This window comes from Abramis brama (genome assembly GCF_963993115.1).
Source record: "Abramis brama genome assembly, chromosome: 7".
Lineage (NCBI taxonomy): Eukaryota > Metazoa > Chordata > Actinopteri > Cypriniformes > Leuciscidae > Abramis > Abramis brama.
Genome location: NC_139969.1, coordinates 12539182 through 12611270, shown reverse-complemented (window position 1 = coordinate 12611270; position 72089 = coordinate 12539182). Strand labels below are relative to the sequence as shown.

The window sequence follows — 72089 nt, the reverse complement described above, 5'->3', positions numbered from 1 at the left end:
GTTTCTTAATTTTAAATACACAACAGGGCAAGCACCCCTAACAAAAGATTCTTAGAACTGTTTACATGTAGCAAAATTAACAGGGTTTGAAAATTAAAGCAATATTTAATAGTAAAAATGTTGCACTTATAAAGCTTTCTATGTTTGTTAGGAAATCAAACAGAGAAAGATTCCCAATTTTATCATCACATACTACAATTTTCAAACTGTAGGCAGCATTAGTATTTTAATGTGTGTTACATTTAGCTCTTTAACTCTTCACTTCCTGCCACAGGTCTGGTGGTTTGGAGTATTTCTGTACACATACACACACAGAGACAGTACAGTGTTCCAGTGTTCCCTCCATGCCCTTTCATTTGAGGTCATGTCCTGTCTAATCTAAATATCTTTGTGTGTCATAATGTCCTTGTTCTCATATTGAGGTCCAGGCTTTTAGCACAACAGTGACAGCCCACAGAAGCAGTGGGGTCTCTGTCTCCATGACTGTTTGTGAGGTCAGGGGAGGGCTAAGGGGTCAGGGTTTAATCAGCCTAATGGCTCCTCATTCAACTCTATTCTCCCGATGACCCCAAACCCTGACCACTGTGACCCCCATGGCAGCTGTTGATCTGTGTGTGACCCTAAAACCACCCACAATAAGATTAGCTGCTTCATCCTATTGCCACCTTCACTGGCCCCAATACCTCAACAGACACACATTTGTATTAATTACTGTATGAGAATAATGCTTACAAAGCTCCACAGACACTCATGTGGAATTGATGAGATTGGCATACAGTAACTATGTTTCCATCCAATTTAATTTATGCGAATTAATTGAATATCACAAAAAACTATTTGCAAATAAATCAGCGCTTCCATGATGTTCCATCTCATATATATATATAAAAAAAAAAAACTGATCACTTTCAGGGAAAACTAATGCAAACTAGAAACAGAAACGGTAGTAGTAGCCACAAGAGAAAAGCACTGTGGCTATTGTATTTATAAATGTAATAAATAAATTTAGAGCATGCAGAGAAAAAAAACAAAAAAACAATTCAACTTGTCAAGACAGTCCTGGGAGGTTATATTAGCCAATCATTTTGGCCAGTCAACAGTAGCCAATCTCTGTGATTGATGACATTTTTTATCTAAGAATTTTGTCAGTAAATGGGTTTTCACTGTAGTTTATATGCGCAAGTCTTTTTCTGAATAAAAAAACCCCACCTCAAGCAAGCTATGTTCCTTAACCTAGTTGCATAAGTAGCACCCTAATGGCTATAAAATCTGGTTAGGAACCTGCTTCACAGAAACTAATGGGAGTACAACAAATGCAGTACAACTGTATTTGATAATAATAAGAAATGATTCCTGAGAATCAAATCAGCATATTAGAATGATTTCTGAAGGATCATGTGACACTAAAGACTGGAATAATGGCTGCTGAAAATTCAGCTTTGCCATCATAGGAATAAATTACTTTTTAAAATATATTAAAATAGAAACCAGTTATTTTAAATTAATAATATTTCACAACATTACTGTTTTACTGCATTTTATATGCATTAGAAGACCTTTAATGACCTTTTGGAATATGTTTTGTGTCGGGAGTGCGCCTACAATCCATTAAACGGCAACCTCAGTAGGCAGCTCGCTACGTTTTGGAACAAAGCAACTCTGTGCCCCCTTCGTAACCTTGCAATAACATTACTTCAACTTAAGAACAGAAACAAACCTTCTGTTCCAGTCAGGCATTGTTAAGGGCTTATCAGACCACAGAACAGAACCTGGCTAATTAGGTGAATGTGTGTGTTTGTGTTATTCCACTCGCCTTTCTTTTAGTGTTATCACCACAAAGGCTCTGTTCTGTTTAAGCCAAATAGCAGCAATGTGTTGTGAGTGCCGGCCCCTTGTAATTTAAACCTGGGCCCTGACATACAGAGAGTAGCGGATGGGATGGCTGATTTGCTAATTCTATCTGCTGCTACTTCTCGCTCGCTGTCTTTCTCTGAAATATTCAGAGACACACAGGCTCCTGTTACCTGCCTGGCCAGCAGACGTGGGCCAGCGGATCCACTTTCCGACCACAGCATCTCCAAGGGCAACAAGTACGGAGTGTGTCTCCACATGTAAGAGAGAGCTCACATTTGTTAGCAACGGTATATGCATATGCAGAAGGTGTAGTTTCCTCTCCCACTTTTACGATTGAGTGTGTGTGTGGTCGCTGCCGGACATTCTCGGAGCCCTTTGCATTATTTATTGCGCTGCTCCAGGTCCGTATAATCAAAAGGCGCCTGATATGTTCAGCTTAGACGATAAGCATCCATTTTGAAGGACACGTGGCCTCATTTGGTCTCATCTGGCTTTTATAACACTCATCAGAGGGAACAAAGGGACATACAGTACTGAACGGTCTCCACACCCAACCTGACTCCAAATATTACTCTAGACACAAGATAAATAAACTCAGACAGAGTTGACGGACAGAAGTAGAGGGTGAAGAATAACTTAAGTATTCAATTCTGATCAGCTACCTGAATAGTTCTGCCCAGCTGCATTTCATTAATTATAAATGAATAAAACAAAGCCATGCTCTTATGTGATCCACAGCCTCAGCCATTTTACCTCAGCTATCTTCACCTCATTCTGATAAGAAAATAAAGAAATAAAAGTTTAAAAGAACTTCTGAAATCCACATTCCCTACAGAAAACTGTCAACCACGTGGTACCAAAACATAAATGAGGTGGAATGATCTAATTTGTTCAGAACAGCTGAATCATACTCGACCTTCAGAATACGCTGGAAACATGAACAGCCACCATGGAGATCAAATGCTATTCAAAAAGATTCTGATACAGGGAAAAAGGTTAAAATATTAATGATGCACAAATATTGTTTGAACATTGAATACACACCTGCTTATTGGACACAATGAAGCATAAAAGGCCTGATGTAGACTGAGCTCATCATTGTCAACCTTTAATTTCAATAATGAATGTCTCTTTCATTGATTGTACGAATGCATGTTCACCTGGGAATGGATGAGAGCAGTGACTGGAACGTCTGCTGTGTCTGAGCCAGGCACATACTCCATCATTGCGAAAGGAATGCACATGTAAACAACCAAAAACGGATCAGAGATCACCAGAGGTCACATGCCTTCTTCATGCAGGTCCGGTCTAAATTGGAGAGAAAACAATTATGTGCCAATGCCAATGTGTCTGAGTGTCTCAGAGAAATATTTCTTGCCTTATGGGAGTATGCGAGTTTGATGTTGTCAAATCAGTGTCATTATCGGTAACTAAAACTATTAAAAATAATCTTCATTAATAAAGCTAAAATAAAATATAAATATTAGGTGGGAAAATTCAACTTAAACATAACAGCTAATTCGAATTATTTATACTATAATACTATTTAAGACATACTAAAATAACACGGTGCCAATTGGAGTGTCATTTTAAAATAAAATTGTCTCTGTTTGTCATAATGATCGATTACAGTGCTGTATTTGGATGAGTTTTATTTTGCCATTTCATTAAGGGGCCAAACATTGGCACAGACTAGATGGAAAGATAATATAGAATTTTTTTAGCAATGGTAATGGGAGACTTACGACAACCATCACTATGTACATTCATAAAAAAGCACCAAGAGTGTATTGTAAAATTATTTGAAGGAAAAAGAGTTGATATGAAATGGCTCCACAGATTTTTTTTTACATTTAAATGTAATCTACCTTGATAGCAAACTAAATGGTATTGAGCTATTCATCTATAATTTGTTTTGTAAACAGGAAAGGCATTTGCAAGGAAATATGTGTGCAGGTAAACAAAACAAAAGCATTAGGCTCATAAGTAAGGGCTGATCAATATATTCAAACATCATTCAGAATTTCACACTGAAGAGAAAGGAAGGGAAATAAACATTTTTTATGTTTCCATGACAACTGTGAAATGATGGCATGGATAGATAGTGGCACCATGCACAGTGAGAATGGCTTCCATGATATAGTGTGGTAGAGAGACAGCGAGACAGCAAAGAGAGAGAGAGAGAGAGAAGTATGAAAACCAGAGGCAGAAAAGTAGGGCAAATAAAGAGCTAGGTATAATAAATGCGCTACAGACGTCTCATGTCGCCCCAAAATGGCAGCACTCCCCGCCAAACAGGTCTGTCAATTCACTGCTAAATTTCCCAAGGGGCTTTGCAACAGCGCTCGGCACTTCCAGGCCCCTGGTGTGTGGAGCGCTGGGGGTTCGTGCCTCGTCTGCTCTACCTGAATTTACCAATGACGAGCACTGTGCAAACTAGGTCACTGGGTACGGTCAATGGCATAGGAGCGCAGATGACTCCCCTGATAGTAAGACTGGTTTAAAAATGCAGGTTTTGTGGCAGCTATGTTTCTAACCTCTTGTCGCCCCATTGTCAGAGTTTCCTATTTTTGCTGTGCATTATATACTCAAGAGGTGTCAAAAGCAATATAATGCTGAAATGTAAGTAATCTCTGTCAAAGAGCCACAAAACTTGTAAAAAGCAACGGAAATTTAGCACAAAAGGACACTTTTTTAAGTTTAGTCATGAGGGAGGGCTTCTTTAAAAATGAACACTACCGGTCTGATGTTTGTGGTCAGTAAGATTTTTTATGCAGCAAAGACGCATTAAATTGATCCAAATATGAAGGATCATGTGACACTGAAGACTGGAGTAATGATGCTGAAAATTCAGTGTTGCATCACAGGAATAAATTACATTTTAAAATATATTAAAAGTATATTATTTAATTTAAATTGCAACAATACGTCACAATATTAGAGTTTTTACAGTTTTTTTTCATAAGACTTATTTTAACATTTTTAAAAAAAATCTTACTGACCCAAACTTTTGAACAGTAGCACATTACAGAATTCCCAATCATTCAGGAAATATGTCAGAACCTATTTTCAAATATGAAATTAATATAATTTAATTACTTTAATTTAAGTAAAGGTCGTCTTGTCTTGAGGAAATCTGCCTCACTAGAGGCATCAAACGAAATTACGTATTCTCAAATACTCCATCCATCCTGCCGCTAAACAAATGTTATTGACTTAATGAGTACAGTGAAGAAAAAAAAACGAAAAAAAAAAAAACAGCTCAGACAAATCCAGACAACAATTTACATCTGAGGTTTTCGTGGTTTTGGCGTCAACAAGACGTTTACATGGCACATTGTTGGGCTATTAAGCATAACCGGTGTACGGCGCATGTAAACACTCTCAGTGTTGCCGCTCAAACAAACAGAGCGCCACAGAGCCAGGGTGTATACTTTTCTTGAAAAATATCAAATGAATGGCTTTCTTGAAGTTATTCATTAAACTTGGACAGGAGAAAGTATAAATGCTCCGAAACAATCCCTACAAAGTCACAGCTCATTTTCAAAGAGTGTTATTACAGACAGAGAGTGTGTAAATCCATGTCCATTGACAGAAAAGTGAACAAAAAGAACAAATGACGAAAGTGCTGCCTATGCAGTTTCCCATGTCACTTTTTTTTTTTTTTTATCTAAGTGTAACAGAATACAGTAACCTTTTTAAATTACATTACGTAATTTCAAGTATCCTGTTTCTTCCTAAGTCTGGGTTCATCACATTGCTGATTGTATCAAATACCACCTTGAGAACTGTACTGTAAATGCATTAGGCAATATATATAAGATACCATTTTAGACATGAACTAGCAAGATGGCTAGCAGATAACCATTATAATTGTAATTTTCCAGGTCATTTTCCACATCTTCTGCAGGTGAAAAGGACTTGATGAGGGTTATTCAGCAATGGAATGGCACAGCCTAAAATTTTCTTTTAAGATGGTGAATAATAATGCTCCTGTTTGTACCCACCTACTACATAGCATATTAGCGTAGCCTTGACTTGAACACCACTGACTGAACTGACTCTACTTTGTTTTTTTTTTAATGAGCACTATGTAATATATTTTACTCATAGGGGCATGAATACTTCATAAAAATTAATTCAATGACTGAAAGTAACAGGAAATGTTTGTACGTGAGGGGAATGGAGCGTGAAATCCTGCTCTTTCCTTTCTTTCAATAGCTTTGATATTCTCTCTCCATATCTTTATCTCGAGCTCTCCTCTCAATCTCTTTTACTTGCTTGATATTCACACAAACTGACAGCTATCTTCTCTCTTACTTCCCTGAAGCACATTAGCATGTTGCTAAAGGTGACCCAGCCTGAAATCAATAGGTGCTGCCTGAATTAATCAGAGACATATGAGGTGCTGCGTACTGTAAGGCAAGATTCAGCAAAGATATCTGCACAAACAAATGCCGTGATCATTCTCTCATTCTCTGTGTTCGAGAAATCACTGAATAATGGCATAAAAAAGTTGAGGGATGGGATGGGATGGGATGGATGGATGGATGGATGGATGGATGGATGGATCAGAGGCGATCAACCTTTTCATGATCGATAATCACTGTCACATCCAAATACTCCTGCACATCCCTGACAACCATTAGTGTGTGTTGTATTTGTGCAGTGACTTCCATTGAACTTGTTCATATTATTCCAAGTTTAATTTAGCATATGATTTAGGCTATTATGAAAATAGCTTGAATCTGAATCACAACAGCATATTTACCACCACAAATGATCTGCTGCTGTTTGCAGGTGCATTTGAATGAACACAAACACACACACACACACACACACACACATAAACAGGCTGCAGCGATGAGAGGCAGGCACTTGTACATTGTTTTGAAGAGACTGGTTCATTTCAGATTACATGATAGGACACTACCTTCTGTACCTCTTGTACCACTTTATTTATTTATTTATTTTGCTCTAAATGATGGGTAGAGGTTGTAATCCTTCTTACCCTCACATAAAAAGTGAAACATTTAGGAGTCCAATTCACCTTAGTCAGCCAGTAAATACATAATAAGAGTCTGATAAGAGCCTCAGTGGCAAATATCTGAAGTAGACCCAGTTTATAGTGACACAAAACAAGACATTACCTTGAGATTTCTAATTTGAGTAACTGCAAAAAGATCTACACAACAAATCAGTCGGTCTTGGCATATAGGCACAAGGGGTTTTGACCCAGTTTTGTTTCGTCAAATGTGAAGAAAAATGAATGAATAAATAAAAAAGAGGAAGGGGGCTGTGCTGTGTTTGGTGAACTCTGCTCACAGCATTGTTAATGATTAATGCCTTCTCTTAGTGTAGCGGCTTCCTGTGCGTGATATCACTCTGATGCTGTATACACAAGTGACGTAAGTGCAGCTCAATTACACAGAACAACAAACTCTCAAATGCACACAAGACACACATTTAATGAAATAAAATCAAGACCCGCCAACAATTAAATAAATTGGAGCAGTCAATAACACAAACAGACGAAAAATGCACAAATAAAGACATATCTGAAAAGTAAGCCATCAACAAGACAAGCGATCACTTGTGACCTTGTAGCAAATTGCTTAGCTCTCTTTATTTGACAGAAAGAAAGCTCAGGAATCGCAAGGGTCTGATACAGGTCTACACACACAGACTTCTCATTCAACATGCTATCACACAAACAGATCTTAAATTAGCCTCTCCTTCACCAACACACTGACTCACTATTTTACAACATGCAGTATTTCACACTAAACAATATTTATCTGGACACCAACAGTAAAACGTCCCCCACTGTCATCTAAATGTAAATAAGACCACATCGTCGAACATCTGCCCTCATTGAAGTAATAAATGAACAACACTTAAGGGGTAATATCCAGGCTATTATTCCAGGCAGCATATAACTTAAGATAAGTGTGCCCTTCTAAATTAAACTGTTAAATTAAATGTTGCTCATTTCACATTTTACACACAATAGCAGCTGAAAAGGTAAGGTTGCACAATATTAATATTCTGGCCAATAATTATTTTCATGATTCGCCCAATTACCAATAAAGAGGCAATACTGAATTATTATTTTGTCTAAATAAATTAAAAACATAACATAAAACACTAAAATCAGTCAAGAATTTAGTAATCCCAAAAGTATAAAGTTCAGAGTGAAAATGGATATTTTTTTAGGGCTGGGCAACAATTAATCACATCTAAAATAAAAGTTTGTGTTTACATAATATATGTGTGTGTACTGTGTATAATTATTTTGTATATATAAATACACACACATACATGTATATATTTGAGAAATATTTGCATGTATATACTGTATATATAATTATATATAATTTATATAATATATAAATATATACATATTTTATATATAAATAACATTTTTTTTCTTAAATGCATATATATATATATATATATATACACACACACACACACACACACACACACACACACACACACACACACACACAAACATATATTATGTAAACACAAACTTTTATTTTGGATGCGATTAATCGTTGCCCAGCCCTATTTTTTATTTTATTTATTTTTTTGTTAAAAGATTACATTTAACAGTGTAATAAAAGTATGAGTGTTAACTTCAAGTGAACATTAGATAGGGGAAAATGGGGGAAATGAACATGCACAATTAAATATCTGATAAGAGCAAATACATATCCAATACTGAATGATACCAATAAATTCTAAATAAAAAATAACAGCAGATAACCCATATACCCAATATATTGTGCATCTCTAAAAAGTTACAGTAGCAAAAATGGCACATTAATTAGAGAATGGAAATTATGAGCTTGGACCACCTTGTCCATCCAGCACATCCTGAGTCCAATATGGCCCTTGCATGGTGGAAGTACTATTAACTAAACTATTTTTGGTGCGAGAAACCTTGACTAACTTCACAAGTGGACAATTATTTGGAACATTGACTCATGGCAAGCTCACCAACGTAAAATAAACAACAGAACAAATCAGATCTATTCCCAAGGTGACTTGCTACCTTTTGGGGTATGACGCAGTGATTTAAATATAGTTCAGGTGAGTCTGTGCCATGTCGCGGTGGCTCTGTCAGACGTGATCTGTTCTGTGCTTGGCACTTTTCAAGTGTCAGGAACCACAATGTATGTCAGCATTCGGCTCCCAGAGGGTGAGCCAGCAGAGTGCTGAATGGTGTTGTTTGTGAGACTGGATGGGTGGGATTGGAAGGCAAATGTGCGTGTGCTGGGGGCTGTGTGGTGCCGTGGACTCTTGCTGAGTCTGCATCCCCCACTGTGCCTGACAGCGGTAGCTCAAACCATGCCTGTTTGATGAGGGAAAACAGAGAGCTGAAAAAAGCACAGAGAGCTAAAACCAGAGAGAGAAAGAGTGAAGCAAATTCAAAATATCCAGCCCTTACGGCATGGCATGGCATTTAGCTGCATTGTTAGGCACTACATAAGCACCTATGTAAAACACATGTGCAACAATGCCGTAACATACGATCTGAGAAGCGCAGGACAGACAAGCGATCGCTTTGTTTTCATCACAAAGACTAGCCATCCTCTCATCCATCCAGCTCTGCCGTTACGCCTCAAACATATTTAGCACTGCCGGAAGGAAAGAAGAGCCAGCAGTATCATTTTCCAACCAGTGTGTAATTCAGAGACCCTTTTATGCATTCTGCTTTGCTTTACTAGAGAGAGAGAGAGAGAGAGAGAGAGAGAGAGAGAGAGGGAGATAGAGGGAGAGACTTTATATTGAGAGCCCATCTGTTAGTCTCTTTTCTGAATATGTCCATATAATTTTATTACTCCCAAAGGGAGAAAAGGATAAAAGAAAAAAAGAGTGCAAGCGTGAAGGATAAAGGACTGAAAGGAAATTGGAGCGAGTGTGAAACCTTAAAGAAAGTATGAGACAAAAAGAGGAATGTTCGCTAATATGTACTTGGATAACCGAGAAAAGAAAGACAGGAACAATGTATAGACGTAGATTAAAAGGAACAGGTTTTGTCTAGCAGAACTGAAAATGATCTTTGGATTCATGGCCCATAGCTGTTCATTAATAAGCTGCGCATATCATTGTTCAAGAAAACTAAAACTAGATGAAAATATTTTTTGATACCTGAAATTAAAATAAAACCTAACAACTAACTGAAATACAATATTTTCTGAATACATTTTCTGAATACATTTTCATGAAACTAAAATTCCAACATTATGTTATTATGTATAATTATAATATAATAATGTAATTTTTTTAATACATTTTTTACATTTATTTTGTTGGAATTTTAGTTTCATGAAAATGTATATCATTACAAATTTATTATTAATTGTATTATTTAAATTAAAAATTAAAAACTATAATAACCCTGGCACAAGCTATGACATGTTGAGCCCTGGTGCTCATGTAAGTGGCGCAAGTTCAAACCTGGCTCATAACATTTCCATTCATCTCCATCATTTCCTGTCCTCTCTGCACTATCCTTCTCTATCTGAATATGAGAAGATGATGAGAAATGTAAAAAAGCAAATGAAAGATAAGAGAAACACACTGCAGTGTCACCAGCTGTCCTGATATAGCCGGACTCTAGTAGTGACTACTCTGTCTGTTCAGGCAGACAGACAAATGGGCACTGTCACAATGGTGCAGCTTCCCCCCACCCCTTCTGACAGCGCATCCGTCAGTCTCACAGAGACCCACATCAAATTATCCAAATTAAAACGGGCTTAGCGTGGCATCTGGCCTCATCCCAAAGGAACCCAGAGCAGCTGAGCTCAAAGCAGACCTTCAAAAAGACACCATGTTCCCCTCCTAAAGCTATGACCACATCACATTATACATCAATCAGGGTTACAGGTCAAAAGTCAAATTAGTTTACATGGCTCATTCAGATCAGTTTGTATATCTTATGATGGTCCATATCAGGGCTTTGTGAGGTGTATCTGGTCCAAGATAAACCTATGTGCAGGAAAAGCTTTTGTTACACTTAAAGTTAAGGGAGATGGGATACGTCAGCTCTGAAAACATAATAAGCCTATTTGTGCTCACTTTCATTCCCGGAAAGTCTGACAGTACCCACCCAGTATTTGTACTAAAGTGACAACAATTATCATCATAACAATGGGCTGTATTTGGGGAGCCATTTCACAGAACATCAGCTGACCCCTTTTCAAAGAAGGTCTAGATAGATAGATAGATAGATAGATAGATAGATAGATAGATAGATAGATAGATAGATAGATAGATAGATAGATAGATAGATAGATAGATAGATAGATGAGAGACAGAGATGGATGGATAGAATTTGAAGACGAGTCTTTTCTCAGAAAGAAAGTAGTAAAGGCTCTTACCTCACTCTGAAGCAGCTGGCTCTCAACATAATGGAGTCTTGAAATTACAAAAGACTTTTAACAAAGTAAAAAATTAACGCGAGGAATCCCTCTCAATCCCAGTGAAATCCCACCAGCGTCATCTCCTGGAGGGAAATACATTTGCATTTTCATAAGAACTCGATAGTCATCCAAACCGACAATTATATGCAGAGGGAATGGAGAAGCGAAATAGATAACATGAAGGAAGGAATGGATCTGTTCGAACTCTGCATAAACTTACACAGAGGGACTGTATGCGTGATACGTCAAAACTGTGATAAGGGTGTGTAGTCTGTGCACGTGGGAAAACTGGAGTAAGTTAAATTCCAGCAATTTCCGTCTAAAATAACAACAGTGGTTCAAAATAATACGTGAGATAATATTTCACAACGACGATGAGAATAATTCTTAACGCAAACACAACACATAAGAAATGAGTCCATTTCTATTTATTTTGTTAATGAGAAATCACGTGCAGCTTCCAATAGGCTAACTGTTACACAAACCACGTGCACGAGCGATCTCGAGTGACTTACTTTACTGACCTAATAGGCCTATATTTTTTATCTATATAAATAATTTAACAAATAATTAATTGATAGTTATTTTGCATGAATATAAATAAACTGGACAGTTGAATAATATACATGTCTGCTGCAATAATAATAATAATAATTATTATTATTATTACACACCCACAGCATGCCATGTTACTTTTAGATGGTGAACTGAGGACAGACTTTTAAAGTAGTCTGGCTTTGAGTGACCGCCACCTTTAGTTACTGTTCTGGTGTCCGACCATGAAAATTAACTTAAATGTACAGTATGGAATTTTTCGTCACTAGGGGTCGCTAACCTCTTTACAATAACAAAGGCGTAGTTTGATGACGCAACATTTGATAAGAATTATGGATCTTGTCGTCAACGTCAAGCCGACCGATCTAATAATGTTTATGGATGACTGAATACAGATGCTTTTATCATGACTGTGATATGAAGCAGTTCGGGATTGCTAAGAGACAGCTATCAGCTCCACACGCGACGCGATCCCGCGGATATAACAGTTAAAAGGAATATGGACATTTCATTCTACCGAACTACACGCAAGTGCAGAATTACAACTCACAGGTCAGTTTATTAGACAAATTAAACTTGTGAGGTAACGCAGCGCTGTTTCACTTGGTCTAACATTACACTATCACACTAAACTGCATTTGAATGTGTTTAAATGTATGTGTTAGTCTGTCTGTATGAGACTAGCAGTAAGCTAGATCAACATTAGAATAGCATACAGATCATATTCTGACATTTTATCATTGTTGAACTATATAACATTGATTAGTTTTATGTAAATGTGCTCACCTGTTTAATAAAGTACATGTAGGAGCGGTCGAAGTCTCGGACGTGGAGCTCTCGTTTATATACTGTCTATGGGAGCTCTAGGCATCTCGAAAACACCGCGCTGATATTGATTCTCGTTTTAGTTCTCCTTTTTTATCCAAAGTCTGCTTGCCATGGTCCGTAATGTTTGAATGAAACAACAGAGCAGATAGACATTGCGAACTACAAAGTTGTCTGCGTCAGTCGCTTTGGTTACTATCAGAGGGCTCTGGTTCATAGCTCTGGTTGCCATGGCAGCACGAGCGGAAACCAGTGACAACGCGGATATGACGGACAAAACGTAAATAAAGAAACGGGACGTTTCTCGAATTAAATTACAAATTTCTCCTGGTTTGAAAGTTGTTGGAAACAGTCGGGATAATGTAAGTACACAACTAAAAAAAATATATAACTTAGATATAGTGATTTTTGCTATTTTTAAAGCAAAAAAGTTACATATTGTGCCTTTAAAATAGACCTTTCTGTGGAAAAAAAGAAAGAAAGTGGAAATCAAAAAGTTATTAACTTAATGGATGATTTTCAGTGTATTGATATATAGAAGAACTGAAGAGCTGTCATTCTGAATGTTCTCATAAGTGGACTGATCATAAATGACATAGGCCTATTTCATACTTGTCTTTTTGCATATTATTTTACAGTGCCATTGTCTGTGTATTTATTAAAGCCTATATACACACACACAAACACACACACACACACACACACACACACACATATGAGTAGGCCGATATGATCCTAAGCCACATAACAAAATGGTCTGAAGCAGCAGCTAATCCCACATGCACTTCCTCTCCCTCACTCTGTTCCACTCAACACACAGTTTGGTTTTCATGTTTTATGGGGACTTTCCATAGACATAATGATTTTTATACTGTACAAACTGTTTTTCCATCCCTCAGTTTTCCTCACAATGTATAAACCTGTACACTCACACACACACACACACACACACACAATCATGTTTGCATAGCTGTTTGCCAGTCTGCTGTGGCAACTCAAGGTTTTTATTTGTAGGATATTGGAGTGTTTTCTCCAATGTACATCTCATTTCAGTTGACTCTGAGGTTCAACAAGGGCGTTTTTAACTGTGCTGTGAACTAATTTGTAGCAGCTTTGACCATTGTGATGTGGTTATGGTTAGGTTAACTTATTTTATATTTAGGCTTTGCTGCCATCCTCTGGCAGCACCCAGAAGCACCAAAGACAACTGAATAACATTTCAATTTTTACATAATACACTACCATTCTAAAGTTTGGGTCAGTAATTATTTTTAAGGAAATTAATATTTTCATTCATTAAGGATAGGGCCTACAATAAATTGATCAAAAGTGATAGAAAATACAATTTCAGTGTTAGAAAAGAACACATTTATTTTGAATTTTCTATTCATCGAAGGATCATGAAAGAAATGTATCACGATTTGCAACATTGATAATAAGAAATGTTTCTTAAGCACCAAATCAACATATTAAGAATGCTTTCTAAAGGATCATGTGACACTGAAGAATGAATGATCTTTTGACATATAAGAGGTCTTTGTACCATTAAAACATCCTGATAGTTTCATAGCTTAAAACATCCCCTAAGGCTCGTTTGGATACTGTGGGATTTGTGGCTTCACACGGGTAAATACATTTGCATATGTCTAGATCCATAGAAGAGATTGACGAATAGTTACATCATCGCAACACAGGCCCCGCCCACTGGCGTTCAGTCGCTTAAAGATGCGTTCCATAAGGAACATATTAAAATCCATGTCATGACTTCTTAAAATTCTAGATAGACATTTACATTAAAATGATGATTTTTATGTCCTTTGAAGTCATCAGTTTAACAGGTTAGAGAAAAAAAAAAAATCAGTCCTAAATATTTTAACTACAAAGCAAAAAGTCAGCAAAAGACCTTCAGCAGATAGGCTACCAAAGAGTCCAACATTTATTTTTATTTTGGTCTTATTAAAACTCAGCCTTTAAAGAGACTAAAGACAACATGGGTTTTGCATTGTTTTTATTGACTGTTTGTACAAAAAAAAGAGGTATGATAAATCACATAACCAGCAAAGAATAGGCCACCTTTACCATAAAAACTAGACTTAAAAAAAAAAAGGAAAGGAAAAAGAAAACCGAAATGAAACAACAGGCGTTGACATACAATTTGTTAGTGTTGGTCATGTTAGACTGCGCAATACAGACACTACACAAAATTGCCGAATATGCAATTAAATGTGAAATGAAGATTGAAATGATTAATCTAGAGTGTCATGTTCAATATTTCTTTCAGTCGGTTAGGCTCACTTAATAGGATGTTCACATCTGTCCATTCAGTCCAAAACTGACAACTGAATATTCCGACATCACTTTTTAAAAATGCCTTTTTGAATCTCTTTGTAATGCCATTTAAGTCTCTATGAGACTGAAGTTACAAGAGCATTTGTTGAATGCAAACTTAAAGCATCACACATGGATGTTTGATCAGTTTCTAACACAAGGGCATTACATCTTTAGATACAACACAACTATTTTACTAATCCATCAACGATAGTCTAACTATTCTAATTACACTAAAACATCACGCCTGAAAAAACGTTTGTTTTCTGAAAACAAATGCTTTTTGGTAACCAATTAGCGCAATCGCTGAGATTATCGGCGAGATTATTAGCTGTGACAAGAGTCCAGCGCTAACTGCATAATATTGGATGATGTTGTGTGTATAATAAATGTGTGGTGATGATCATTACAGAACTCCAGAGCTTCATCAGCAGCATTAAACGTATTGATGACTTGAAAATGGACTTGAACTGGACAGAGAAGACACTGAAATGCATGAAAACACTTGTATGTGAAAACACACTTCACTTCTGATTATGAATGATGGAACTAAAACCATATTTTTGCTGTTAGAAAAACAAATACTGTTACTAAGATGCTACTGTTATTAAGATACTTACAGAAACCCTAGAGGCTCTTTAAAGGATCTACCAACACAAGGCTTAATATAATTACCTTAAACTATAATTTTAAGCCCATGTACTGGTAAAGAACTGTCTGGAAATGATGTGGATAACGTCTAAATCACTAACATGGACAGTTTAAGTTCCTTCATATCATGAGGGTGTGAAAGTACTGTACATACAACAGTTATGTAAACAAACAAGCGAGATGAAAACACTTGGAAAAAAAAAATTGACTCCATTTCAAGCAACGAGTGCAGGGCCAGAATGAGGAGTGATAAAAAAAAAATTATATATATAAAATGTAAAATAAAAATAACATTCAACAAAACGAGTTTCACAATATCATTTTGTGATAGATCTATCAAACAAATGCAGTCATTCAAATAATACTACTGCATAATCAGAGGACTTAAGTTATGAACACTGGATATTTGATATGCATACATACAGTATATACACATACAAGAATATCCTTCACTAAAGTTTAGTACACTGAACTGTACAATAACTTCCAAAGGGAATTGTTCAGCAAAACTCTGTCTTGCTTACATAGTAATACTATGTTTTACAATACAAGAATAAAATTGTCTGAAACTAAGAAAAAAAAAAAAGTTTGCGCAAGCCCAGACAGGCCACAAAGTGCATATATTATACGCTCAGTTAGAAGCCACTGTTAGAGGAATCCAGAGGGTGGGACACAATTCTGCAGCTTGTATTCCCACTCAGAAGTGGAAAAATGACTATTGCCTTTTCGTCACAACGTGGCATGTTGTTTGTAGGCAACATGCTCAGGGTTAGCATTAGCCACTACCATTTAGCCTTCGGCAAATTTATCTCTGGTTCTCGCCGACAACTGGGATTCAAGTAGAGGCTTTGCAGCAGTGAACCGAGGTGATAAATTCGAGAAAGGCCCAGTGATGCAAGCAGGACAACATCTCCCAATTCAAAAATACCACCCAGAGCATATACTATACTGATATTAGGACAACGGTATGATCATTGAAAACACACACAAAGTAAGTATGGTTAAACTTAATATGAAGAAACACTTCAGTTTGAAGCACATGAGGGGCCACGTATCACATGACCGTCAATTTAACAACAGCAAATGGACTCTTGTGCGTGGACAACCATCTGCCTGGCAAGTTTGGAAAGAGTGGAAGGTGACATCTAGAGGAGAATGCTTGAAAGGCAAAGCATCATCTTTACAAAATGGTGAACTAAAAAAGAAAAACATCCTTTACAGTAGTGCTATTGTGCCACATCTGAAAACTCTTTCTTGTGCTTTTTTTTTTTACTTTCCTTCAAAGACCTTCAGTGACTTCAGATCTTGACAGGCTTGTTTTTCTTTTTCATAAAGAAATGGCTCAGATAAAATGATTTTTGAAACGAAATGGCTGTGAAAGGATGATTTTTTTCCCTTGAATGTGAAGGAATTCTGCCAATTCAGGCTTTTGCATTTTCTTCAAGCATTCCCCTCTCTGATTGTCCTTTCAAAACGGACTTCTCTTAAAACATTTCTAATGGACAGACTGCTTTAGCGTGTCTGTTCACCATCTGTCTTTCTTTTTTGAAACGCTCTCCAGTCTGACAGGCTCAAAACCTTCTTGTTCTCGGAGACTACAGCCCCCTTTGGGGGTCCGGGTTAACAATGCGTTTCTAGGATTTGTTCTGCTTCCTTTGGTGTAAAAGCCAGGGACAATCACTCTCTTGGTCTCCATCTAGCTTTCGCTTTCTCACCCTGTTCGTCTCTCTCTCTCTCTCTCCCTCTCTTTCCTGGTCTCTCTCCATCTGTTAACCATTGAGCAGGTAGACCACCAGCTCATAGGTGCACATCATAATAGCAGTGTTAGGGATCTGTCGGACCAGATGAGTGGTGAGGCCTCGGTACAGCGCTCTGTAACCCTCCTCCCGGACAACCATATTTAGAGTTTGGAAGAACGAACGATACTTGCTGCCCTCCTCACGTAGTCTGGTACGAATAACCTCTGTCATGGGAGAAAGAGAAAAACCAAACAGTTATTTGTAAGAGGAAAAAAAAAAAACTTAGAAAGTTGACATACAGTGGAGTTCAAAAGTCTGATACTACAAAAAAGTGCTTTTATTTCTGCATTTATATTTAATAAACAAACTCATCATTCTAAATGATTCATAAAAATATATTAAGTTATATTATACAAATAAATTAAGTGAAAAATCTAACTTAAAAATGTATACATTAAGAAAATTGTAAAAAAAAATATATATACAAATATTTGGTCAGCTATACAGAATAGTATACTTACAGAATAATATTTCTTCATTTAACAAACTAACTTATTTAATTTTTTTTCGGTTTGTTTAAATGGGGGAAAAGCCCCTGGTCTTAAATTATTGGACTCTGTATTTTTTTCCATTAAATTACAACATTTTCCAGTGCCTTTTAATTGCTACATTTTAAATCTAAAAAAGAAAATAAACGAGAAAAAAATGGACTGATGGAGGTTGAAGGTAGGCTTATCTTTGAAAATAGGTCGCAAGTGAGGGTCAACATGACTGTTAAAGAATGAACCAAATGCCAACAAACTAAGGGTACGTTTACACTTATCAAAACGATCCCCGGTCACATGGATCCATGAAACCGACTAATAACGCTGTATGCCAGACAGGTAGCTGGTGATGTCACTTTGTGATGCGCAAATGCATTCTTTGACATCAGTGCACTCGAGCCGAACGCACATGCCTATAGACACAAATTACATACCGGTAATCTATAATTCTTTTTGTCCGATTTTCATTCTAAGGATGTTAATCTTGATAATACTGTATTATTACTTTGTCGTCTGGGTAAATTCCATCTTCACAAAGCCAGAAATATTCACTGTAATGCCAATTTTAGCAAAAACGCATAAAAATTCTTCCCGCTTTTAGTTGAAAACGTTGTCATGTAACGGCCCCTAACTTAACATGCCAACTCCAAACTCATAAATGTAACAAATATTAACATAACCATCAAGAACAAAAAGTAAATAAATCAGCACTCACCATGAGGATATGCAATTGAAGTGGCACAGGTCTTGGATGTGGCAGCAGCCAGCATCATTCCAACAAAGTCTGAAGCGTCTTTTACAGATTCATCTTCGTCATCCATGTTAGCGTTGGCCTTGGACTCAATTAGTTTGCGTTTAATGCTTTCATAGATGACAAAGTGGATGACAGTCTCTGATATGCCAGCATAAGAAGCGGACATGCCCCTGTAGAATCCCCGTAACCCATCTGACCGATACACACGCCGGACGCACTCAAATGCACTCATGCGCCGTTCTCCGCGGTTCCTAAAGAAAGAAAAACATTTGATAAATGTCAGAAATCTGGTCATAATATTTCTTCCTTTAATGTCCCCTTAAATATCTGTTTCAATGGGTGACGTTCTGAAATGCAAAAATGCAAGAAAACAAGCATGCTAGCTACAAATTCTCATTGAAGAGTAAACAGAGTACCGTTCAAAGGATAAAAATCCCCTCCCAAAAAAACATTAATACTTCTATTCAGCAAGGATGCATTAAATTGATCAAAAGTAAAAGTGAAAGATTTATAATCTTACAAAAGATTTTGTTTTAAATTGTAACAATATTGCAAAATATTACAGTTTTCTGTATTTTTGATCAAAGAATGCAGCCTTGGTGAGCATAAGAGACTTCTTTCAAAAACTTCTAACCAACTCCAAACTTTTGAACGAATAGTATTACTTGCCTGGCATCAAGCTGCAATCGAGTCTTTATAAGCCAGATCGGGTTGGTTACTGTGATGGCAGTGAACCCTGGGAAAAAGAGGTGTTCCAGATTAGGCTTGGAAGTGATATTGTCAAAGCAACTCAGAGCACTTTCAGCAGGTCTAATGACTCTAGAACAACAAACTTTCCCTTAAGAAACTCAACACTTCAGAGAAGTGCTGTGGACCTCTGTAAAATATGCTTATGGCCTGATTGTTTCGATTTAAAATGTAGAATATGAATCTTGTTAGCCTCTTGTTTCAGCATATCAGGACATGTCACACCAATCTCATACAACAGCATCGTGATATGGACTACAAGTTCCCCCTCAGCAATGCCCAGCATCATTAACAGCGATCTCTATCTAATGTCAGGAAAACCATAGCAGATCCACTAGGCACTTATTTAATGATTTAGGTAAAAGAGCCATAAGCACATCTTAAAGTGGTCACAGCAGTAAATAAGGCCTTTTAGCTAAAGCATTAAGCAATTTTTCATCTATAACAGGACTCTAAAACTAATGTAGCTTTACTTCTTGAATATTTAGCCCTATCCTCACAGAATTAAACAGTATTTTATGGATCAAGTGGAAGCTAAATGAGATAAACATTTTGAGAAAAGAGTCTTAAGTTAAAAAGAACCACTATCCAGTTACATAACTGCAGCCAAATGACAAAAACTGTTATTTATGTTAGGTTTTTCACAGCATGGGCAGTGAATTATGCCACCGCTGTGATGTAGTTGAAAGGCATGCCATGCGAGTACTATGCCGGCAAGATCGTGTGATATGATAAAATCTTAGTAAACGAGATTAGCACAACAGTGACTACGTTTACATGTGCACCAATAATGCGTTTTTTTTTTATATATATATATATATATACAATAATCAGATTAAGAACTTAATCGCAGTTAGATGTTTACATGACATGAGCAAATCTATTCACTCCCGTTTACATGCAATTCTCATTATTCTGATTATTCGCCAAGAAGTGTGGTTGTTTTTACTGCCATTCTTCACATACCCCAATGCATTGCACAAATGATGAACTCACATACAGTAGGTGTGTTACAGGCCACTGTTTTAATCTACTTGCGTCAAATGTAAAACACATTTCTATGGTCGTATTGTTTGTATTATTATTGTATTATTCGGGACCGTGATGAACATAGCAATGCTGCTGTAACTGGGGTTGCCTACGTTGCCGTCGCGTTCTCTGCACCGATTCGAGTGGAGGAAAAACTTCAGAATAATGTCATGGAGTTCATTCATAAAGTTGTGTGAACAACACACGTCATCCGTGTACTTCCGAGCATATGCGCACTTTGGTCAGAGCGGTGATAATGCGATATAAGGTGTTTAAATGCCTGCTTATTGCGATTAACATTGGCGTACGCCACATAGTTTAAAGCAATTATGGTTACCACGATTATGAGTATTGTGTTTACCTGAGGTGAAGTTTATTCGCAACACTGCCAAAATCTCATTATAATCACATTTATGAGGGTGCATGTAAACGTAGTCAATGTCCAAATGTATTCCTGTTTGCTGTTAAGGTATGTGTTTGCAAATTAAGGCTACGTGCATCTTAAAAGATTTAAGTGTGCTTGCATTGTATTATCAGCATTTAAAGCAACAGCAAAATATTCTGTCTGATGTTTGTGGGAACAATTAGTTTATCTGTTCAACTGCAGCAAAATGAAGCACAAAGCCTGTGCTTGGTGTTGTGGGTACACAAAATATCCCCGAACAAAAAAAACGAAAGAGAGCATAAGACAATGGCAATTGAAGATGAAGGTATTCATGTGCATTTCTAACAGTACAGTGTAAAACATCAGTGTTTGGCTAAACAAACCAAAAGAAGTCTATTGAGCTAGAGAAGAAGCTCTAGAGAGGGTAAGAGGCCTAAGGCAACTGACTGGTGAAGGGGAGGGGGGGATGACAGATCGGTACAAGAGAGTAAGAGAGAGAGAGTGTGTCTCTGACGAGTACTCACAGGGGAGGGGCAAAGCTCCTCTCCTCACAGCTGCAGGACGAAGCCTGCAGATATGGGGGGCAGAGCAGGCTGGCTCACAGACCCTCACGCAGGGTGAAAGCTACAGTAAAGGCCTAAAATAGACACAGGCTTTTCTGTACCATAGTCACAAGCAGCAGTCCACATGCCCCTCAGAGCCAAGTCAAACCCATGAGGGAGTGGAACCATCAAAATAAACCCTGCCCACCTCCCCATCCCAGCCCCGCACACCAATTACATCAAACAATGACCATTCCATCCCGCCCACCACCCATTTAAACAATTAAGAGAGTGCTTTTATTTTTTCCTTTCCTTTTTTATGGATAGAGAGACAGAGAAATATGATTAGAGAGGTAGAGAGAGAGAGGTAGAGAGAGAGAGAGAGAGAGAGAGAGAGAGAGAGAGAGAGAGGTAGAGAGAGAGGGGTAGAGAGAGAGAGATAATTTTTGAGTTTTAAAGGACATCATTATACCAGTGTTGTTCATTTTAAATGTAAAGGTACAGAACAGAGTTGATCCTGCTGCAGTAACACTATTTATCTTGACCATAAATGAGCTTTATCAATGCTGGGTCATATAAACAGCTACAAAATCAAACTAGGATCAAAGTTTATATAAACAATAACTTTAAGGAGGGTCAGAGGCAGTGCATGTAAAAGTCCAATGCTAACCTTGTCATTCCTGCTGGCAAAATCATTGCCGAACGCAATTTCTGAAAGATTAAATTGTGGCTCTGCTATTTGGAAAATACCACTTTCGCAAAAAATGTATACTGAATATGTTGGTTCATATAGAGTGGGATTTTTTTTTTTTTTTGAAACAATAAAAATATGTTTATATAATACGGTCAAAATGTCTGATATAACTAATGATATAGCTCAAATGTTCTTCATATTTGTTTGGAAACCATGATAAAAGAATTTCAGGATTCTTGGATAAATATTTTGTAACATTAAAAATGTCTTTACTATCCTGTCACTTTTGATCAATTTAATGCATTCTTAATATTATCAGTATTAATATATATATATATATATATATATATATATATATATATATATATATATATATATATATATATATATATATATATATAATTATTATTATTATTATTTTTTTTTTTTTTTTTTTTAAACGATAGTGTATTTGTAATATGCTGATTTAAACATGTTTTCTAAATTTTAAAGTTCAGGTTCAAACTACATTCACTTTCAATGCAGAGTTTGGAATCCTCTGTATGATTGCACCATTTAACTTTTTTAACAGTCTGAAGCTGTTGATTTTAGAGGCCTTACTGTGACTTTTAAAGATGTCTAATCACACCATGACTGTCAGGCTCTATATGACTCAGTCATAACCTAACCACAATGATGAACAATGTGTGGGCCATACATGACATGGATCAGGTTGCAAGAACTGAGCTGGAGGGAACTGTGAACTGATGCCGATACAAAGAGCAATTAAGAAAGGAGAAAAACAGTCACCTATGCTTTTGAGAAGAGAGCGGCACATGTAATGAATATTTCATTGGCTTGTCCCTTATCGGATGCCAATTTTCCATCGCAGGCCTTCAGGGATCTATATTTAACCACTTTTGTAATGCAAAGGCTATCCGTGGAGTTTGTCAGGCCGTGTGGCCCCTCTTATCAACAACGAAAAGACAGAACGTGCTAGGAATGTTGCACGTTGTGACATAATCTTGTAAAATAATGCATAGCCTACATACTGCAATCGAATGACAAGGTTAGCATTCAGTATTGAAATTAAATGACAAAAAAAGAAAAGAAGTGCAAGTAGTTTTTCACTGAATTTACCTTTTTAGGGGGTTACAGGCTGGCAAGGGGGCCATGTGTCAAAACTGTATAATCACAAGGAAGTTAAAAAAAAAAAAGAAAAGAAAAGAACTACAAGCCAGCTACAGTGGCTACATTAAATTAAATAACCATCATTATCATTTATTAATCATCATTATCATTAGGAGAATCATGATCATACCGGTGAGTAGAGACGTGACTACCTGAGGCGTCCCGATCCCGCCCGTGTCAGTCGCGAGGACCGCTGCCCACCGCGCATGGCACTCTACATGTTAGCGTAGCGCCCTGCTAGCGGCCGCTACTACACACAGCACAGAGAGCGTGTGAAGCCAGACTTTTTAGTAGCACACTGGCATGTAATGACTTATGTCCTCCAGCCCTCAAAAAGTAGAAGAAAACAAAAAAAAGGAAAAAAAAGAAACTGGGAAAGGAAAGCACAATCCAAACTTTGAGGATCTTTTTTGCAATATTGCTAACAAGCTTTCAAGTAGATAGTTAGCTTATGTGTTTTAGAAATGCTTTCACATCAAATTCTGTAATTCTCTGTAATTTCATTCTGTAAAATAATATTTTAATTTATCAAACTGAAACTAAGAAAGGGTGCTTTCACACTGGGCTCGTCTGCGGCGGTCCGAGCCCGAGCCCGATTGTTCCCGGCGCCCCCCACAGTGTTGGTCTGGTTTCACACTCTAATTGATTCTATCGAAATCTGGTGCGTTTGCGTGCATCTTACGTCACCGCAAACATACACAGCGCATGATAGAAAACAGATCGCGGGTCAATATATTGTGTTTTTTATTAATTTGGAGCTATTATGCGCAGCTGAGTGAACAACACAGGTTAACTGTGTGTGTGTGTCGCACAAGGTTATAATCGTTAACGAAAACGAACGAAAAAACGAAAACTAGGTGCGAAAAAACATTGTCGTTAACTGAAATAAAAATAAAAACGAGGCATTACAAAAAAACGATAACTAACTAAAACTGTAATGTGTGTTTGGCAAAACTAACTAAAATAAAATAAAATTATAGAGTAAATGTCCTTAGTTTTCGTCTTTGTCTAGGTCTTTAATTTTTTAACGCTATTTAAAACACGCAGCGTATTCCCTGCTCTCCCTCCGTCTCTGTCACTCATGCGTCTCTCACATGCGCGCGCACACACACAGACACACACACACAGCCCCTCCCCTCCGTGCACACCGCGTCTCCATGAGAACGAGTGTTCGTTTGACGTTGAAAGCAAGTTCGCGAAAGGTTGGTATCTCTATCTCGTGAACACCTTTACACAATCACACATTAAAAAGTGGTATAAAAATATTTTAAATTCTGAATATAATTTTGTCAGTGTGTTAATGTCGACCCGAGAAGCGATTGCGCCTTCTTTAGAAAGTTAACTAGTCGCAAGTTTGAGGTAAAATGCACTTTTTGGTTGTGGTTGTCAATGTCAAAATACTATAAGCTGTGATTCAAATATTAAATAATGTTATGTCATTTTTTTACTTTTACACTGAATGTTTGCTGCTTCAATCCAGATGAGTAAAGGCTATTGACTGTATAGGGTAAATTTAGTATAGGGTGTGAAAATTGTACAGCTGTGGTATTTGTATAGGGTGTGAATTCTGTATAGAAGATGTGTAGATTTCTGGTACGGCGTGTGGATTTGGTAAGAGGTAAAGGAATTTCAATGGGGTGTGAATTTTTTCCTAAAATTGTATGACATTTTTGTTGAGTTATTATTACACAAAACTTTTTCTGACCTTTTTGAATCTTGCCCCTGACAAATAACCCAAATTACAAAAAAAGACTAAAACTAACACTAACACTAAAACTAATAAAAACTAAACTAAAACTAAGCATTTTCAAAAAATAAAAACTAAACTGAACTAGCAAACCCACTTTAAAAACGAATTAAAACTAAACTAAATTTGAAAACAAAAAGTCAAAACGAAATAAAAATAAAAACTAATGAAAAATGCAAAACTATAATAACCCTGGTGTCGCATAAGTTGGTTTTTTGCTACTTTCAAACAGACTCAGTGGATTTCCATTAAATTGTTGCTACACTATGCCCGTATACACTACAGGCTCACTCTTGCTTGTATCCAAGGTAAATCATCAACGCTATCATCACTTACATGTGTTTTATTTAACTAAATACATCACAATCAGCTAAAAACGCATTCGCAGGTTACTAGTGCGCAGTAACAAGTGCACACCCGAGTCCCTGTTGCTTTCAATTTCACTCAAACCGCGGCACGGTTCGGGAGCAACCGAACTCAGACCACCTCCTCCACGTAGTCTCGGGTTCGGTACCCCAGTGCGCACCCCGGTCCGCATGACAGCGTTCACATTAGCGATTTTTCATGTGAACCATGCCCCGTTCCGAACTAAACTGCCAGTGTGAAAGCACCCTAAGAGTAGACAAGTATTTTCAAAATGATTTGCTTGAATATTTTTTAGCTTGGAAAAAAATGAAGCTTAAAATATGTCTGCTTTAAAGTGAGTATTTTGATCCTGAAAGTCTTTAATTGTGGTTTCGGTCTAGATGCTGTCATACCTTGAAAAAGGTAACCCAAAACACGAGGCAAATACCATGTCTAAATTTCCCCATTTGTACTAGATGGTCAACTAGGATAAAACATTTTATCGTAATAAGGCTGTAATTGCTAAAATCAAAAGCGACTGACAAACATCGGTTATAAAAACCCAAATGATGCATTCTCTTGTTTGTGCACACTAAAAGGTGAGTATTAGTTTAGTTCAGTGTGTGAAATACAAAAAAGAGCCAATGCAAACTTAAGTCAAAAAAATGCATCTACGTGAAAGATGTTGCTGGGACTCTTACCTGCTAAACCAGCGGACAGCATGTGCACCTGTGTGGAGTCAGGATCAAACACATTGTTCAGCTTCTCTTTGGCTGTGGAGTAGGCAGCAAAATATATTGCTCTGTGGACAAAACAGAAATGAACAACATAAATTGCTTTTGAGTATTTCAATATTTCAGTGTTTATTAGAAGCGGAAGGGACAAAATCTTTCTTTCTTATTTATTTAAAGAAGAAATATTTTTAGTTCTGTTTTTCACATGAATATTTTTGGGAAGTGTTGTCTGCACACTGTCCATGTGATGTAATTTTCATCATCGGGAGGGTCCGCAGACATCTGCGCAGACGGTGCGCGTACAACAGCGCATTCGCAAGGTGAATGTTGAGACGGAAGAGTCCACTAGGTGGCAATACGCACAGTTGTGATGTACTGTGCAGTAGTCAAAGAAGAGTGGGGAAAGAGTGATACAAAACAGTCAAACAGGGTAGCATTTCCTTCTCCATCGCTTTTGTTTTGGTTCTTGCATGTAGTGGCAGTTCTGCTACTTTTCTTCTTCTATCCTTCAGAGCGAATGTCTTGTAAATGACACGACTCAGTGCTGCCCTCTGACGTCTGATAGGGTATAAAAAAGCAATTGTACTGCGCATGTGTCAAACTCGTTCCGCTCGAGATGGAGTGGAACACGGAAAATTAAGTAAACCCGTGCCTTTAGGGTGACAATGTCATTATGTCTATACAGCTTCAAACAAAACAAAACAAAATGACTGATGTGCTCTAATCTGCATATGATGACTGATATGACTGATATGAGGAATGCCATGCTCATCAGATCACATGTCCTGTATTATCTACCAGAATTATTTTCTTAGACAGGGCAAATGCTGAAAAACACGAAGACAAAAAAAACAACAGGATTATTCAAATGAAAATTTCCGATGTAGGAGTTAAGCCTTCCACAGTGGGAAGGTTTTTTCCTTTGCTTTAATCTAGGTTACATAATTCTCTCTCTCACACACACACACACACACACCAGTAAATTTTAAGGCATCACTGAGTGACCTGCCAACAAGCTAAGCAGCCATTTGTTTCCAGATGAAATGCCTATAACATGCTTCTTCCCGCCTCTTCAAAAAGACAGCCAATCAGTGCTCTTTTCCGTTTGAATGACAGCCAATCAGATCCCAGTCTAAACATCTGCCAATCCTGTGCGAGTAATGAGGCTGTAGTTTGGTGCATGGCTTAATTTTGCCATCTGAATGAAATAACGTGACCTTCACAGGAGGATGTTACATAACTTCAAACTGGATCTCAGATCAAAACGCTGAAATTAATTATGGTTTACAATCTCAAAGTGTATAGTTAATGTCAGTATGTGAATATAAGCACATACCAAGCCAACCAAGTTATTTTCTACCTACGTGTGCATTTAATCTTTATGTAATGCAAATGGTCACGAGGTAGCCATTCCAGCTGTGATGGCAGAGGACACACAGGACAGGAATGCTGAGAAACACACGCACAGATGGGGAGAAACACACTCATCTCCTACAGCATGAAACTGCACTACAGATATTTTAAGTGGTTTAGTTGCAACACCATCTCCCACATACCAATATAAATGAGATTAAACTGCACAGACATGCACATAAAGCTCAAGTGAATGAGGGCATGAGAGCAGCTAGTCTGTAGCATAATGATGACACACTGCAGTCAATGAACAAACTGATTCATACAGGAGAGAGGGAATATTCACTGGAGGTAATGAGTCGATACACTCATACAGAGCAGAGAATGCGATCACTTTCATAAACAATACTAAATATATGAGAATCGTCACTTGCGCATGTTACAAGGGGAATGCGCGAGAATGACGTTGATCGCTACTTTCCGGCATACACCATGCCTATCAAGTCAGGGTACAGCTGGCGGTGGAAACGCAAGCTGGATCAGGGTTTACCGTTCCGAATCGTACTGTACTGAACTGTACAGTACTGGTACGGTCGGTGGAAACGATCCAGAAGTAAGCGGTGAAACAACAGAGGACCCATAGCCAGTTTAGTCCATAATAAGACAGTGACATACTCCCCTGATGATGATACACTGAGATTAGAGCAATGAGACATGACCATCAGGCCCTTATGTAACAGTTTGAGGGGGAACATTTTTTTCTCTTCCATCTTGACTGCAATGAGGAAATAAAGCAACCCCAACAGGAAACAGTGAGGAACACAAATCCAAAACCAAACACTTTAAAAAATTAAACATATACGTTTGTGACAGAAAATGAGTTACAGCTAATATTTTCTGAAGGGCATGCTTGCTTGCAAACTCAGATTTCTATAGTATCACACTTTAATATTAAAGGAATAGTTCACTTTACAGACAGTTTCTGGGTCCCATTGACTTCCATAATTGTAATTCTAAATATCTTCCTTTCTGTTCAGCAGAAGAAAGAAATTCATACAGGTTTGAAACAACATGAGGGTGAGTATATGATGACAGAATTTTCATTTTAAAGTGAACTATTCCTTTAAGGTTTCTTACAAAACAAAGATCCTTTTAAGCATATCAAGAATAATAGGCAGATGCAAAATTCACACACACAAAACAAACCAGTTGAGTTTCAAAAGTAAAAATCCCATTCATTTTCCCTATAGGGAAATTGATTTTGAACGATAACTTATAAAGACAGACTTACTGTGAGCTACGAGGTTGTTACATGCTTTTGTTTAAGCCATCAGACCACATTATTTAAACTTATTTTTTAAATATTCATGTGGAATTCCAGGTGAAAAGCTACGTTTACCGTGATTCTGCAAAGAAATCTCCACCAATCAGAGAATCACAATAAGAAAATCACACCAAATGAACTCTCATGAAGTAGAGTTCATCTCCCTACACCCTCAAACTACTTAAATTAGCTTTACCTTTAAAGGGATACTCCACCTCTGGAAAGATGAATGTGTATTTAAATTGGGTCATTTATGTAGAAGAAATGTGAAATTATTTTTGAATTTGGAGCTTTCTAGACTGAGAAAAGCCAGAAAATGTATTTTTGGCTCATGTGGATGAAAGACAACAACTCCCAGAATGCACTTGCTTCGCTGCTCTACGAGGCCACTCCCAAGCCACGCCTACCAGTTAGAGAGCAGTTGTAAACAATAAAGCTAACTAGTCTCCGTGAGTCTGCCCGGGTTTTTGAGATCGCATCGCACAAAATGTCCGGGATTCGGCTTTTGCGTTCTACAGTTGCCATTCATTGTGTTTACTGTGGCGAGCAGGACGAGACTAGGGCCGCGGGAGAACGACGCGAGGCCGGTGGCGTGATTACTGATGACCGACACCTGTGAGACGCACTGGTCTCGTATCTCTCACGGAGGAGCGGGTATTTTCTTAGCAATGGTAAAACGCACATCAACCGATCACGCCACCGGCCTCACGTCTTTCTCCCGCGGCCCTAGCCTCGTCCTGCTCGCCACAGTAAACATGATGAATGGCGACTGTAGAACGCAAAAGCGGTGGCGTGATTACTGATGAGCGGCGCCTGTGAGACGCACCGGTCTCGTGGGCTATCTCTCATTGAGGAGCGGGTATTTTCTTAGCAATGGTAAAACGCACATCAACCGACCACTTGTTTAGCGTTCATGTAAACACTACATTCAGATTCACCAATCGGAATGAATTCAGTTAGACTGAAACAAAAGGTGTGCATGTAAACAATGAATGGCGACCGTAGAAAGCAAAGCCGAATCCCGGACATTTTGGACGATCTCGACGGCCGGACATGCAGGTTTCTGCCGGTGAAATCAAACGCACTGGCACTGATCTGTGATAGGTCTGTTAGCGCATTAGGTCCAACCCCCTATGGGTGGGTTTGAAAGGGTGGGAACTAGTGCTTGTAGTCTTAACAGAAATCCCCTCCTCTTACACTTCCTCCGACAATGGAATAAAGAAAGTGTTTAGCAGGATTGATATTCAAAACGTAAAGCACACACTGCTTTGTTTATGGTTTGTGTATCTGCAGCCGGCAGCGTTGGTTTCCCTTTTTGAATGACGAATATAGATTAATATATCTGCAGAAATAGACAGTTGTCTCATTTACACGCAGGCGCAGAACGCGCATTCTAGCTAACAGTCGGCAGTAGTTCTCTCGGTGTGTTCAAGTGCAGCTTTTTACCCCGACGCGAGGCGACGACACAGGCGGCTTTCATCAGCGCTAGTTCGTCGGCGTTGGCTTGGTGTGTTCCAGGCTTTAGAGCAGGGTGGGAATTATGTAATTTTAGGGGCAAGGCCATTTGGCCTCCACCTTTTTTTTTTTTTTAGGGGCACCAAGGCCATATGACAGGGCACAAAGGCCATCATACAATTCGATGGTTTTCCCATTCAGATTGATAGCATAACATCCTAATTTGGAATAAGACATGGATTATGACTTTTTTAACCCTTATGTGCTGTTGGGGATGTTTTCATCCACTATGGGGTATTTTCTAGTCTAAATTTGGCCATAACTTTCTCTGTGTTTCAGCAAATGGAATGATTTTTGGTGACAAATCTTATTTTGACACATATTTTGGGAAAATGCTTTGAAATTTTTCAAAAACTCAACAGTACACTGTGGGCAAATTTACTACCCTTTCGTTATGTTTGTGGCTGAAAACAGCCACTACTTTAAACTGCTGTAAAAATATATCAGATAAATATTTTTTTTATTTTTTTTTGCATAAATCTATTAATCAACCTCCGTCCTGCTCAAAAATACTAAATGTGTAAAAAAAAATCAGGATTTTAACTCTTTAATTGCCAAATTCGTAAATGATGTCACTGATTTGGGAAAAAACACACACAAAATGACTAATTTTCAATATAAAATGTGATTGTGGACTGGATTTTTTTTAACCTTTTATCACAGTCTTGGACATGTCAAAGATCAGAAACAACATTAGTTTTGATGCATTGTTAGTTTTTGTGCAGCATCAGATTTTAACTTTTTCTCCCTCATTTACTGTTCGTGGCTGTTTTTGCCCCATTGACTTCCATTATAACCACATTTTTTGATTGCAAAGTCATGACACCATATAATTATGCATTTTTGATTGTTGGTGGTTTTCCCTGTTGGGAAGAGGTACAATTTGTAATTTTTACTGTTGATAACCAGGTGGCACCATTAACCCTTTAGATAGGCCTGTGCAAAAAAAAGCTTAGTTTCTGGCTTTTACATGGAGTTATATGAAGTGTATATGGAGTATAATAGCATAATAAAGTGTGTGTGTGTGTGTGTGTGTGTGTGTGTGTGTGTGTGTGTGTGTGTGTGTGTGTGTGTGTGTGTACTCACCTTGATGCGTCTGAGAAAATCAAAATATGCACCTCAGCTCTCAGAACTACATGGAGTAAACAAAAACAAAGTAAGTGTATTTATGCATCTGCTGCCTTTTGATGGTGAGAAATGCAGACTAAACAAATACAAAGCAAGTGGATTTAAACACTTGCATGCAAGCCTACTGGTCATTTGATGGTGAGAAGAGCAGCAAGCAACATGAGAAAGGGCTTGACTTGTAGTGAAGTTTCAGAGATGATTATGCAGCCTGACCCCTCCAGCGAGCTGCACGATGTATTGTCTTCTCCCTCTGACACCACAGACTCAGGAGAGTCAGATCCTGATTTGGATGTGGCACCCTCATCATCCTCTCTAGCTTCCACTGAAGGCGAGGAGGATTCAGAGGATCCTGGATCTGGGTGGATTGGGAGAAATGGCGAAGTGTGGTTTTCCACCAACGCGGAGACAACTCCCTTTCTTCAGCCTGCCAACTCCCGTGACTCCAGGGCCGACGTGCTATGCCATCGCAAGCGTCCAGAACATGGATTCTGTGTTCAATCTGTCTTTTACGGAGTAAAAATAGGAGGGGAAGGCGATGATCCCACAGGCAACGTGTGGACTCCCCTCTGGACCTGTAGACGCCAGCCAAAATCAGTAGCCCCCATGTAGGCACGGAGATCTGTGGAGTCCACCCCGTTTCTCATTGTGCGGCGCCCATGGAGGTTGGTCATGCTGACAATGAGGTCAATCATCTCCTCAGTAAAAAAACGAATCCGTTGAACACAGAATTCATGTTCTAGATCCTTGCGATGGCATAGCGCGTCGGCCCTGGAGTCACGCCTCTGACAGGCTGAAGAAAGGGAGTTGACTGAAAACCACACTTCGCCATTTCTCCCAATCCACCCAGATCCAGGATCCTCCGAATCCTCCTCGCCTTCAGTGGAAGCTAGAGAGGATGATGAGGGTGCCACATCCAAATCAGGATCTGACTCTCCAGAGTCTGTGGTGTCAGAGGGAGAAGACGATACATCGTGCAGCTCGCTGGAGGGGTCAGGCTGCATAATCATCTCTGAAACTTCACTACAAGTCAAGCCCTTTCTCATGTTGCTTGCTGCTCTTCTCACCATCAAATGACCAGCAGGCTTGCATGCAAGTGTTTAAATCCACTTGCTTTGTATTTGTTTAGTCTGCATTTCTCACCATCAAAAGGCAGCAGATGCATAAATACACTTACTTTGTTTTTGTTTACTCCATGTAGTTCTGAGAGCTGAGGTGCATATTTTGATTTTCTCAGACGCATCAAGGTGAGTACACACACACACACACACACACACACACACACACACACACACTTTATTATGCTATTATACTCCATATACACTCCATGTAAAAGCCAGAAACTAAGCTTTTTTTTTGCACAGGCCTATCTAAAGGGTTAATGGTTCCACCTGGTTATCAACAGTAAAAATTACAAATTTTACCTCTTCCCAACAGGGAAAACCACCAACAATCAAAAATGCATGATTATATGGTGTCATGGCTTTGCAATCAAAAAATGTGGTTATAATGGAAGTCAATGGGGCAAAAACAGCCACGAACAGTAAATGAGGGAGAAAAAGTTAAAATCTGATGCTGCACAAAAACTAACAATGCATCAAAACTAATGTTGTTTCTGATCTTTGACATGTCCAAGACTGTGATAAAAGGTAAAAAAAAATCCAGTCCACAATCACATTTTATATTGAAAATTAGTCATTTTGTGTTTTTTTTCCCCCAAATCAGTGACATCATTTACGAATTTGGCAATTAAAGAGTTAAAATCCTGAATTTTTTTTAAACATTTAGTATTTTTGAGCAGGACTGAGGCTGATTAATAGATTTATGCAAAAAAATTTGAAACAAATATTTATCTGATACATTTTTACAGCAGTTTAAAGTAGTGGCTGTTTTCAGCCACAAACATAACGAAAGGTTGTAAATTTAAACGATGCACAAGGGTTAATAAAAAAAAACATTTTTTAATGAGAGAGAGAGAGAGCACCATTACATCCAGAAGGTATACACCCTCACACAACAATAGAAACAACATAAATGCCAATAAAAGCATTCAGAAACACCACAAATGCCAATAAAAGCATTCAGAAACAACACAAATGCCAATAAAAGCATTCAGAAACAACACAAATGCCAATAAATTAATAATTTACTGCATTGTCGAACGCTCTTCTTCATGTGTTTCAAATATGGACTATAATGTTCAGCAGAGCGCCCTCAGGCTGCTGGTATGAATTGAAAACACAGCACATCAGTATACAGCGCTCATAATGATTACATCGACGCATTTGGCTATAAATTCAATAAAATATTATTCCTGTCAATAGAAATCTTATGTAAATTGAGAATATATCAATATTTCTCCAAATCTGCACACTTTTGAGCTAAAAGCCGTGAGGGACGTTGTTTTGTGAATCGCTTTCATGACGACAGCACAGGAGTTTTTTATGAATGGGAGCGTCTGACGCTCATAATTCATATTAAAGGTATCGACTCATTTTTGCATTTCATAACTCCTGACACAAATTAAGACATAACTGTCAATATAAATTTCCCAGAATACAATAGTGGTCAAATACTGAAACGTGAGACTTATATCTTTTTAATGATGTAAGTTATAGTTTGTCAAGGTAATAACATTAAATCTTATAGTAACTTTGAACTATTAAAAAAAAAAAACGCTTCAGTGCGCCGACGCCGTTACCTCTGGAACCTTGCATAGGGCCCTTTTCTGAAAAGGGCACTTATCTACTAGCAAATAGATTTTGATATTTTTAGGTCAAACCGTTCTTGTCTGTCAGTCATATAATGCAGGTCTATGGTCACGGTCTCAAAGAGCAGCCATCCACAGAGTCCAAATTAAAACAATTCCACATCGTCCAAATTAAACAATTCCCCATCGTAAGTACACATTGATGGCCTAAGACACGAAACGAGCGGTTTGTGTGAGAAAACGAACAGTATTTATATCGTTTTTACCTCTTGTAACACAGCGACGTCCAAGTGATCTGAGGGCGCCTGCGCTTCCTGCTGTGTGACGTGTGCGCAGACTGGTGCATAGATAGACATATAGATTTCGCCTTGGCTACGGCAGTTCATGAACGAATCATAGACAGTATAAGAAGTGGACAGAGCCATCTCATTGGATCTCAATTGAGACAAGTGAAGCCCATTTTTAGCGATTTCTTAGCACTTCCTTTCCTGACGCGCAGACTCAAACCGAGCAAAGCGTTACACGGACCACGTGAGCAACCCGTCTGTCTTCTAGTAGCTGTGCCAAGAGAAATCTGAATCATTCCCTTCCGAATCTTGCAGAGACGGAGAGTGTGAGTAGGAGCTGTCCATGAGCTTGGAGCAGGAGCAACTTTTGCTAGGTATTCTGATTAATTATATTGTCATTTTGCCTCCACGTCCCCCCGATTGCCCGCGAGCTTCTCCTCCCGTCCATACGGTAATCTCTCTACTGTGCGACAGAGAGTCGCGTGGTTATGACGCAATCGTTAGCCTACTTTTACAAAAACTGCTTCTACGGGGCCATAACATAAGCTACAAGGTAATGGAGCATTTTATACATTGTCGTGTTTCTTTAGAAATAAATAATGGACAAATGGAGTCTTCAAACGCCTCAGATGTAAAGTTATTCGCTGTCAAAGTGACGCCAAAATGAATGGGAGTCAATGGGATGCTAACTGCAGGTGAAGTTCTGCTACAAGATGGTGGCACGCGGCCGGCTTCAACTTCCGGTCGACTTCCTTCCCGCCTGGAACGAATGCCATAGCCAAGGCGAAATCTAGTGTATATATCTATGCACCAGTGTCGACAACAGAGTGTCGTTCTTCTGTTGGTGCTGACGTTACATGCTTCTTGCACTGCTGTTTTGATGCGTGAGATCATCGATGTGATTATGACACTGCACCTGCGCGAATCCACAAACTAAATGAAGTTCAGAGACTACTTGGGTGGAACTTGGACAGGGCCAGGGCACACAGGCCACTGTGGCCGTACGATGATTTTTTTTTCACGGGGCATGAAGGCCAAAGTGTAGGGCAACGGCGGCCATGGCCGCGTGGCCGCGGTATAATTCCCACCCTGCTTTAGAGTGCATTCGTCATGGCATTGTTTCAACAACATTATGCAACATCACAACTAGACATGTGTACAGTAATACAGTAATACGGTATATCACGATAATGAACATGCACGATATTGTTAATTCTAAAAATACTTCTAAAGCATTTATTAATCTTAGTTAATGTTAATTTCAACATTTAATAACACTTTATTAAAATCAAAAGTTGTAACTGTATTATTTAATTGATCTGAGCTAACAGGAACTAACAGTTGTATTTTTTAACTAACTTTAACAAAGAATAATAACTTCAGTAACAAATGTAGCCGTTGCTCATTGTTAATGTGTTATTGCATTAACGTTAACTAATGAGACCTTATTGTAAAGTGTTAACTACTGTTCTTTAGAATTCTTTTGCACTTTAATCTGTTTGAAACATGTTTACTTTATGAATTTTTGTGTATTGGTTTATTGTATTTAAATATTCAGTTCTTTTTGTTACAAGAATTTTTTTTATTAAACCTGTTATAGTGACAACACTTTTTTAAAAGCTTCAGCAATTATAGCAACATGAACATTTTATACCGTCACATGCCTAATCACAACATTTATTTTCACCAAGAGTAGCAATAATTTTTGTCAGAGATCTTTATTTGACAATGGGAGAGTGGAACCACTCTTTAGAGTCTATTAGAGTCTCCCTGAACCACTATTGAATATGTCTTCCGACATGGGTGTTTAAATAAAAAGTTACACACTGCATCAGTAATGTTGTGATTCACCTTGTAGCTAGTCGGTTTTGTTCATGGTTTAAAACTCTTTAACAGAGATTTTTTTTTTTTTTTTTTTTTTTTTTAAATGGGAAGAATGAATGGGATAAACACTTCCAGAAACAAGGCCGCTGAAAAAGTGGGCGGCCACTGTTGCACTCTATAGCATTTGTGTTTTTGCATATGGGTCATACCTGGATGGAGCCACTCCCACCAAGTTGGGCCCCAGGCCCCTAAAGAGTGAGCGAGGACCTTCTTTCTCCAGTATTAACCTGAGAAAAATAGAGAAAGTTAGAACAGTATATGTAACCATGTTGCAACCTTGCCATTATGGTGATCGTTAATAATGGAAGATTTAACAATGTAACATGTTGTTGCCATAACATTCAACACTGCTGCACCATGTTTAATAAGTTATCCAGACCAACTAAAGGGTTTGAGACGAAGTAAGTAATTGGGAGAACCAATGCCAAGCTGTACCTTAATCAGTGCTGTCTGCTGTGCTTAATTGTATGACTGTTTTAGCTATACAGACAGCAGTCAAATAGCCTAGGCCTCTGAATGTGTAATTCAGATCAACTAAAAAGAGGTTAAGAGCATTCAACAAATCCAGAGATGGGGTCGTGCTGACCAGCATTATACAGACTAGGTGGAAAGTCAATATTTTGCTTGGAATTGGACAAGACTTTTCTAGAATTCTTCTTTCAAAGGTTTTTTTTTTTTTTTAACAGCATCTGCGACTCATTTTCTTCTGACCTACTTTTCAATCTTTTCTCCCTCTGATTCTGGAGTAATACAATAGGCCTGTATACCACTGCTTGCCAGAGGCCAAAAAAAGTGATTCTAATTCAGGAAAAGACAGCAAGGCTACACCCAGAAACCATAGCATTGCAACATTTTGCCAGACTAGCAAAATACTAGCACATGTGGCCCATAGAGCACTCATAAAGACTACTAAGACTACTCTCAAAGAGCCACATAATAGAAACAGAATGTATGAAGTCTCTAAAATGTATGAATTTAGTATATAACTTTTTTTTTTTACAACATAATAGCCAATAACAGTTATGAAAGCAATTTAATTGCCCTTCGTGGTAAGCCAGCAACCATGTTAGCAGAACAAAGGCAGATGAAGGTATGTTGCTGGCATTGAGAAACATTATCCATCTTTCTTTCTTCATTGACTTTCTTGCCTCTACGTTCACTACAGATTAGATGTCAACGATATATCGCTTTTGCATATTCAGCTGAGAAAGGTGCCTTCTACCTTGCTGGTGTTTATTTTGATAACAGAATACGTCATATGCGAACTTAAAACTTTGAAAAGGAAAAGGTATGTATACACTACACTACAGAACATGATGTCATATTTTGCATTGATTCATTTGTTGACTAGTTGCTTTAGTAGAGAACAGTGAATAAAATTTGCCGACATGGCTGAAGAGGACGTGAACATTATTAGTACTTCAAACGATTGGAACAATATGACAAAAATACACACAAAATCTGAAACTAATGTTTAAATGACATGATTGTTATGATCTATTTGTATTTGTTTATATATCTAGCTGGGCAGGCCTATGGATTCGTTAGCCAGCTAAGTCGCATATTTAAAGCTAGTGATGTGAGAATGCTGGTTCAAAGCATCCTCAATTGAAAGCAAGAGCACCCTCAGTGAAAACTAAAAAAATTCATATTGGCGAAACATATTTGGCAAATGCTCCAGTGCGTATTTGTGTTTATGCTCTGGAGAGCGTCAAAGGTGTCTATTTACAATGTATTTTGCAGCGTTGAGCAATGTAGCCTATCACAGAGACATATCTGTTGATCTCTTGAATGCAATGGCCAATCAGATGTATTTAAGTTGGTCAGAATCCACTTGCTGCTCAAAACGCCATAGTTTTTGTACGGTGCTGAGTTATGCGTGGTCTTGAATCCTCTTATTTTAACAAACAAAGTGTAGACATGATGCAAATAAGAGAGTTATTGTGCAGTCGGTGTAAATTCGGTGTAAACTGCTTGATTATGACGGAACTTTGTAATATTGTGATGAACTGAGATGAGTGACAGCTTTTTAGTTATTAAAAAAGGGAACACTCTTTGTGTGCTTTATAACCCATTCAGAATTTGAATAAAAGTTTTATATTTCATGCTGCTAAGAGGGCCAACAGCCATGTACACGCTGCAAAGTTTTGGAAGTGACATCCAAATATAAATGATTCTAAGCAATGTAAACGCAGACTAACAGAAAAATATTCGAATTTCCAATTGTTTTCATTCAGTTTCATTTGTAAAAACTATTGGTTAATTAATTGGTTATCGGCAGGTACTTCCCAACTTAGTTATCAGTATCAGTAAAATCCAATATCGGTCGACCTCTAATACATATGGTTGTAATTTGCAGATCCACAGAGAAACAGAACAGAGAACAGCTTTGATTGTAAGCTCAAAGTCTAGAACTGTTGATGGTCAAGCTCCTTTAAACAAAAGCTTAAGTAGTGTTTATGGTACCAATAAGTGTTATGTTCTATAGAAACATACTGCAGCGTTTTTGCCAGTTTTCACGTGTTGTTTTTGAAACGATCACAACACTGGTTTAAATGCCCTGGAGCAGGATAAACCAGGTTTTGCCAGGTTGGGTTTTGAAGTACTCACTTGAGACAGTGCAGAGGCCCGGGCGGGGCCACACGGGCCACACTGGCCCCATTCACAGTGCTGAGCTGAACCTCAGAGATGTAAAGAGTCACCGAAGAAGATTGCAGCCTCGTCTTCACCACCTCCAATGGACATGTCAATATTGCACCGACAGTGCCACCACAGCTAGAGAGAGAGAGAGAGAGAGAGAGAAAGAGAGAGAGAGAGAGAGAGAGAAAAATGATTTATTATTCACGCAATATATTTTGTACTGAATAACTTAATTGCCACTGGAAAAAAAAAAGAAAAATCACCTTTTTTAAACTATTTTAAAATGTTTAGAGCAAGAAGTAAAATACAGTACAATCCACACTGTTTTTTTAATAAATGTGCATAAGCAAGAATGATATTTAACCATTTTAATTTGTACACAATTTAACAATACACATCAATAAACAGTAATATTAATCTACATACATTGCTGTTCAAAATTTTAGAGTCTGTATGTTTTTTTTATTTTTTATGTTTTTGAACATAAAACAGTTTTTGACACCTTTCATGCTCACCAAGGCTGCATTTTATTTAGTGTGTATACAGCGATTTTGCTTATGTCAAGAAAAAAAAACTACTAGATCCAAAAAAGCACAATCCTCTAGGACGAATGAAAAATAAGCTGCTGGCATAAAAGTGTGTTACATTTTAAGTGCCAGAGCATTTTTCCTTCCACTGACATGCATGATGATTAGACTTGTCTGTATGTGGGTCAAGTTTAACATGTATTGGCTTGTGTGCACTAGGGGGAGCAGAAAAAGGTTAGCCCCACATGCAAATAATCAGGAGGTTAGTCCTGGACAAGACCCACAAACAAAACCAAAAAACAACTTGCATGCAATAGCATACAAACCAGACACTTCTCAGTTGATGAGTTTCCACTAATTAACTTTTAAAAGCATCAAAACTGACTACCAACAAGATACCTTTAATTATGTCACTAAATGTCAAAGGTCTGACAAGACACCAGTCAATCAAACTAATAAAACAAACCTCAAACACATTGTTCTTCTTTTATTATGTGTGCATAAAGTTGACAAGGAAGCACTCAATGTTGACAAGCTAAACCTGCTGACCTCAGAATTGAATTATCGTGTTCTAAACCTCTGAAGGTCTATTTTTTGTGCCACCTTTTAAAAGACACATACAGTGAGCAGCTGCGAACTTTGCCCCAGATATGCAGCCCTCTGGTTTGTTGCTGCTAAGGTTTACACACTGACTCTCTCACTCATTCTCTCTCTAGTTGGCCGATGAACAGAACGATCATGCCGACTTCACGAGCAAAACCCATTTGCCACTCCTACAAAAAAGCTCTGCAGAGGCCTTTTAGAAAAATTCCACTAGATTTTTTTAAAGAGATTTGTTTTTGAAAAAAGGGAAGTAGTCCGGGAAAAGAGGAAAGGAACTGCATTTCATTTCTTCTGAAATGCAAGACCAAATAGGCAAATGTGAAGGTGACCACAAAAGTGAAGTCCCCTGGTCAATGATTAGTTTAGTTTTGAAGCAAAAAAACAGTTTGCACTTTAGGTTTACACAACAGTGTTCAAAGGGCTGAAACTCCCAGGTGTAAACTAACAAAAGTATTTGCTAAAGTAACCAGGCCCACATAAACAGGACCTGATCCAAATTGAAACTCAAGTCCACTCAAAAGATCCCAGATACTGTCATCTGAGCAAACTAGCCTAACGAGTCCCACACAAGAACCACTTGTGATGTTACTCGTGGACGCAATGTGTACATTTACTTTTGTTTTGTAAATGTACAATATTTTTTAAATGTACAATAACTAAATGTTCCCCTAGGACCATTTTCCTGGTTGCATTCGCACCACCAGTTGGAACTTTGAAGTGACCCCAAGCCATCACTTTACATCCTGTCGCTCTGGGGTGCGTTTCCCGAAAGCATCGTTGGCCAACTATGGTCGCAAGTTCATCGCAATGTCCATTGAACTCTATTGGTAACGAGGGAACTTGCGACCACAGTTGGCTAACGATGCTTTCGGGAAACGCACCCCTGGTTGTTGTGCAGGACTTTTATTTTGACGGCGATGAGAACGACTTAGTCAGAGCCTGAGCACACAGAGCTCACATTCTACGTCTTCATTAGTTTACAATCTGTTTAACAGTCTTATCTGATACGTTATTAGATAGAACTGTTAAACAAATAAAGTAAATGATTATTGTAGCGTTTGCTGTGTGGTTGATGCCCAATGTTGCTAGCTGAGCAGAAATACATGATCATGTTTCGCTTGGTCCATGCCTTCAAAGTCACGTTGGATTTCCTTCTTAGCGTGTTGAGTTGATCCATTTATCGCTGTTTTCCATGTTCGTGTTTCCATCTTAAAGGACAACTCCGGTGAAAAATGAACCTGGGGTTAATTAACACGTCTCGACTAATCGAGCCACGAACGCCATGCTACTTTAGATTTCACAAACGTAATTCCTATCGACCAGCTCACTTAGCACGGCGTTCGTGACTCGATTAGTCGAGACTGTTTTCCAAGATGGATCCTGTCTGTAAACGCGTAATGTACTGTCTTTATAAAGTATCTTCTTATTAAACTGTCTGTACAGTTACAAAGTTCTCAATGCTTCGGTTTGCATGTAGGGACCCTCATTATGCTACCGTGTTAGTGTGAGGCTATTTTGAGCCTTGTTAGTGGTATTAACTAGCGATTTACCTTTACTTACTCTGTGCCCCATATACTAGCGTTATAAGCTACTCTGTTTTTAGAGATAAAACTCTTTGCATCCGATTTTCATGAAAACGCATCCCAGGGAACGATCGACTCGGTAACCATGTGTTAATTACTCCTAGGTTCATTTTTCACCGGAGTTGTCCTTTAAGTAGGAGCTAATTTAGTTCCCCTAAAAGGCATTCCTAGAACTAAAATTGTTCTCAGGTCCTGCAGTAAAAACACACCAAAAAGTGGATTCTTCCACCATTAGTTATGGGAACTATGAAAAGGTTTCTCTGTTGAGATTATACATTTCTGTTGAAATTAGAGATAGTGCCCTTTAAGGGTTAAATCTGCCATAATCTATCACTGTCAAGTTGGTGCTAAATTAATTTAAAAAAAAAAAAAATTATTTTGATGACTAATAGCCAAAAAAAAAGTTTTTTTGATGACTAATAGCCAATATCGACTGATAATACAAAAAAAAATATAGATATATTTTTTTAACCATTAAAGTAAATGTTATTGGTCAACACCCCATTTAAAGGAACAATTGCATAGTTGGAGGGTTATCAAAGCTTTATAAAAACTGTTATTGCCATGCACAAAAGGGATTCTCCTTTGAGTAATTATCTGTTTCACAGAACCATCAATTTGTTTCTCACAGTTGTTTCCAGTGGCAGGTGATCTATTCACTGCTCACAATTATACTTCTAGATACAACTCATAGTTATATTGACATGCCACAGAAAATGTATGAATGAGCTATTCTGAAAACATTCCCACCAACACCATATGCAACAAAATTCTTTAAACTCATTGTAGGAATATGATCAGCACGTTATTAGAAGCTACTTGTTGTTAGACCTCTTATCGCCCTCATGGGTCGGAGTCATCAAGTGACCTTCAGAGATATGAGCTTGTTAAAGAGCGATACACTCCCCTCATTTCTGATTATGAAAATTGGTGAGGCAGCAACCTTTGATTTACAGACTAAGAAGAAAATGATGTTTCTATGGGCCTCACGGAGTGCAAAAGAGGAGCCAGGGACATGCAGGAATGAGAATGGAGTCAAAAATAGCCGTACTATACTAGAGAGATCCGTGTCACACATCCAGCATCAAACTGACAGTTGAAACCACAGGCCTACGACAAAGCCTCTGATTTGCTACAGGAAACAGAAATATGCTACAGGTTCACATTCATTCAACGAGCATCCTCGAGTTTTTCCTGTCTCTGATCTCATTCTGCATAGCAAAAAAAAAAAAAACATGAGTGAAAAGCATCAAAGAAACAGCACTTCCTGCAAAACATGAAACGGCCATGTCTGGAGGGTTCCAGAGGATTCTGTGACAAAACCAGAAGAGATTATGCATCTGTTGCATGACCTTGCATTCACAAATAAAGCATCCGATCATCTGTACTTGCATGAAGACATGCTGACAGGCAGCTAGATTATTTACAGCAATGTTGAATGAGCATCTATCTGACATTTTATAATGGTCGACCTGTTCTTTTGCAATGGCATGTATCTTATGCTACATTTTAAGAACAATCAAGCCCAACTACAACGGATAAATGTCAAAGAGACGGGTGCAGGCTCGCTAACGTTAACGTTACTCACCCTCCAGCAAAGAGATGAACCAGTGTGTCCCTCTGACTCATCCTTTAGCATTCTCCGCACCCACAACCAGGCCTGCAGTGCGAGCAAGAGCCGGACAGCTCCGCCGAACCCCGCTGCGATTCTGCTGGACAGTCTCCGTATAATTGATGTGGATGAGGGTTATAATGCACACAGTTATTAAGCCCGATGTCTCGCGGGCGAAATGCGTCGCGCGATGCGGCTAGCTCAGCCCGCTAACGGCTGCCAATGTGCGCAGATGCCTCTTTTTTGCCTCTGACGGGTTCGCTTTTAATTTATCTCGTTCTTTTCTTATAAACAACACAGACAGCTATCTGATTTCTAAGTTGTGGTTGCAGGGGACGCGGTTTTTGTGGAGCTAAATCCGTGTAGAATCGATAGTGCCACTGATTCAGAGGCTGGAGAGCTGACTGAGATGGACACAAGAGTCGCTATTTACGAGCCAATCAGAAACCGCAAAACAGAGTCCACGATTGGTCGGGGTCGGCGTGACGCTTTTTGCCCCGCCCTATCATGCTCCTTTCACATGATCTTGCGATTGATAAATCGTAAATATTGATTTATCCCGTTTTTAGAGGTTAAGAAGACAAATATTTGCACATTTGTTTATATGGAGAATACAACTATACTGCTATTATATTATAACGTTAAATAAGATTACTTTAACAGGCCTACTACAGCGTCATATTTATATCCATTTTTTTTATCTGTTTGACAAAAAAGTAGGCCAATTAATATCAGATCTGAGTTGGTTTTGGAGAACATACCAGGGAATTTGTTCAAATGTGATTCAAATCAGGGAAATCTACGAGGTCATGTTATTTAAACTGCATAATAGGCTGTGATTTTGTTTATGCTCAGTTCTACAAAATTTATTTGACTACAAGTGTCTCTATGTGAGTGCAATCTCTATAAAATAATTTTTATAAAATAAAAATCCTTATCTAGAAATCACAAATGCATGAAAAAGTTCTGGAATGCATATGTCAAAAGGAATGGGAACACTGTATTATGTAAATGAATGAAGACCCGTGTCTGTCTGCTGACAAGAGTTACAGCATCCCTTATAAGAAAATTTGGTTTCCTTACTAAATAGCTGAATAAAATGCACACTCCTCTTGGTTTCAAGATTAGAGCTACAATTGTACAAGCTCCAGATCATGTGCATAGAAAATCTAATTTCTTTTGGCATGCCAACCTAATGAAATACAATAAAAAAGTGGTTCAGACAGGGTCTTCCCCCTTTATAGAGTTAAAATTGTTTAGATGGCTGACTTATGACCGCTTTTTTCTTTTATAGATAAGGCATGCCATTCACAAGACCAAATGCAACTGCAAGAACAATGACCTCAAATTAGGATGACCTGATAAGGTCATCAATCAAGGACCTCATACCAGAATCAGCAACTGTGATTTCAGCAAAGTTTAATTGTGCATTTGAACTGATTTTTTTTTTTTTTTTTTTGGCTTTTTGTTTTGCATTTCAGCTAAAATTACAGTGGAGAGATGATGATGATGGAGGAAATATGAGGAGGAAGGCACCAAACAAACTGGCAAAATTGTCCTAAATAAGTAAAATAAATATATTATCAGCTTAGTGTCATTTCCGTGTCATGCTATGAGAACGGTCACAAGAAAACTGCAATAAAAGTTTGATGCGCAGCACCTTGAAATCTATTAGATCGTACATACTCTTATTTAGCAATCTAAAATAGGTCCATGATTAACTGTGCAGCACATTATTCCAACCCATACTGCCAAAGGGAACAAAGTTCACCATCAGACATGCAGTTCATTTCCATTCTCTTTCTAGCTATTGCTGAAATTGTTTTGAAATGCAGTGTCGGAATCTTTAATGTATTTAACTAAGTCATGACTTAAATCAGCTATTAAACCATGCATAAACATCTAGCTATGGTCAGCAGAAGAACTTTGTTTAACATATAGATAAGGTTTCTAAAATTAGATTGATCTGTATAGGGTCAGTCACTCCAAACATCACAAGAAGAAAACTTGCTTGACCTAGTCTGAGCATTTAATTTTAGTGTTTTTTAAATAACTAAACTATTTATTCTTGTTAACAATATTTAACTGTTGTTTTGTATTACAACAATAATACAGTAAATAAATAACACATAATTTCACAGTTAAATGTTGATTTTTCCATAGGTGCTTTTATTATTATTTATATTATTTTTTTCTTATTTAATCCTGATACCAACAAATGGAAAATAAAATTCATTATGAGCAATCTTACATGGTCAATAAAAACCTATTATAATTCTGAAGTCAAAATGTGTGGGCCACTACAAAAATGGAAATAGATTTATAAGATGACCAGAATATGCTAAATAATTACAGTAATGGATAAAGGTATGGAAAAATATGGAAATTGGCAGTTGTGCACATTCCAAGCTCATGATAGTCAGACTGTATATCCATCCATCCATATTAGGTGAATGGTTCATAAAAATCTAAAATAAATTGAAGTACTTTATTATCATTTGAGGTAACAATTTAGATTCATTAAAAAAAAAAAAAAAAATAGAGACAAAGAACTGATAAGCATGTGAACATGATGCCACCTGAGGTTACATTTCACACAACTACAGTTTTTTTATTCACTACTGTTTTCACAAGGTGTACATTTTCAAAACTGTTCAAAAATCCAAACTGATCACACTTGTAACACAGATTCATTTTTTCAAATCCTAATCCCATATAAATTTTCAGTCCACATAATCATTGTTTCAAAACACAAGATTAAAATGTAATGAGAACATTTGGTTAATCACTGAAACACAACAGTATGATCTTCTTTCAATTTAGTACTTTTAACAATCAGTTGATTAAATAGCAAACAATGCAATATATATGTTTCAAATCACCCTTGTTGCTAAAATACAGTAAAGGATACAGATGCCACATTAGAAAATACACTTATACATAACTTACGTAACATAAAATACATAATGTTTGTTATAGTATCTATTCAGTGTGTTATCAAAAGGTGTTATGAAGAACAGTAAGTATTACACACTGTAATGTAAAACTCTGTATTTAATTCCATCTGTCTCCCTTCTGATGCATCTCTGATCTGATGTTGTACTGTCATTGATTGTACTCTATTATGTTCACAAATATGTCTGTGTCACACACACACACACGCACACACACACACACACACACACACACACACACACACACACACACACACACACACACACACACACACACACACACTGGTCATAGTGTTTATCATCTAAGATCAATATTATGATAATTATAATGTAAAAATAATTAATTACATTTGGTTATCTGCAGAAATGGCAAACAAGAAACTATATCTAGAATATAAATGTACCAAATGATTAACTGATTACCATTATGATCAGTTGGATTAAATAATATTACAACAAATGTATTAAACTGAATAAAAAGAGATGCAAATGAAAAGTTTGACTGTAATAGCATTATGAAAGGCAGTTGTGAATTAAATGTTTATATAGATGAAACACTTATTTTGTGTTGTGAAAAGGATACTTTGTGATTTTGTGTATTGTTTTAACACAATTGAATACATGCTGAAATGTCTTGGGAAAAAAGTGCACTTTTGATAATCTGTTGTGATATTAGTACTAAGAATTTTGAAAATATAACGCTTGTGAAAATTGCGCCAAAGCAATAAAAACAAAACAAAACTAAAACTGTAAATTGCTTCAACAATGTTACATTGAGTAGTTTCAGAAACCGGGCTTTTGTTACCAGACCCAAATAAAGACACACGATGTGCAACATTAATAATACCCATAATACGCATCCCGTGTTTCCCACAGAGATAATGAGAGTCCTGCAGGTCTCATGATGTTAAGGCTGGGTCTGGTGCGAGTTGTCTTCTAATAGAGTGCACGTTTTTCAGTTCATATGACTCACATGAGTCCTGAGTGAAGCCCTTCGATGTTCAGTTACAGTATCTGATCAACTACACTAATATGTCATTCTGTGGCTCACATGACAGACATCAACAGACATTAAACCTGGACCAAAGCAGAGGAGGTCAGTTAAAGCCAGTCTGTGTGCTGTAGTTGATTGGTTATGTAATTTGACAATGTTATGTAATCTTTTTTTACATTGTAAAAGTAAAATAGTTTTAAAAAAACTATTTTTATTAGTTTATTATTATTTATTTTTTATTTTTATTACCAAAAATATTCTGTGAATGCTTGTGTACTTGCAGTTCAAATTAGTGAAGCCAGATTTGTTGAGGTTTTAAAGTGTTACTTAGAAAATGTTACTGAGAAAATGAATGTTCAAGATTTTTCAATGACTACCCTGCAAGAAAAAAAAAAAAAAAATTATATATATATATATATATATATATATATATATATATGCTAAGTATACTTGCAGCCAGACTAATTTAGTATACTTCAAGTGTGTTAATGATTTGTTAACTTGAAGTTTGCTATTTTGAAACAACTAATTTTATACTAAGTATATTTTAGTTGTAATTAAATTGTAGTAAAGCATAACTTTTTTATATTTATTTATTTATATATATATATATATATATATATACACGCTACACTGTATATATATAGCCGTTGTGCTTCGGGAGACCCGAGTTCGAGTTCTGGCTCATGGACCTTTCCTGATCCATATATCCATATATATCCATACATATATATGGATCGGGAAAGGATATCGGCGCAGACAGTGTATGCTAGAAATTGCACACTTTGTCTTCAATAACAAATGCACATTAATAGACAAATAATACTTAGCTACACTTAGTACAAAATACTATTGTATACTATAATGTGTTTTGAAAGTATACTTTCAATGCATTGTTACAATGATTATTTCCAGCACACATTTAAAATATACCTAAAATATTTTTTAAATAAAGTGCAAATAAATACACTTTTAAATTTTCATTTCAAGTATATTTTTCTAAAATACATTTTCCTAAAATATACTTAAGTATAATTATTTTAAAGTGTGTTAAAAGTTGCATTGTGAAAATAGGTAAAAGCATGATGCAAATATACTTTTAATATATTTAAAAATCTCTACACTTTTTGTTAGTATATTTGCAATGTACTATTGAAAAAGGGAATATATTTCAAATACAATAAAGTATACTTTTTTCACTAGGGTATACCTAAATTTGAAATACATTTATTTTATGCTAAGTATGCTACAAACACATTTACATATGTATGTACTTAAATACCCTGCAATTGCACTTTTGGTATTCTAAATTGTTATACTTAAAGTCTGCTAAATTGGAACAACTAATTTTGTACTTAATGCACTTTAGTTATCCAGAAATAGTGCTGAGGTCCAACTAAAGATACATAAGTGTATTTGATTGTGCTAAAATGGAACTACTGGTGTATTTTAGGTACACTTTAAATATCTTGCATTTAAAGACAAATATTATACAGTCATCATATCCTTAATAATAGTGGCACATTATAGGCTTAATATTGAGAAATATGCATTGTACAATAAAGAAGTACTCCATCAGTAGGTCTCAAGCGATATGTCAGTAATTATGTTAATGGATTGTAGAATACTTAGTATGAAATAAATGTCTTTTAAATTTTGGTATATATTTTTTTTTTCTCAGTACGGATGTCACATTTTTTGGTGTTGTATGTTTGTTTGCCTGTTTTAGACTTTGACATGATGTGAGGACAGAACATGAAGTGAAGCAAAGGTCAGAGTCAAATTAAGTTCAAATATACACAGTCCATTAGCATGTTAGTCTACCAAAGTTTCCAGATCTTTCTCTGGTTAAATTTTAGACAAAGTGAAAGGCTGACATCAGAAATGAGGATGTGATTTGATTTTGGCTTATTTACACATTTCAACATCAAATGAGATACAACTTTTGACTTGATGAATCACAATTGTCTTATATGCAAAAATGTTTTATTGATTTTATCAAACAGACTTTAAAAAAAGCCAGTGATCTTATTTGTTTTGTTTCCACATATTAGTTCAAGGTCTTACATGTGTGCGCAAAAAACAAAACAAAAAAAACCAAACAAAAAAACATGTCCCTTTATTTCATGTATTTAAAGTTATTGATGTTAAAAACTAGTATTTTGAAAATACAAAAAGTTGTGGCAAAGTGATTCCAAGCCAGGTCAAAGTTTACAGGAAGAATAAACTTTTCGAAGTGCCCTTGGTGAGTTTACGAACACATTAAAAAATGCTCATTGATTTTTTTTTAACTTGGTTATGCTATGGCTCATAACCGCTACATTGTTTGCTTGAAAGATTTTAATGATGATCATTTAATGGCATGATATTATCTGCTCAGTGATGTGTTTTTATAGGACAATTGATGCCAACTTAGAAAATGTATTTTTAGAAAATAAAATTGAAGGGAACTTGTCACTTTTGTTACAATCCTAGTTCATTTGAAAAATAAAATATTAATAATGCTAATGGTAACAAAGTAAAGTAATACGCTAGTATTAGTAGGCTATTTATATTTGCCATCAGCTTTTATGGAACAAAACTGATCCGCGCGGACTTATAGGCTACACAATATTAAGGTTTTTATTCACAAGAGTATTTTTTTGAGAAAGACCCAAATAAATTTGTATTCACATTGTTATTGTCCTGAAAGCTCCACCTGTCGTCTGTGATGAGATGTGGCGACCTCTGCTGGAGATTGTGAAGCCTCGCTGAATAGCTATTGCTGCTCATCTATCTGTACAGATTCTGGACTATATGAATGTGCAAAAACCTTTGAGTTGATGTTTATAAAAAATATTTATTATGTTTGATATAATTTTTAGGCCAATGGTCTTAATGTCAGTCACACTCTCTAAATCAATTGGGGTAATGAAATGACAGACTGCATGGAGACATTTTTCAATTAATGCTTTTTTACTGGTCATAGACCACACACACACACACACACACACACACACACACACACACACACACACACACACACACACACACACACACACACACACACACACACACATACACACACACACACACATGTCTGGTTCGCTATATTTGTGGGGACTCTCCATAGGCATAATGATTTTTATACTGTACAAACTGTATATTCTGTCCCCTTAAACTAACCCTACCCCTAAACCTACCCATCACACACAACTTTCTGCATTTTTACATTTTCAAAAAAATATAATTTAGTATGTTTATTAACCCATTTCCCTCGTGGGGACCGCTGGCTGGTCCCCATCTCAGGTTTTACTATCCTTGTGGGGACATTTGGTTCCCACAATGTAATATAAACCTGTACACACACACACACACACACACACACACACACACACACACACACACACACACACACACACACACACACACACACACACACACACACACACACACACACACACACACACACATTTTCACCAGCCTCTTTTTTCTTTCTTTTTTCCTGTAACATTTCTTCATATTTCATGTTGCAGTGTGCCTGAAGCTGTGCATAATAACTCATTACGTTACAGAGAGATCATTACAGCTTGGGACTTCCACAGGATCTTTCAGCAAGCACTGCACATTCAGAACTTCATTTTCCTCACTGGGATAGAGACGCTTTAACAGTGTGATAGAACACAGTTTAAGTCTTAAAGACGTCATGAAAGTAAATTAGAATTTTCGAAATTACAGTTTTCCATTTGTTATATCTATTTGCTATTGTGCGCCTAAATGGAAGAACTTGCTTTTTCCAGATATAGGCTATTTATTCAAAATGGACATCTATTGCACTATGCAGATTTTTGTCCATTCAGATGCTCTCTCCTGAATGCAAATTGCAACCGACTATAAAGTAGCAAATCATGATTCATGGCTGTGAAGTAACAAAAGACAACTGGCAATTTACAAAAAAAACAAGGATCTATATTTTTATATTGATTTAGGCTATTTTTAATTTAAAATTAAGCTGTTATGTTAAAGCATTATTAAGCATAAAATATCTAGTTTCCACAGAAATTGGGCTGTATAGCTAAATTATGCTTTCAAAATGGGATATTGCTGACATGGTTAAAGTCATTATTTTAAAATAATGATTTTTAAAATAATTATACGGATAAATAAATAATATCCAATTTATATTTTGTAATAATTAATTATAAAATAATTTATTTTGTAATATTCCCTCTGGCCACCAGATGTCGCCACCTGATCGTGCTTTGCTTCTGTTGGGCAAACACTTACATCTTTACCCTTGGTGGCAAAAAAAAAAAAAAAAAAAGAAAGAAAAAAATATTTGGACCCAAAGAATGATGATGAGGGTCATTTGGGAGTAAAGCAGGTTTACAATAGCAAAATCCACATGAAATACATGCAAAATCAAGTCAGGACATAGTGATTGAGTGACTGATTGATTGATGTATTGATTAATTGACTGATTTTTTTGCATGTTAATATTTCATATTTAATATTTCAACTGACCATGTGTGTTTGTGGTTTTATTATATAAAAAGAGTGTTTATGTGAAATTATGACAACTGTTTTGCCTCTGTTTAGTCTTCTTTTTCTCTTTTTTGCCTGTATCCCTCATATCATTCTCTTTTTTTCATCCACCTCTCCCTCATTCTCTCTTTCTCTGTCCTCTGTAAACTGGGTCAGACTCGGTTCCCTCAGATCTAAGTGTCTTAGGAAGCACCGTACTCCCACATCCCCCTCTGCTGCAGAGAATGTCATAACCGCAGGAGAGAGGGGTTTCTGAAGGAAGAGGAGAGGAGAGTCCACACTCACTGAAGCACTCCCACCTCTCTGGTTTTCTCTACGTTCTGTACAGTACATCTTCACTGAGACAAGCATTCTAGCTGATGAACTGCCTGCTAGCCATCTTTAAGTGGAAGATGGCCTGTATGTTAAGTGGATCATTTTTATTTTTAGTGATATTCAGATGTTTTTCATACGTGCTGATGGTGCTTTTCTGCTTCTTTAGCTCTGCACTCTGATAATATTAAAATAATATTTTATTTTAAAATAAATTTAAATATTTTATTTTAATACGGAGCATGCTCAAGCACGGTTACATCTTACATTTAAAGATCCAATGAAATCAGATGAGATGTGTTTTGTGTTGTTTTGTCCATGTCTGTTACCAAACCTCACTTTTAACAGATATTAATTTAGCCTTTCCTTTGCACGTAAATGGACCCCAAAATTTGATGACTCATCCTGAACTTCACAGATTTTTGCCCAATCAAATGCCCCCTAAAAAAACTGGTTAGCAAGTAATGCTAGCCTGCTGTTGTGACTACATCAATATCCCCTGCCTAAAATTTCAGTCAGAAATATGACAACATAGGAAAAAAAAAATGCTTGTCAAGAGATCAGTATCTCTCTTCAGGAGTCAAAGTCTTTCAGAAAGTCTTTTGAAATGTGCCTGGTTGTTTTTTATGAGTCCACAGGGTGTGATATTTGCCTGCATGAAGTAAAAGAGCAAAACTTCCCCTCTTTGTCAAATACTTCCTGACCTCAGTGTTTGGCGCACTGCTTTAGTTGGCTTTTTCTAATAGGCTTATGACGTTTCTTCCTCGTTGGCGCCATGCAGAATATGTGTTTGCACGTGTGCGTGAGGGTGCATGCACAAGTCTTGTGTAAGCGCTGTGCAGGCAGAACCGCGGGTGAGACAGGGATTTTTGGAAATTAAAATCAGAATTTTACATGAGGATACTTGAAGATCACAGCAGCCCTTCTTAGGCCAAAATTCCTTTAATGTTTATATTACATTTTTTCCCCTCCCAAATTCTTCGTGTATAATTGATTATATGCTGATACACTCTTGATACATACTGCAGAACTTTGATCTGTTGTGACTGCAACATCTTTGAGGCACAGTTTGTATATTTCAGTTCACACTACTCTGCACACTAAAAGTATGCAGTTAGCTAGCTGGCATTAAGAAAGTAAGTGAGTGACTGTGTAATTGTAGTAAGCCAGTACATCACTATTGGAATCTTACTATTGCCGCTTGTACTACAAGAGGATTGTCCTATCAAAATGTCATCACTTTCTCTGAGTCTGAAACAAATTCACTTGATATCACCAAGCCCTCTTTTCACTTCCTTGTTACCAGACACTTGTCAAAAAGAGACATTGAATACAGTCAATATTTGATTTTACAGATAAAATCAGTACACTGACTTAAAAGACGGTCACCGTGTTTTTGCTAAGTATATGACCATTTCCTTGATATTTGTTGATCCTGGAACAACATTCCTGTCCAAAAATGTAGTCTTAACCCTTTCCCTACCTCCTACCATAACTTATCCCTAATATCAGAGGGAAATGATGAATAACACACTGAAGCACCTAACCCTGGTGGACTTGACATAAACTAAACTTGTCCCTCAAATCTGATTGGTTGACTGGAATGTTGTTCCAGGATCAACAAAGATGTTGATCCAGGAACATGTTGTACTTGGTGAAATCACGTTCACCAAAAAGACCCAGGATGGCATATAGCCTACACACATTATTTTTGGGCTAATATTATCCACAATTAGCCCTTGCACTATAAGAGAAGCATTTTGTGATGTGGTTTTACAGATAAAAGTCCTATTTGACTTTACATTTTTATAATTTCTTAAGATTTAGCTTCATAGACTTAAAACAACTGTTTTGTACACCTGAATAAGAAATGTCACAAATATTTATTTTGTGCAAGTGCTGATTGTGGGAAATATTACCCGAAAGAGAATGCATAATACAAAACTGTATACACCACTGGCCTGTTGCATGAAGTGGGTTTCATTAGCTACCCAGCTGTGAGTAAAGTGACATGTATCTGATGCAATAAAGCCACTCCCCCATCTCTGTATCTGCTCCAGATTAAAGCAGAGACAAAATTCCTCATCTTATGTATAATTCATATAATATATTCATATAATTGTAATATCAATTTACAAATTTAAACTTTTAAATGTTTATATACAGTATATATAATATATATAAGCTTTTAAACTGACTAAGCTTACGTGTTTTCTTTTGGGGCCTGTACCATGATGGTAGTTGAACAAACTCAGGGTTACAGGATTAGTTTTGAGTTGACAAAACCAAACCAATCCAACCAGGCTTTGTTAGTACCATGATGCTGATCATCAGCTTTCTCTGTCAACTCAGGATTTGATCCTGAGTTTAGGTGTGACATCAGTAGCGAACAGCCAATCGCATGCTGAGAAAGAGTGAAACGAGTGAATTAATTTCTCTCAAGAGAAGCAGCGCGATTCAATTCTCTCTTCTGCAGAATATTACAAGATGGAAAAATATTAAGAATTTAAACAAATTTACACAGCAAGAATAAAATAGCTGTCTATGAAATAGAGAGGATTGAACATTTGAGCTCACATGTAGTTATTTTATAGCTTTATCTATTGATTCTAAAGCCTATTTATATTACCTTTTATATATTTATTCCTTTAAATTGTGCGTAATAATAATTGATAAACTAAAATTGTACATGTGTGATCGATTAATAATTACATAAATAATATCGAAATCATTCAAAATAATTATTCTAAATAAGCGTTACTAAAAGCCAGACAATTTTGTCTTTAAAAATCATTTGCTATGTTGTGACCTTTAATTTGGAGTAGAAAGTGGAGTGACTTTATCGCATCAGACGTGTCACTTTGCTCACAGCTGATTGGTCCAAGTTCGGTTGGCAACCTCTTACCTGGAACATAACCTGCCCCAGACCAGGTTAGCCGTGGAGCGTTAGTTCTACCAGAAAGACTCGGGAGATAAAATGATATAACAAGAGTAAATTTATTAATAGCTCAGCAAGCATAAATTTTATTTTATATAATTTTATAAAGTCTTTGGCGTAGGCCCCGTCCTTAGCAAGCAATGCGAGGGTAACGGAATCTGCAAATCCCGCCTGAAGATGAAGGCAGGGGCGCAGCCGACCCCCTGGAGGTAAAGGAAGGGACCATCCTGGTGGTGGTGGGGAGGATGGAGGGAAAGGACCATCTTGGAGGTGGTTGGGGAAGATGGAGGTAATTGGCGCCGTCAGAATCTGCGAACTCAGACGAATGTAAGTACCATTCTTTTATACTGAGAGTGTTAACACATGATTGGTTAGAAGTGAGTTAATTCATGATGCGCTGATTGAGTCTTCCTGGCAGAACTTAACGCTAAGCTTACATTTACTATGACGATGAACACTGCTAAAAGCCAAACCACTTTCATAGTGCCTTAAAGCCTGACCATAGAAATAAATTTTCTAGACCAGAAAATAAAGACAACGATATTGGATGGTAAAGTTCTTTGGCACAGGCCCCGTCCATCACATTCGGAGGGTAACGGACTCTGCATATCCTGCCTGAAGATGAAGGCAGGGGCGTAGTCCACCTCCGGGGAGGTATGGAGAGGGATCATCCTGGTGGTGGTGGGGAGGATGGAGGTGAATGTTTGCGTCATCATCTGCAAACTCAAACATGTGTAAGTAACGATCTTTTATACTCCAAGTATTATATAGTGATTGGATAGACCAGAAAGTAATGAGTGACGTAACATTGAGTCTTCCTGGCAGAACTTTACGCTAGAGCTTTCATTTTCTTTCAGCTGCCAGCTGCAGCAGTGTTTATTCCAGCCTTGCAAATGCATTTAATTTCATGATATTTTTTTCATAATGATCTCTTAATCTTCAACAGAGAAGTGAATTGTGCCGGCTCTATCGCGAGAACGAGAAACTGACGCTCTCCATGCATTTTCCGTGTGATTGGCTGTTTGATGCACGTCACACTTTCAGGTGCACGCACTTCAGAGTTTATTGCAAACTCTGGATTAAACCTGACTTGACAGATCATGTTTATACCGAGTGTTGTGAGCCTTGAGTTGGATTTATATGGATTTGTCAACTCTAAATCTATACCTGAAACTTTTTTCAGGTTTTGAGAGTTTGAGAGTTTGCTCATCTAGCTTCATGCAACAGTCCACAGGGGTGTCCAAACTCAAACCTGGATGGCCACTGTCCTGCAGAGTTTAGCTCACACTTGCCTCAACACACCTAACCTGGTTCTACCAGACTCTCGTACATTTCATTTGTACAGAGAGTCTGGCCTCTCTCCAGATCTCTCCATTATTTTCTAAAATGAAAATTCTGTCAGTAATCACTCACCCTCATGTTGTTCCTACTCCATAAGACTTTCGTTCATCTTCGGAACACAAATTAAGATATTTTTGATGAAATCTGAGAGCTGGCTCACTCCTTCATAGGCTGCTAGGTAATTGCATCTGCTGGCCCAGAAAGTTAGTAAAGACATTGTTAAAATAGTCCAAGTGACTACAGTGGCTCAACCTTAAGTTTATCAAGTGATGAGAATAATACTTTTTGTGCGCAAAACCCCCCTAAAAATAACGACTTTATTCAACTCTTCATTTTCTTCCGTGTGGTCCTCTGACGTGAGTTCACGAGAGCCACGACGCATGCGCGAGAACTGAGAAGATGACTTTGAGAAGATGATCATTTGATGGGAAAGTGTGAAAGGTAAGCCATTCATTTTGTGGCATTGGTAAGGCACTTTTACGTTTTCTCGTTGGTTTCTCACGATTTGGACATCCAGGAAATGCACACTTTAGAACCATTTTAAACACTACATTGAGACCCATCTGCGTCATCTTCTCAGTTCTCGCGCATGCGTCGTGGCGCTCTCGTGAACTCACGTGAATAACTCTTTAAGACTAGCTATATTAATTGGTTCAGGTGTGTTTAATTGAGGTTGAAGCTGAACTCTGCAGGACAGTGGCCCTCCAGGAGCAGGATTGGATACCCTTGGTGTACACTCAACCTTTTTCCACTATAAAGAACCTTTTGAACACTGGAAAAATTCCATGGATGTTAAAAGTTCTTCACTGAACCATTGATGCAAATAAAGAACCTATTTTTAAGAGTGTACCATCCAGGATTTTATGCACTATATTTTCAGTGTACTATGATTTGGGACGCTCTAATCCTCATCTTGCTGACTATATAGAATTACAAATAGGGATGCACCCACAGACATTAACTGCTAACCCCAAATAATTGGACATAATGGTGCGTGTTCACATTTTGGAAATGAACACTACATTTTTATTCGTTTCTTGAAACCGGAGCACATGCCCTCTTTTTCACCATCCACTGCTTCTCTCCATGACAAGGTTTGTCTTTTTTTTCTCTGCCCAAACACAAACACACACACACACACAGGACCCTTGATCTCGGGCGGTAACACATACACACACACACCCTCTCCATCGACATGAAAGCATCCCCTCAGCTCTTTTGATGCTGTGCATCTTGGCTGATGCATCGCCGAAATAAAACGTCTGCTCTCGAATCAATACGACTCAATTCAGAGGGCTGTCGGGCCTCTCACGTACACACACAGATGCACAAACGGATGGTGACCAAGCGAGGATTAGAGAGAAATGCAGAGGAGAGGGAAAAATAGGAATAAATGGCGGAAGAGATAAAAGCAGAAAGAATACGACAAAGAGAGAGGGAGACATCCATATTTCCGTTTCATATTTTTGACTGTGTCCTTTTTTTTCACCCACCTGCCTCTGCTGAGCGGGTGGGGAAGAAAAGAGTAATGAAAAATAAAATCGATGTTAGCTGGTAATAAGAGAGAAAGATGGTGCAGATTCTATAGACTGCTGCTGTTTATTTATCTGGGTGAGGGAATGTGCTCCTCATCGGACTGAGTTGTGTGTTTTATGCCAAATTCTACCTCCATGCAGCAATACGAGGGTTGTGAACTGCCTGCCAGCTATTGTCCTCCTTCCAATGAAAACTTCATCCCCCACTGTTTGACTGGATCTGAATTAGCTGTCAATCAACGGCACTGTCCAACGTTTCGGTTACATATCCTTAAGGGGCTTCTAGGGGCTTTAAAGATGATTTTCAGTGTGCTGTATTTTGGAATAAAAAAGTCAAGTCAAGTCACCTTAATTTATATAGCGCTTTTAACAATAGATTGTTTCAAAGCAGCTTTACAGTGATAATAGGAAATTAAAGTAACAGAGATTGTTTTGGCTTTACAACAGCTCTAGAATAATGTTATTGTCCAGCTAAAGTTAGTTTTGATTGATTCACTTCTGTTGCAAAGATCATTAGTTATTAACTTGGGGGCCGCTAACACGACACTGTTCTAACAGAAAACCCTTAATGCGCTCCGGCCCGCTCATCTGCACAACAACAGTGCCTGGTGGCTCGAGAACGCAAACCTTGAAATCGGTTCCACGGTGAAAGAATTGAAATTGTTTTCAAAACGTTATCATCTCCACGTAAACTTCAAAAACGCGAATCTGTGAAAACGCTGACGGCGTGCACTTGCGTATTACGTCTATAGGTATGCACGTTTGAATATATATGTGCACAGGCATGTATAGTCTTTCTTTACAAACTGACCTCAACAAATTACTTGTCTGGCCTTAAAAATTGGCATATCCATGTGAACTGGAATCATTTTGACAACGTTTTATCTGTACAAAAGTAAAGGGAGGGGAGGGAGGCCTTCACAGGGGAGAGACTAGTTGACACTTCAGGACTGCGTTGTCGTCGTGTCCAGGCGCAGGTCCTTCATCAGAGCTGGATACGGCCTGTATCCTGCGGACTGCGGTAAACCTCAGGATAAACAGAGAGACTAATTTTACCGTAGATTCTTCTTATGATGTAACGAGTACATCAGGATTTATGGGGAGTGTTCCCGGTTCCGGCTGACCTAATCTATGCAGCCTAACATTGAATTATAGAAGTCCATAATGTGTTATGTGTATGCTAGGTCGAAGAGATGTGTTTTTAGTCTAAATATAAACTGACAGAGTGTGTCTGCTTCCCGGACAATGTCAGGAAGACTGTTCCAAAGTTTTGGTGCTAAATAGGAAAAGGATCTACCACCAGCAGTCGATTTTGATATTCTAGGTATTATCAACTGGCCAGAATTTTGAGATCGCAATAGACGTGAAGGACTATAATGCGTTAAGAGCTCGCTCAAGTACTGCGGAGCTAAACCATTTAGTGCTTTGTAAGTAATCAGCAATATTTTATATACAATGTTTAATAGGGAGCCAATGCAGTGTTGACAGAACCGGGCTAATATGGTCATACTTCCTTGTTCTGGTAAGAACTCGAGCTGCTGCGTTTTGGACCCGCTATAGTTTGTTTATTAAGCGTGCAGGGCAACTCACAAAAGAAGAGTCACTTCTAAAATATACACTTTAGCATGCGTTACATCACACCCTGTCGCACTTTTTCTTGGTTCAACTTTCCCTGAACTTTTGTCCAAGTTGATCTCAGTCTTGATACTACAAGAGATTGAAATGCCATTGGTCGGTGATGAAATGTGATGTTAATGCAGTTATGTTGTCACGTTATATGGCCGAGTTGTCAAGTCAAGTCACCTTTATTTACAGTATATAGCACTTTATACAATACAGATTGTTTCAAAGCAGCTTTACAGTGATCAACAGGAAAATAATGATTCAATGATGCAGCTCTAAAAAGACAATAGTGAACAGTCATTGTTCAGTTGAAATCAGTTCAGTGTTATTCATTAATATGGTTCAATATCTGTGTAAAGTGTTCAATAAGAAATGAGTTCAATTTGGCTATAAAGCAGCTCTGCAGAAAACAGTGACAACTTTTGAACAGCTGAAGCATTCAGTTAAAACCTGAATATACACTACAATTCAAAAGTTTAAAATTGATTCTGGTAATGTTTTTGAAGGAAGTCTTTTATACTCACCAAGGCTGTATTCATTTAGTCAAAAATACAGATAAAAAATAAAATAAAAAATAAAATAAAATAATACATATATATATATATATATATATATAGTGAAATATTATTACAAATTAAAATAACGGTTTTCTATTTTACAATATAATTTATTCCTGTGATGGCAAAGCTGAATTTTCAGCATCATTACTCCAGTCTTTAGTGTCACATGATCCTTCAGAAATCTTTCTAATACTTTGATTTGATGCTCAAGAAACACTCATTATCATCAATATTGAAAACAGTTGCTTAATATTTTGTGGTTTTACATCTAGAATAAAAACACAACATAGCCTATATTGTAAACCTGCATTGGAACAGTTTGCATTTTAGTTTTACATTGTGGATTTAATCGAATTATGGGGTCCAAAATCCATGGAATTACTGTTTTCAATAGCAGATTTTTATTGTAAAACCATAATACTTTTTTGTAATGGCCTGTGTACTTTCAGAAACTATGTGGTATTATGATAGAATGAAAATAAAAAGCAAGAAGCAGCGATTGGGGGTGTAGGGGTGCTGGGGAACAAGAGGAAGAGACAGATGAAGGTTTCGGTGCCGGTGTGAGCCGGTGCCCTCTGTGTGTGTGGGAATGCCATTCAGGGTGATAACTCAACCCTGACAGCCCATGATGGAATTCATGATTGATGGGGCTCAATAGCTGCCAGTTCAATTTTCTCCTGTAATGAAAACAAGATTCACCTTTTTCTCCCTCTCTGCCTGCTAAAATCTATGTGAGAATCATGCCCGCAGACTCTTACGAGAGCCCGGTGTGGTCCGCTAATGTATTTTTCTCTCTGTTTGTCTTTGTCTGTCTCCCTCTCTCCATCCATTGGGCAGGACATAATGAGTAGCTTGCTTGCGGCAGACGTGAAGACGGATTGTGGGAGTGAGTTGTTACTACTCTTTGATTGTTATCGTAACATGGCGCAGAGCCTTAAGGAATGTTCTGCAAATGTTCACGCCATATCTCAGTTTAACTCTCTACTTTCTCGACTCAATGTGATATACAAGCACCGAGCTGTACCTCCTCCTCGCTCGTTTGATTGAATAAGTGTAAATAAACATTTCTCAGAGCTCCTCTGCATGGTTTTACATCCCCTCCCCCAGATGTAAAAATGTCAAGAAGAAGCTCCTGGACAGGTACCAGAAAGCGTCTGCAGAATTAATGATTGCATTGGATTTTGCTTCCGTGTTTTACCTTGGTGAAATATTAATATTGGCCTCTCGGTGTTCGCTGAAATAAATATTCTTTCTTAATATAGAGAAAAAATTGTTTTCCAATTTACAAACATAAGCTTTATTCATGACTGGAAAGAAACGCTATGAATCATGTAACTCCAAGGCTCTTCGTGTTAAAAACGACACATTCCACCTAACAGGGTGGACCTTGTGCATGAACGATCTGCGGTCTGGACTAGCTCAGTCGTTAAGTTGCCATGCCGAGACTTTACTGCCGTATTTTCTGAGAGATCTTTCATTTTGACTAATTTTGTCTGACTCTCTACACCTCGTTAAAGCATTGTTAAAGAGGAAAAACATAAGCAGAACTATGAAAGGTTTAAGAGCATCTATCCTCGATAAAGTTAAAACTCTACACAATTATTTATTTATTTTCTCTCTGTGGTTTGAAACTGTGACCGGCACATGTGTATGAGATATATTGGCGCCTGGGAGCAGTGAAATGTTAGACATTTTACATAAAATGTTGGTTATGAGGGAGTCTGAATTGAAAACGACCAGAGGAATATTGCATTTTATGCCAGATATAATGATGGTGAATAAAATAGCAACTTTTTTGGTGCATTTTTCTATGTCTACAATCCAGAAAACACAATCAGATTATGCAATAATTTGTAATGCACCTTGAAGGTACTGTACGCTAGTCCAAAACTGGCAAAGGAAATTCCTCCAGAGTCTCATATTGATCCAAACACAACTTTGGCAGAACCGGCAATGATGAAAAAAAAAAAAAAAGAGAAATGATGGATGACTACGACAGAGGTAATTTAAACTTATATAATTGAAAATAATACGTTGGAGTAAGTCAATGAATGAAAGGCCGTTTGAACGTTTCACAAAAGACGTCTTGTAAGCCTGCAAACATGGAGCCAAATACGAAATGTTTGTGTGTCAGACTGTGACCTTGACCTCAGAGTCTCTCAGGAAGACCTTATAGCTCCATTTTCACGAAGCTAAACGTGTAAACGCCAAACAGATGTGGCTGGATGACAGGTCTCTGAAAAATGCCCAGTGATCTGTGTGCGATGGCAGAGATCAGATCATTTTTAGCTCGCTGTGATAGAATACGATGGACTGTGGCAAACTGGAAAGGGCTGCTATTGATCTGCGACAGAGAGCGAGAAGAAAAAGAGAGATTTCATGGAGCAGTAGATGAAGGGGAAAGATAGAGTTTGAGTGAAGGTAAATCTGCTCTTGTCTTCTTGTGCTGTATCTCTGTATCACAGCCCATGCTCACCTCCATTGCTACTTGTCACTTCCATTTGTCATGGCATTGCGTTGCGCATTTTTCTCTGCCAGTGTGAATTACGCTCTTCAAACTGTGCTGTAAGCACATTAACCGGTGCACACAGTCATTTTATAAAGCTGGTATGCATTAGTGGAAATATTTCAAGCTCTTCAACACTCATTTACACAGATTTAATCATTTCTTAATCAGTCTTTTGTGGGACAGTTTCCATTAAATGGCATTTCAGGCTCTTTATAGCACTCATATATATGTAAAACCCTCACCTATGTGTGTGTTTGTTCTACACAATTACCCTTCCCCCTCCTAGCAACCGAAATGAAAGCTCTCTGAAGCTCATTGCGGGTTTTTTTTGCGGAGTCTACTTGCCCTGAACCCCTGTGACCCCCTCCTTCACCCGCTAACCGCAGCCGTGTGTCAGTCGGATTTAACTTTTCTCATTATCATCTAGAATTATCATTCCTCCGGTCTACTGAGTATCCGCTGCCCTTCTCTTTTTTCCCTGTGAAGACTAACAACTAGCAGTCCTTTACTGTGGTGTTGACCACCAGTTTACACTAAAATTCATAGTTTGTACAGTTATTATTACTGAGTGTAAGGGGCGTTTCACACAGGATACACTCTAGTAGGGATGCATTGATTATCTGCCTTTTATTATTATTATTATTATATATTTTTTGCTTGTTTGTTTTTAACTGTATTTTTAATTTTTGCATTTTTATATTTATGTTTTTATATTGAATATTATTTATATTAATTTACCCCATTTTTGCATTTAGTTAACATCTTGCCATTATGTAACTTAGTTGATTAAAATATATAATATATTCAAATATATTAAATTTGAGATTTGCTCAAGAATACATTTAATAGTGTTTTATATATAACACTATTAAATGTACTCTTGAGCAAATCTCAAACTGAATCCATCTTTCGTTCTGTATATATAATGTTGTGATGCCTAAATTCACTTTTAGCATTTGAAATGATAGATTTTTTAATATTTAAATAGTTTTTATTTTTTATTTAAACATAATAGTATAAAATTGTAACATATGCCATTTATTGTTAATCGGCTATAACATGAAAATAATTATCTGTTTATTGTATTAGTCAGAATTTGAATATGTTGCATAGGCTTTAAACATTGTACACATGGCGTGAGACATACATTTAGTCATTTAGCAAGATATTAGGCACTATCACACATGCCGCCTTTTTCGTTAACTTTTAACTGCACTTTTCCATTTTGTGTCGAGAGGACCTATTGTCAACTTTCCAGTAAATCTTCTGACTTAAGAAGTTGTAACTGCCAGAGAAGTCCTGTTATTATGCTTTATGTGAACAAAACGTATGAGTTATTAATGGTTTAAATACATATGAGGTTAATTTAGCTGTAAGCAGGGTTGTAAGCCTGTGATGCTCATGATAATGACATTTTGGAAAGAAATGTTGCCAATTCGGACTCTGAAATTAAAGAGCTTCTTTCCATCCGAGAAGATGAAGAAATTAGTCAACAGATTACTGGAGCACTAAAGGATTCTTTCACTATTTTACTATATTTCCAGCGCAGCTGTTTAAAGGTAATTTCCGGCAATTGACATCACAGAGTTTTAATGGAGTTTTGGTGCTGATGTGTGAATGGTAGCAATATGGATAAAAGATGAAAAGCAATTGCATGTGAAAATAGCAGATGTGGTGCATTTAGGGGAAAAGTTACCCATCAATATTACAGCAATTTAAAAGGTTTCATGTGTGAAAGTGGCAACAGAACAAAATGCAAGACATGTCACAAGAAAACTTTCTTGTAGCAGGTTTGCTTGGACCAGCAATTAAAAATTGCGCTCAAAAAGTGTCCTATGTGAACAGTAACTATTAATGTTTTGGTGGTAAATATGCATACATTTGAAATATTATTTAAAATCAAGTTTTGTAATGGATGATTTACTGTAAAGTTATGTGGATAGGTTAACTCAATTACAATTCTTTCCAGTCTCGTTCGTGCAGCCTTACCTGGTGTAGATTAGACTGCAGTAAATGTTGTTATTCTGAAATGTATCACATTCTGATTTCTAATGTGGAATAAAAACAGATATGAGAGGGGGAAAGCACAGAAAAGTAGACACCTCATAACGCTGTTGCAAGAGCCATTATCTTTTAGTTCCGTCAACAAAACAATTTAGTAGCTCAATCCGCTTCAAACATTACAAAGCTCATGATAACTTTCGTTAACTGTACAATAAGTAAATCCACTTCACCAGCTAATTACTCTTTGAAAGCGATGCCATAGCTTACTCCACGAGACGAGACGAGACACGAGATTGGGTTCACGAGAACGAGACAAGACGAGATTTTTACACAATTTTTAAGAAATCCTCAATGATGAAATATATGAATGGAAAATAGTCTTTTATTCAACTGAAAATCACAAAATGCAAAACAATTTAGGTGCATTTTGAAATCAACTTGTAATGAATGTTATTTTACTTCTATTTTAATGAATTATATGCGGTAAAGGACATGCAAACACTGCAAAATGCGATTTCTGGCAGCAGTTGAGACCTTTGGGCAGTAACTAGGGCTGCAACGATATGAGGAAAAGCTGCGATGTGCGATAACATTGTTTAATATTGCGATGTCGATATGACTTGTGATATGTGAATGTTAGCTATACTGTTCCCATGTCTTAGTGCTTTAATAGGTTCTTTGCGTGATAGGTCAAATGTTTATTACCTGCCTGGTTCAGATTACACTATTTTAGCGCGATTTTGACACGATCCGTTTCGTGGAGATTCGTAAAGGACAACGGGCGTCGGGACGCAAGATTCGATCGTTTCATTTCGTATAGTGTGTCATAGTGGGCGACAACCTACGCGTCTGCGATGCTTCAGGACATCACGACAGAAAGACTAGCATGTTTAATTTTAACGGTCCTCCACGACGGGTTGAGTGTGTGCGAGAGTGAGTGTGCGCGAGTGAGTGAGAGTGCGAGCAACAGTGAGTGTGCGTGTGCGCGCGCGCGAGTGAGCGTGTGTGTGTTTGTGCGCGCGAGTGAGCGAGGGACAGTGAGTGTGTGTGTGTGCGCGGAGTGTGTGTGTGATTGGCCCGGCACACAAATGAAAAGTGGCAGGGGCATCTTCAATACTAATTTCACCCTCACATCACAACAACTCACGAGACAAAGTTTCACCTCGACGAGAAATCTCGTCGCGTTTTAATCTCGTCACACCCCTAGAATATACAGATCTACAGCAAAAACGGAAGTTTAAAGACACAATTCTAAAGATGGCCGCACACTTGTTTCTCTGGCGCATAAGGTCTATAAAAGCACACTTTTGCCGCAGATTAAAGAGAAAAATTATGTGTTGATCTGTCAAAACAGTAGTGCGGCTTTGGACATACATGGTGAAACTGAGGCAAAACAACTGCACTTAGGAGTGAAACTCAAACCTCTCTGGCTAACCTACCCACATGCCTCTGTGTGCCAGTGGCTTTCTATGAAATCTCAGGCCCCCCTTTTCTTCCCAAACAAAGCCAGCACTTGTTCATCTGCTTGATCAGTGGGGTAAAGTAGTGGGCTAGCTACACGTTTCAACACTAGGACCTGCAGGCATCCTGGAGATTGGGTTTCATTGTCATTGTTCTTTATTGCCATCGCAGGCTGTGTGCACACTGGAATGAAAAGCAGAGGTATGCTCAATTAATTTGTTTCTGAGCAAAGAAATGTCGCTTTCATTCCTCAACGCTTGGCTGGTAAATGGCCTGAGAACTTCCATCAAGCTGTTTTGAAAGGGTTTTTAGTCTTAATTACCTCTCTCATTAGTTCAGACTTTTTAGAAGTAAAAAAAAAAAAAAGCTGTTTATTAACTTCCTGGTGCTTAAAGGGATAGTTCACCTAAAAAAAATTATTAATTGTTTAGGCTACTTACTCTTTCGTCACTTCAAACTCGTTCGACTTTCTTCCATGGAAAGACATCAGGGTCAGTAAATGATGATTACATTTTTATTTTTGGGTGAACTATACCTTTAAGCGAGATGCAAACTTTCCTTTTTTTACTAATGCTTTCAGACATGGGTTAGAGTTCGCTAGAGTGACGTGTTCGCTATTCTCCGTACGCCATCAGACCGCAACATTTGCGCTCTGAGGCATGAAATCTCAGTGCTAAGTGCTTTATGGCTGACACCTAGAAACCGAGCATGGTTCAGCGCAAGCGACGTAGACTTCCATGGCAGCGTGTGCACAGGAACACGCTGGAAGTGGAGGCTCGGAGCAGGTGCTGGGGCTCTGTGAAGATCACATCTGTGGGCATATGCCTGTAACAAGACCTCCTCTCGGGGAGCAATAGAAGCCCACCGGGGAGTCTGTGACGGAAGAGATGTATATTTTTTCAAGTCGAGCTACAGAGAGGCAGTAAACAAAGCCAGGGATTTGGGGAGATCCGAAATAGGTTTTCCTCTCCTGCTTAAATTGGATCCCATTCCACATGAGCACTTATTCGCTTTCCATTTCACTTTCTTTCTCTATCTCTCTCTGTTCCTATCCGGTCCCCAAAGGAATTCGCTCCGGTATTTATTTACCTCTGTGATGAATGGAGAGAGGGTGGAGCTATGCTCACATATTCAGGATTTCTTTAGCTTCATTATGCTGAAAGAGTCAATGTTTGGTGGGATGCTGGTATGCATCGATGAGACTGTAGTGGGTCAGAGACAAACCAAACACTCAATAGTGCATTAGTGGCCTACATGTCCCCAAGTAACCACAGCTGTGTCATTTCAAGCAAAACTGTTTACTCCTAATCATACACATACCACACATGAATTGAGAAATATTCACTCAGGCAGTTGGTAAGTAGAAGGGTTTGATGTTGGACCACAGCTGACACTGTCATCCATCTCATCGTGGGACCAGTGGTGGTGAAGAGCCAGTGTGAAACAGAGAGAAACTCCTCCTCACACCTGCCAGTGAGCTGTATACACAGACTGAATGTGTGAATGTTTCTTAGCTACAGCTGATATACTAATACCTCACTGTTGTTCTCCTCCCTTCTCCTTCTCTTTCTCCTTCTCCTTCTCCTTCTCCTTCTCCTTCTCCTTCTCCTTCTCCTTCTCTCGTCTCGTCTCGTCTCGTCTCGTCTCGTCTCGTCTCGTCTCGTCTCGTCTCCTCTCCTCTCCTCTTCTGAAATGTAGCGTTTAAGGATTTGTAAAACAGTTTCATATTGAAAAAAAAAGAAAAGAAAAAACTCTACCGTTCAAAATTTTGGGGTCTGTAAGATTTTTAATTTATTTGAAAGAAGTAGTTTAGGCTTATGTAACCCCTCCACCCGGGTCCTACTCGCCCCGCTCTGTGCGAGCCTCGAACGCGGGTCTCCGGCGTGAGAGTCATGCGCTCTAACAAGGAGGCTAAAGACTGAAGCCCCTAGCGTCTGTCGGTAGAGCGCCTATTGAGTGAGGTTTACTCACACAGTGACTACTAGCTGGCCTCCGTTACACTCACCAAAGCTGGATTTATTTGTAATATTGTGAAATATTATTTGATATAGTAATATTATAAATACATTACTTATTCAGTGTCACATGATCCTTCAGAGATCATTCCAATATGCTGATCAGTGTTTAAAACCGTTGTGCTCATTCGTCTTGACTCATTCCATTTAGTCTCTTCCATGACTTCTCTCCTTCAATCTCTTCTCATTTCTCCACATCTCATTGTGTTGTGCCTTCTATTCTCACATCATTTTGCTTCTCTTCTTGTTTTTCTTGCCTCGTCTCATTTCCTGTCTTTTGTCTAACTCCTCTCCTTGTTGTTTCTTTTCATTTCTCCACATCTCTCACCTAAATTTGTTTTTATTTGTCTCATCTCATCTCGTCCACTCGTCTCATCCTCTCCATGTCTCTTCATCTCTTCATCCACTTGTAAAACACTCCAGTTCATCTCCACTTTCCTTCTGTTTGCATGTTCAGAATATTCATCTCATTACACCATCTGTCTTGGTGAACCTGCTGTAGTTTATGAGGACATTCATCTAAATGTAATTCTGAAATGCACTTTTTATAGAGAAGAGAAGTACGCCATCTCAAGGACACCACCTGTCATTCTCAGACTGATGTGCCATTCGAATTCAGCTTTACAAGAGAAAGCTAAGAAAATGAATGGAAAAGTTTTCTGGCAGCTTGGTAATCCTTCTCCCTCAGTGTCTCTACTTAAGACAGGTCACAGACCTTTACAGCACATATCTAATTTGAAGATTTGGGAGTCTCTGAAGTGGTGGACTGAAGGAATGTTTCAGGGGTTTGAGAACTCTATTAGAATTCTGCAAATGAACAGTCTGCAGGGATGTTTTCAAGGACTCTGCAAGCATCAAAGCATTTAGAGAGAGAGAGAGAATGCATTAAGGTAGGAAGGGTAAGATGAGAATTCAGGAGTCACTGATAAAGATATTTCTCGTCTGCTCTTCAGCACTGGAGCAAGACATGCTTGAAGATCAAACCCAGCTGTCAGGCTGAAGAGACTTATTTACACTTTTAGGCACAAGTCTGATTTCACCTGCACATTGTGTTGACTTCACTGTTATTTCAAATATAGACATGAAATATTGATTTGATTGTAAAGGAATGTTCTGGGTTCAATGAGATTTAAGCTAAATCAGCCAGCATTTGTGGCATAATGTTCAAAAAAAATCTTTAAGAAAAAATCCAAGTTATGGTGAAGCACTTACAACTGAAAATGAATGGGGCAAATCTGGAGTATTTAAAAGCATACGTATGATGCTTGTACTTATATATTATGTATAGTTGCCCGGGCAACTGCCCATCTGCCCTTCTCGACTCACGTTGCCCGAGGGGGAAAATAAATAAATAAATAAATAAATAAATCGTACAATGGATGCAGAATTTCACGTAGGCCTAGATAAAATAAAATCGCAAAGCCTCATTCACTTCCATTCGGGCACCGAAATTGAAAGTCAGTAGGGGAAGGGCAAACTCTGTTTACGTGGCTGCAGTGCTGCACGGTGTAGCAGTCGATTCTGTTCCCTACCGGAATTCCTGTTCCCTTTACGCAATCATACTACAAATTATGCGTAGTTGCCCAGTTACCATACATACCATCAGAACTGAATACGAGCAAGAAGCACAACTGAATGTACGGGAAGCCAAAAAACAATAAACAATAATATGAGGAACTCTTTTTCTCGTGTACGTGTATTTTGGTGACATTTAACATATTGTTACAGTTTTTTTCGATTGCTAAACGACAGTGAGCACAACTGGAGCTACATGTGCAAAACTCTAACTACAGTCTGCACTACCAACAGTCACCTGAGCTAAACAGTTCACATCACCTGCAAAACTCATTCCAAGCAACACAACTCTTAACACATGGCTCAAAACAGGCTCAGTGCAGCCAAACACTATGCACAACCCTCACTGAGATAACACACACTGTCACTCAGAACACACTGAGAGTAAAAACACTAGCATCAAACACCAATACAGAAAATATAAACTTTTCATCTTTACAGTTTGAACAGTTTCAGTGACTTCATACAAAGTAATATTTTCTTCAAAGAAAAGAGTGACATTCTTTCACATGATTTATTTACATTTTTAGAACATAAAAATTCTTTAATTCTTTTAAAATTAGCAGTTTGCTTCAATAGTCTGTAGTAATTTACGGAATTACAGTAATGAGAAAAAAAAAGGTAGAAACTAAAAGTACATACTGTAATTCGAACAAATAATTGAGGGGCTAATCCTGCCTCTCTCTAGCATTAGGCCACAGGTTTTCATCAACATCACATCTAATGTTCTCTCTTGCCATGCACCTGGGGAAGAACCTTCTGGAGTGCCTTATCCATCCCTGGCAGTCGTGTCCTCACATCCGGCACGCATGGCTTCCAAAAGAGACATTTGGTCATGTGGGTGGTGACCAAACACTTTCCACCTCCACCCATACAGAAAAAAAAATATTGAAATATATTTTACGTAAAGTGTCGAAAATATATGTGGCATATATTCCAAATACATTGAAATATATTTGCATTGTTGGTCACTTATATTTATCATTTTGAAATATATTCTGAAATATTACAAAAATATATGATGTTACAGTAAGTGTGAAATATATTTACATACAGTGAGGAAAATAAGTATTTGAACACCCTGCTATTTTGCAAGTTCTCCCACTTGGAAATCATGGAGGGGTCTGAAATTGTCATCGTAGGTGCATGTCCACTGTGAGAGACATAATCAAAAAAAAAATAATCCAGAAATCACAATGTATGATTTTTTAACTATTTATTTGTATGATGCAGCTGCAAATAAGTATTTGAACACCTGTCTATCAGCTAGAATTCTGACCCTCAAAGACCTGTTAGTCTGCCTTTAAAATGTCAACCTCCACTCCATTTATTATCCTAAATTAGATGCACCTGTTTGAGGTCGTTAGCTGCATAAAGACACCTGTCCACCCCATACAATCAGTAAGAATCCAACTACTAACATGGCCAAGACCAAAGAGCTGTCCAAAGACACTAGAGACAAAATTGTACACCTCCACAAGGCTGGAAAGGGCTACGGGGAAATTGCCAAGCAGCTTGGTGAAAAAAGGTCCACTGTTGGAGCAATCATTAGAAAATGGAAGAAGCTAAACATGACTGTCAGTCTCCCTCGGACTGGGGCTCCATGCAAGATCTCACCTCGTGGGGTCTCAATGATCCTAAGAAAGGTGAGAAATCAGCCCAGAACTACATGGGATGAGCTGGTCAATGACCTGAAAAGAGCTGGGACCACCGTTTCCAAGGTTACTGTTGGTAATACACTAAGACGTCATGGTTTGAAATCATGCATGGCACGGAAGGTTCCCCTGCTTAAACCAGCACATGTCAAAGCCCGTCTTAAGTTTGCCAATGACCATTTGGATGATCCAGAGGAGTCATGGGAGAAAGTCATGTGGTCAGATGAGACCAAAATAGAACTTTTTGGTCATAATTCCACTAAACGTGTTTGGAGGAAGAAGAATGATGAGTTCCATCCCAAGAACACCATCCCTACTGTGAAGCATGGGGGTGGTAGCATCATGCTTTGGGGGTGTTTTTCTGCACATGGGACAAGGCGACTGCACTGTATTAAGGAGAGGATGACCGGGGCCATGTATTGCGAGATTTTGGGGAACAACCTCCTTCCCTCAGTTAGAGCATTGAAGATGGGTCGAGGCTGGGTCTTCCAACATGACAATGACCCGAAGCACACAGCCAGGATAACCAAGGAGTGGCTCTGTAAGAAGCATATCAAGGTTCTGGCGTGGCCTAGCCAGTCTCCAGACCTAAACCCAATAGAGAATCTTTGGAGGGAGCTCAAACTCCGTGTTTCTCAGCGACAGCCCAGAAACCTGACTGATATAGAGAAGATCTGTGTGGAGGAGTGGGCCAAAATCCCGCCTGCAGTGTGTGCAAACCTGGTGAAAAACTACAGGAAACGTTTGACCTCTGTAATTGCAAACAAAGGCTACTGTACCAAATATTAACATTGATTTTCTCAGGTGTTCAAATACTTATTTGCAGCTGTATCATACAAATAAATAGT

At 37.9% G+C, this 72089-nt stretch overlaps 1 protein-coding gene across 1 annotated transcript; it reads right to left on the bottom strand.

Moving 5' to 3' along the window:
* Positions 1-14659: 14659 nt before the first annotated feature.
* On the bottom strand, positions 14660-43683 carry slc25a36a (solute carrier family 25 member 36a). Its single transcript, XM_084119310.1, has 7 exons — positions 43218-43683; positions 38887-39051; positions 36426-36503; positions 26046-26146; positions 19355-19421; positions 18647-18936; positions 14660-17610 (listed from the first exon to the last, which is right to left on the bottom strand). Exons 1-7 carry the CDS (start codon positions 43256-43258, stop codon positions 17417-17419), a joined length of 936 nt encoding a protein of 311 aa, XP_083975436.1. The 5' UTR covers positions 43259-43683; the 3' UTR covers positions 14660-17416.
* Between the last annotated feature and the right edge of the window lie 28406 nt (positions 43684-72089).

Bases quoted from the DNA above. Each gene is read 5' to 3' on its own strand.
- slc25a36a (XM_084119310.1), bottom strand. From the start codon at position 43,258: ATGAGTCAGAGGGACACACTGGTTCATCTCTTTGCTGGAGG. The intron at 26,147-36,425 runs GTATGACCCATA...TTTTGTCCACAG, and splicing joins GTGGGAGTGGCTCCATCCAG to AGCAATATATTTTGCTGCCT. The intron at 17,611-18,646 runs GTGAGTGCTGAT...CTCCCATGACAG, and splicing joins TTCAATTGCATATCCTCATG to AGGTTATTCGTACCAGACTA.